Here is a 62363-nt window from a genome sequence, read left to right as displayed (position 1 = left end):
ATGGGATATTATCTCACACCCATCAGGACAGAAAATAACATGTTGGAGAGGGTGTGGAGAAGTTGGAACTTTTGTGTACTGCTGGTGGGAATGTAAAACGGTGCAGCCATTATGGAAAACAGTATGGATGCTCCTAAAAAATTTAAAAATAGAATTACATATGATTCAGCAATCCCACTTCTGGTAGATATGCAAAAGAATTCAAAGCATGATCAGGGTTGAAATAAGCCTGGCAGATATGGGTCGCCTGAGAAATGAAGTTTCATTGTTCCCAAGGTTCAAAATGGATTTGAGCTGATGAAACTCTCATTTTGATTTTCTAAGTTGTCATCAAATTACTACTTTGGGACCATCTACCAAATGTTAGAGATTGGACAAAAGGGATGGTGAGATTATTTCCTAAACCATAAAGCATAAAGACGAAAATGTTAGAGCCAAAGGCCACTTTAGGAAAACTGAATCCAATAGCCTAAAATTTCAAACAAAAATAGGACACAAGTGATTCACAGATATTAAGAAATGGAAAAGAAATACCTGAAAGTAAAGAGATTTAAAACAACAACAATAAGTGTTGGACTTAGAAGTCATGAGATGGAAGATTTGGGAAATATAGTTTTATTTAAGGGCAGCATTACATCAGGTATTAAAAGTGGTCCAGCCCTAGATGGTTTGGCTCAGTGGATAGAGTGTTGGCCTGTGGACTGAAGAGTCCTGGGTTTGATTCCGGTCAAGGGCATGTGCCTGGGTCCTGCAGGAGGCAGCCTATCAATGATTCTCTCTCATCATTGATGTTTCTATCTTTCTCTCCCTCTCCCTTCCTCTCTGAAATCAATAAAAATATATTAAAAAATAAAAGAAAAGTGGTCCAGAAAGCCAGTCAGATGTTAAAGCAATCCTTTGTAGAAAAATAAAAGGAAATACCTATTTACACACTTGATCCAATTATATTTTTATACACTTTGGAATGCCACAGGGAGTTGCTAAAGATGTCACTTTGATTATTTCTCTTTGCGATATAAATTTAATAAACTCGGTACATACTATGGGCATCCTTCTGACTTAATGTGTTTCTTGAATAAATACCATAGGTTTCAGTATTTTGACATTTACTTCTGAATTGTAAGATTAGGTATGCAAGAGGTCCCGGTTTCATAGCTGGGTACCCCCTCCAAAACAAACAAACTAACTAACTAATTAAGTATGAAAGGTATAGCCAACATTCCTGGGCTGGAGAACCTCTATACATAAGCCAGTGCAGAACGGAGGGCTTCCCTAAGTCTTGTGGTCTCCATGCCATTTTGTACAGTTACAGTATATTTACTTTGTTTTTACTTTTTAAGACTTATAAATCACTCTACTTAATTTTTGCCAATAATCTTTTTTTTTTTGTCTGTAAAAAAGTTAGGTGTTCCTTTCTCCCCCAATCACAACACGGTGAACAGAAGTTATCTGGCGACCTCAGGCGACACATTTAAACAAAAAAGGGCAAAGCCAATGTTGACAGAGTGTGGGACAGAGACAATTCGAGGGTGGTGATGTCATCTCCGTGCTCCTTCGAAAGTCCTTATTTAGTAGCGTTCGGAGAGCGGTTCCGAAATTTGTCCCCCCACCGGTTGCGTCAGGACATTTGTTGAAAATATTGATTGCTGGCCTCTGCCCTAAACTTACTGAGTCAGAATTCGCTGAGATGGAACCTGCAAATCCGAATTTGTTAAACCAGGGCCGCAATCGGCTTGGGAATCACAGATCCAACACACAAGCCTCTGATCAACACTGGCCTCACGCGACCGCTCACCCTCCGGCTCGCCCCGCCCGCCCAGCCGAGGCCCCGCCCGCCCAGCCGAGGCCCCGCCCGCCCAGCCGAGGCCCCGCCCGCCCAGCCGAGGCCCCGCCCGCCCAGCCGAGGCCCCGCCCGCCCAGCCGAGGCCCCGCCCGCCCAGCCGAGGCCCCGCCCGCCCAGCCGAGGCCCCGCCCGCCCAGCCGAGGCCCCGCCCGCCCAGCCGAGGCCCCGCCCGCCCAGCCGAGGCCCCGCCCTCGCCTTCCGCAGTCTCGCGTAGCCTCGCGGGATACTTCCCATAATGCCCCGCGCCTTGCCGCCGTGGTTGCCAGGCAACGCGGTCCCTGCCGCCGCCGGCGCGGGGTTCGACCGCACGATGGGGCCGCGGGGCCTCCCCCGACTCCTGCTGGTGCTCCTGGACTGCTGGGCCTCCGTGAACGCCCAAGCCGGGACCACCCTGGTGGTGACAACGGAGGGCCTCAACTCTACGGAACCAGCCCCGACGACTCCCCGACCTGCCTTGTCTGCTAGGCCCCCGGGCACCTCCAGTGCCCCCGAACCCTCCTCCTCCGGTCCCAGGCCCACCCCGGTCACGGACGGTGGGTACCAAGTGCCCGGTCCAGGGGATCCACAGTGATCCATCCTGAAGGGGGGAGCCCGGGTGCGGATGTAATAATGTTGGTTAACGTTTGTTGAACACTTTATTGTGCAAGCATTCCCAAGTGTTTCATAGGGATTCTCTCAATAACTTTTAGAGGCAGGTAGTATCCTTGTCCTACAGATGCAATAGCCGATCTTTGAAAGTACTTGCAGTGGTCCTGGACAACATTAATGCTAAAGGTAATAATGAATGAAGTCCTTGCAGCTTTGCAGCCAAAGAAGAAATTAAATCGGCAGTTTCTGGGCAGTTGTGAAAATTAAATGCAGGGAATGCACAGAACCCTGATGCCTGGTGGCCTTCAATGGGTCCTTCCTCTGAATCAGAGGAGGCTGGGGGTCTGCAGTATTAATCGGATGGTTCTTATGGTCAGCATCACGGGAAAATTTTTGAACAACACAGATGTCTGGGTTTCACAGTCAGCTTACCAAATCGGGGTCTTTGTAGGTAGATAGAGCACAGACAGCTTTCCAGGTGAGCCAGATGACTAGCCACTTTGGGGAAACCCCGGATGGAGGAGTGCTCAAACTGACTAATCTTCACTTCATCTCTCCCAAAGTGCAGTAGCAAAAATCAAGTGGATATTTGTACCAAACAGGGTTTTTTTTTGGTGCATTGCAGTGGCAGGGGGCAGTCACTACCTGCTGATTGTGACGCTCTGCATCCATTCTCTCCTTTCTGTAGTTGCTGCTTTGTGTGTCTGTGACCTGTCTCCAGTACAGTGTGACGTCAACTGCTGTTGTGATCCTGATTGCAGCTCTGTGGATTTTAGTGTCTTTTCTGATTGCTCGGTTCCAGTTGTCATGTAAGTTTGTGACACATGAAGTTTTGATAAAATTAGACCAAGATTATAAGATTTTGAGAAGACCATGAAAACGCCCCCGTGGCGGAAAAACTCAAGCCTGATTTCCTGAATTTTGCATCCTTCAGAAGCCATGCTGTCCAACCAGTATGTAGAAGAGTATCTCTCTCTTATTGCATCCAGCCAGATCATAGTGCAGTCAAAAGAGCAAACAGAGTACTTTTTTAAGAGTATAAGGAAATCTGTGTTCAGAGATTGAATTACATTTCACTTTGATTTGTAAACAGATAATGCATCATTTTTGCATTAGTGAATTCCTGTTATGTATAGCCTCCTAGGTGAAAGGTGCAGTTTAATTTTACAGCTTTTGTTTTGGACATAGTAATAGTAACAACAAATTAAGTAGATGGTCAGGAAAGCTTTGTTTTTTTACCTTTCTGATGTGCAAATCTCGCAGGAGTCCTCACAGTTCACATTGTATAGGAAAATAATGGAAAACGACATTCCTAGCCTATTACAAGGTAAAAAAGAATCTCTTCTGAGTAATCTGTTTCTCCTAATCCAGATTTCAAAGCTTTTTGAAAAACAGCAGCACTTAAAGAAGTTAGTTTATTCAGGATGGGACCAACATATTCAGAGATGGAGTAATTATGTAATTAATTTATAAGAACTTAATTTATAAATTTAATTCTAGTTAGATGGGAAAGGGATATTGTATTAAAATCATTCTAAAACTCATCTGGAAGACTAAACAGATGAGAACAGCCAAGAGGTTATTGGATAAGAATAGCAAAAAAAAAAGAATAGCAAACTCTTCTTACCAATAGATTGAAGAATGAAATACACTAAAAAATTAAAGAATGGCCCTAGCTGGTTCAGTGAATAGAGCATCAGCCCGAGGACTGAACAGTCCCAGGTTCAATTCTGGACAAGGGCACATACCATGGTTGCAGGCTCCATTCCTGGTCCTGGTGGTCAGGTTGCAAGTGGCAACCAATCAATGTGACTCACATCTCCCCCCTCCTTTCCACTCTCTCTGAAAAAAAAAAAAAAAAAAATCAGTGGAAAATATATCCTCAGATGATGATTAACCACAACAAAAAAATCAAATTAAGAAAATGAATGAAAAATATAGGTGAACATTTGTTGTGTGTGTGTTTTATTTGAGAGAGGAAGGGAGTGGGAAAGAGATAGAAACAACGATACAGAATCATTGATTGGCTGCCTCCTGCACGCCCCCTACTGGGGATCAAGCCTGCAACCCGGGCATGTGCCCTGATGAAGAATTGAACTGTGACCTGGTTTATAGGTCAACACTAACCCAACCATTGAGCCATGCTGGCTGGGCTAGGTGAACATTTGTTAATCTTAGGCTATGGAATGTTTTTTAAGCATAAACCCACAAACTATAAAAGATTGACAATTTCATTATTTTAAAAAATTAGTCAATTATACCTCAATTTTTAAAAAGGAATTAGGATTATAAAAACCAATTAAAACTTCTATAATGACAAAAAGACCATAAAATTGAAAGATAATTAACTGGGAAAAAGTATGACACTAAAAGGAGATTCTTTAAAATATGGGCTCTCACAAATCAATGAAAAGACAAACATTCTGATACACAAATGGCCAATAGATATGAGTAAGCAACTTAACAGAGGAAATACCAGTGAGCAGTAACCATATGGAAATATGTTTAACCTTGCCAGTAAATTATAAAATTCAAATTAAAACAACTGGATAACGGATTTTTGCCCATGAAATTGGCAAAGGATATTTATAAGTTGGAAAATATCCAATCTTGGCAAGATTCTGGGGGAACAGCACTCTTTGCTACAGTGTTGGTGAGGATGCCTCTTGCCTTTCTGGAGGGCAATCTGGCAATATGTCTCAGTAGCCTTAAATTATGTACCTACCTTTTGACCCAGCAATTCTTCTTCAGGGGATATAGCCTAAGGAAATAATTGGAGACATTCATAAAGATGTATGTACAAGGATGTCATTATAGCATCATAAAGAACCGGGGAAAATTAGAAACAACCTAAACCAACAGTAGAGGATTGGTTAAAAAGAAATTAGGGATCTTAATAAGTTGGTGTACAATGAAATCATTTAGTATAACATTGCAAAAACATATTTGATGACATAAATATTGGGCAATATAGAATAAGTGAGACAAGGCCTGAGAGCAGTATGTAGAATATGATCCCATTTCTGTTATATCTCTAGCGCCATATCTGTATCAGTGTCATATTGGTTAGGGTTTGTCAAGTCTGGGATGGGTTGAAGACCTGACTGTGTAACTTGTAAGCTCCAAAACTTTCAGATGTCTTCATATTTTCTAATTTTCACAGTACTTTGAAGATGGCTTTATTCTGAAGAAAAGGAATTTTAGGTTCCTTCTGATTACTTATAAGAGTTCTGCAAAATGTTATATAATTGATTCTGTCAGAGTTTGCAGGGTTCATTTACATCAAAATTATACCCTGATCTACATTTCATACTTGACAAGATTTCCTTGAAGGTTATTCTACTTGTCTTAATATTTTTCCTGTTAGAGGAAAATGTTTCAAATGCCAAACATTTTAACACTGAATAAACTAAATAAAAATGGATTCAATTCTAGCATCACACTTTCATAAATATCTTCCATGTAGTTGTTAACATAGTGCACAGTACAAGCATCTGACAGTTTTAAAGAATCTTGCTAAGATTGTGTGCACATGCCTTAAAACTTTGTCTTATTTTTTTTTTTTTTTAATTTTCAGGGGTGATAGTCAGTTTTGTAGCCAAAAAGCAGCCATCTATTCGTTGAATTTAACAGCAAACCCGCCCCAGAGGATATTTAAAGTTGTAGACCAGATCAATCCTTCTATTTTCTGCATTCATATTACAAACTGTGAGTATTTGATATACTTTGTAAAACTCTGACTTTTAAAAGATCTTTTATGGGAAAATGTCCAATCTCGTTAGATTTAAAGCAATCATTCTATGGTTTGGCTAGGGTGTATCTTCTGAGGCCGTTTCCTAGGCAACTGCAAGTAACTTTAGAGACCTGTGGGCATGCACATTTTCTTTACAAGCAAAGGAACTGCTTGTATAGTTGACTTTTAAAGTCTCATACTTCATTTTAAAGGTGTTTATGATATGTAGACATGCATAGGAATCTAAATTTATTTAGGCACATGAGAGTTGTGGGTTTTTTTTGCTTTATTTCCTCCTGGTTTAATGATTGAGAATCAGGTTCAGCTATGGTTTCAATTTCCTTTTTTCTCTTTTATTTTTACTTAGAATATTTGCATGAAAACAGGATCTTTATTTTTATCTGAGCATTTGGCTCAAATAGGTGACTAGATCCAAAGCACAGGTAAAATGTCAAATGTTAGCGCTACCAAAGATCAGAGACACATTTATGGTTGTACCCAGTTAAGCTTCATCATCTTTTCAGAATGTCTTCATATTTTGGCTTTGCTCCCTTATAAGTGAACACTTAGGGGAATGCTCTGTGATTTGTAACCTGGAGTAGTGACTGGTCCATCACCGTCACATTCTTTGACATAAGAGTGGCCCCGTGAACCTACCAGCCTATTCCCTTCTACCTTTCCCTAAACAGCATGTATTCTCCCGGACTTCAGAGGTGGCTGTGTGAGGGTAGAAATAGCGTCTTTCATTCCCATAGCCATCTGGGGTGGAGAAAGTTATTGATTATTACTGGCTTCTGTTGTGCTATTTATCTGTGGCTTTAGAAACCATTGCTTCTACACTGTTAGAGAAACAGGCTAAGTCTGAAGATCCTGTTTATTTAGTCAGATTCAAGAAATCTTGGGGGAAGTAGAGATGGAGAAAGATACTTTATTTTTTTCACGTGTCTTATTGCTATTAAGACTTTCAAAGTTTTATATACGCTGTATATAATATATATGTATTTTATATTGATTTAAAATACTTTTTCTAAAAACAGATAAACCTGCATTATCCTTTATTGATCCAGAAGTGCCTGATGAAAACAATTTTGATAAATTGATGAAAAAATTCCATGGTTTTTCATTGAATACAGAATCAGATGTTTCTTTAACAAACGAACCAGATGTTCCAAGTACTACTAAATATGAGGTGAGCCGAGAACCTAAGTCTATTCATCCTGTTGCAAATATCCTGTCCTTATATAAGTTATTTTTTCAGTATGTTCCCAGTAAAATCAGCTACCTGAGACATATAATTCATATAATGCACACACAAAATTAATGTTTGTACCTATAAATCAAAGATCATGAAAACTAAAATTGAGTAGTTGAATTCTAACATAGGAATTATTTTTTATTTTATTTATTTATTTTTTAATCCCCACCCGAGGACATGTCCATTGATTTGAGAGAGAGACAGAGACAGAGACAGAGACAGAGAAACATCAGGTGAGAGAGAAACATCTTTCAGTTGCACCGGGGATCGGACCTGTAACCTAGGCACGTGCCCTAACTAGGAATCGAACCCAAGACCTTTTGGTACACGGGGTGACACTCTAATCAATTGAACCACACCAGCTGGGGCTCTAACATAGGGTTTAAAGTCATTTTTTCTGTGGTAAGCTTGCATTTATCTCTGCAGAATTTGTTCTTTTCCACCTCAAGAAATGTAGCAAAGTGCTGGAGGCATGCTGCTGGAACAGAGGGGATTGGTGGGATGCCTAATCTTCTCAAAGTTGTATTTAGCTGTATAGACTTGGGGATGATGTGTGCTATTTTATATCTGTTCCTTAGTAAACCTTTCAATGTGATTTAAATAAGTATTGCTATCCTATATAATAAAAGGCTAATACGCAAATTGACCAAATGGCGGAACAACCGGTTGCTATGACATGCACTGATGACCAGGGAGCAGACGCTCAATGCCGGAACTGCCCCCTGGTGGTCAGTGCGCTACCACAGGGGGAGCGCCACTCAGCCAGAAGCCAGGCCCATGGCTGGCGAGTGCAGCGGCGGTGGTGGAAACACCCCCCCCCCCCCCAACCACCAGTGCACAAATTTCGTGCACCCGGCCTCTAGTTGAAAAATAATTATCTCTCTCACCCCTGTCCCTGGCCACCATGTTCTTGTCTGTAGAGGCAGACACCTATGTCAGCTTCTTATATACCCTTCCAGAAGAATTCCTTAATAAAAAGGCAATATATAGTAACATGGATACAAAGAAACATGCACCCTTAAACGAAATGGATGGGGCGGCTATATGTAAGCTCCATTCACGCAAGGACCATATCTGTTTTTTGCTCATCCCTGTGTTCCTAATGTCTGAAGTGCTGCTTGGCACATAGTAGGTGTCCAATAAATGTTGAATGAATGACTTCATAACTGTTGGTGGTTCTCTTTGCAGTATGGGGTTCTTCTGCAGACTTCAGATTCATTTTTGAGATTTCCTTCCCCCCTTACATCATCTCTGTGCACTGATAATAACCCTGCAGGTAAGAGAGTTTTCTTTGTCCTTAAAACAAACTTAGCTTATTTTAAATTTATAGTAATCATAATTAAACAGGCTTCATGACTAGAAGCAGAGTCTTAGAGTTGAAAGAAGCCTCAAAGATTATGTTGTTTGGTGCCAGAATCTTTCCTGCCACATGCATTCACTGCTTGAGTACTTGTAGGATGGGGACTCCCAACCTGAACCAGCCCACTGAGTTGTTTAACACCTCCATCTGTGGGAAAGTTCTCTCTTCCCCAGAGCTAAAGTTTGTCAGTAGCTGATGTTCATTAAGCACTCACTGTGTGCTGGGTATGATGTTCAGTGCCTCTGAGGTAGAGTTATTGTCATTAGATGAGGAACCTGAGAAACATTCAGTTTCTTGCTCAGGCTCACCTAGGTGGAGGGGGGGCGGGCAGGGATGCAACCCACACAACTGCTTCCCATGGGCCCTGCTGCTCCTTTTAGGAGCTTCCCAGAACTGTGGAGCAATCCTCTTGGCAGTGGGAGGCAGCAAGCCTGGCTCTCCCGTCCTTATGCCAGCCTCACTAGGAAGAAGCCGGCCAAGAATGGGTGATAGCTTGTGGCTTATTGAAACATCATTTTATTTTATTTTATTTGTTTAAATATATTTTTTTATTAATTTCAGAGAGGAAGGGAGAGGGAGAGAGAGAGAGAGAATCATTGATCAGCTGCCTCCTGCACACCCCTTACTGGGGATGGAGCCGCAACCCAGGCATGTGCCCTTGACGGGAATCGAACCCAGGACCTTTGAATCCACAGGCCGACGCTCTATCCACTGAGCCAAACCAGCTAGGGCTGAAACATCATTTGATATGCGAAGGAAAATGTATTCTGTTGACCAGCGTGAATTAAAATGGAACTGAGAGCATTTCCATCTAATGGACTTGCAAAGCTTAAGAATGTAGGGCTTGTGGGGAAGTAGGCAGTCATCTACAGAGCTGGTGGGACTATTTATTGGTACAGTCTCTGTGAAGAGCAGTTTAGCAGTATATATTGAAGTTGCAAATGAATATGCCCTTTGACCCTGCTGTTCTTCTAGGATTTGGTCCTACAGAAACTCTGGCTCAAAATAATAGATTGTAGCATTGTTTGCGACAGAAAGCTTAAAACAACTTAAGCATCCATCATGGGGAACTGGCTGAATAAATGATGGCATATCTATAGTAGGATACTAATTATTCCTAAAAGAAAAAGGGAGGAGGATGAGACAGGCTGAACTCCAAGATTGTTCAGTGAAAAAAACAAAGGGCAGGATATATATATTGTGCATTTGTTTCTAAAAGGGGAAAGAAATAGTAAAAATATATTTACTTTTAAACATTTTTATTTGCATAGAATATTTTCAGAAAGATACACAAGAAACTTCATGCTGACTGTCTCTGGGGGCTGGGTAACCAGGGCCCTAAGGGCGACCTCTCAGTACCTTTTTGTGATCTTTAATTTGGAATCATGTGAATGTGTTGCCTATATGAAAAATAAATCTTAAGCCCCATTTTAAACATATCATATATCTGTATCAATGTATTTTGTAATTTTACTTCTGTTACAATTTTATAGCAACCATTGGACAGTTGAAATTTTCTTTTTTAATTTTTTCCCCTTGGGAACGTTATGATTTCCAGCATTTCTGATGAATCAAGCTGTTAAGTGCACCAGAAGGATAAACTTGGAACAGTGCGAAGAAATGGAAGCTCTGAGCATGGCTCATTACAGCAGCCCTAACATTTTGAGGGTAAGAATTATTTTGAAGTGAAGCTGATTCGTTAGGTTTATTTTCTGTTCTTGGTACCCTTTTAAAATATGACAAATATAGAATAATTTAAGTACATGATTGACACTCAAATTTTAAAATGTCTCCAGTTCTTTGGTATACTGATACTGAACATACTGGGGAAAAATCACTTAAAATAATTTCTATTTTTATCTAGCTAGCTCATATTTTGCTTTTATTCATTTTTTATTTTTTCTTTCACTCATTTTGATGGTAACCAATAATGTCTGTCTCCTGAATTAAAAAAAATAATTAATAACCAAAAACTTTACCAATGATAAAAGCATCTTCATGTCTGTGACAGAAATAATCACATTAGCACCAAGTAGAGATCTCTCTGAGAAACAGACCAGAAAAGGATAGAAAATCCACTTTCTGGCTGGCAGATGAAATAAGCAACCAGGGAAGGGCAGGGAATAGGATTGCTGGGAGAGGGAAAGAGGCCACAGTGGTGAAGAGGCCCCTTCCTCCTGGCCGCAGGGACCCGAGCCTGACCTGAATAAATGAGAGACGCCACCGGCCCATTTGGTGGATGATGTGGAGGGCTGCAGGGGAGAAAATGTTTTTTAATGTTTAAAAAACATGGGATTATTGTGAAATCCCGGATCTCCTGATTTTCTTTTTTGGGAGGTAGTGGAAGAGTGGTCCATGGCATCAGCATCCACCTGGGCTTCAGTTTTCAGAGTCAAGTTTAACCTTTTTCTCCCCTCCCGTCTCATGTCAGCCATCTAGGCCTGCGAATTCTTCCAGCGAGTTGGCCTTCTCCGTTTTCTGGAAGTATTCCCGCTGGCACGCAGGCACAGGTCTCTTTCAGCCAGGCCTCCCCAAAATGCTCTACTCATCTCCCTCCCCGAAGCTCCCGTGGCCTAAAAGGGTGGGTGTCCTGTGGTTATAGAAGGGAGGCTGAGGCCTTCAGGAAGAGTGCTCTGGCTGTGTAGAGGAGGCAGGGGTGTGGCCTTGAGGGGGCTTGGGCTGGAGGCAGGAAGACCACTTAGGAGGCTGTGAAGGATGCTGACCTTCAGCGAGCACAGTGCAGGGAGAGCGACTGGCCGGTGGGAGCCATGTCTTCCTCACGGGGCTGTGTCACTGGTGACCGCGTGGAAAATGCTGAGTGATGACCCTGAAGCAGAGAGGCTTCCTAAGACTGGCTCTGTTGGGTTGGCCTATTAAGCTTCCATTTTGGAGGAGGTGAATATCAAAGGAAAACGTAAGGTTACCTCTTTGATTATGACATAGGTACTAAAAGATACAGCTGGCAGGTCTTGATTAAGGATATTCTGTTTTCCTCTTTGTGAAGTCTTAAATAAGATGAATATGCCCTTTGACCCCCAGTCTGAAAAAAAAAAAAGCAATAAAAATGATTTTTGTTGTTGTTGTATTTAACAAAATTTGTTGTTTCTTTCTGTCTAGGTACCTAATTCAAAAACAAAGGTAAGAGTATTTCTTAATGGAAAGTTCATTATACACTGTCTTATTTCTGAGCCTTTGGAAATGATTATATTTATGATTAGAAAAGTACCTTACTGCCAAGAACAAAAACACATCTCAAAAAGCAAGCAGAGCCCTAGCCAGTTTGGCTCAGTGGATAGAGCATTGGCCTGTGGACCAAAGGGTCCCGGGTTCAATTCCAGTCAAGGGCATGAACCTTGGTTGCAGGCTCCTCCGCAGCCTGGCCCCTGGTCGGGATGTGTGCAGGAGGCAACCAATCAATGTGTTTCTCTCTGTCTTTCCCTCTGTCGTCCACTCTCTCTAAAAACGAATGGAAAAATATCCTCAGGTGCGGGTTAACAAAAAGAAAAAAAAGCAAGCAGAAATGAAATAGGGGAACTTCATGGATGCCCCTTTTGCAGTCATAGGTTGGTGTGATCGGCCTTTGTGCTTTCTGGCCTCCCTTGACACCTTCTTGGTCTCTTGTCAGGAGAGCGGGCTAGCCCCAGGCTGCTGTCTGTCCAGTGAGGAGAGGAGGATAGAGACATTTTCCCCAGAGAGGTGAGCATCCCAGTGTAGCTTCACATTTAGTTGTGGGCAGGTTCTGTTCCAAGCCTATCCCCCCACAGCCAGGGGCCCTGTCAGGCTATGGTGAGGAGGCCAGTGTCTCTGTAGGTATGTCAGGAGGAGGAGCGTGGCTCTACCTCTTATTCTTGGGTCTGTGAATGTAGGCGATGGCCTTGCCACAGTATCCCAAAGCCTGTGGGGTTAGTCAGCCTTATTCAGAAGTCAGCTCTGCCATGACTTTCTCATATAACATGCTCCTCACACCCCCAGTTGTCAAGCGGGCGATTAGCCTCAATGCGCATGAGCTGCTTTGTGCAGCGTCTGTCACACAGGAAGCACTTGGGACAACGATCCTACTCCCACTGATGTCATTAAGGCTCTGGACCAGCCGTGGGCAAACTACAGCCCGCGGGCCGGATCCGGCCCGTTTGAAATGAATAAAACTAAAAAAAAAAAAAAGACCGTACCCTTTTATGTAATGATGTTTACTTTGGATTTATATTAGTTCACACAAACACTCCATCCATGCTTTTGTTCCGGCCCTCCGGTCCGGTTTAAGAACCCATTGTGGCCCTCGAGTCAAAAAGTTTGCCCACCCCTGCTCTGGACACACATGTGTTTGAGGTCGACATTTGAAAGGAAGTAGTCATGTGATTTGAATTTCACATGACTGTGTGTGGGCCTGGATTTCCTCTTCTGTGAAGGGGGTTTTCAAACTTGTTTTGGTTATAGAGCTTCTCCAAATGAAATCTCAGACAGAACGCTGCCTAGTGTGCAAGATGGATTGAATCCAAAGCCCCTGGTTGGAATAAGGGTGGTGTCAGAAGCTCTCCGCCTGCCCAGCCTCTCCATCTCTCTGCTGGTTTGGCCCCTCTGAAGAACCTCTACAGCTCCCAGGAACCCAGTTTGAAAGTCACTGGACTAGCTCTCAAATACCTCTAAGTCACTAAAAAGTGCTTTGAACCTACCATTCAAAGCTTGAACTGTCTGTGGGGCAGTGGCCGTCTGCGATATGTCCTTAGTACTAGGGCGGTGCCTAGTATGTGTTGGGTTATATGTTAAGTGAATGAATGACTAGGGGATTGGCTCAATCAAGTAGGGAAGATCCTTTATGAGGAATAATGGGATGTTACTGAAAGGCACGAAGTGGGCGCCAAGCAGTGTTCCAAGTGCTACACATGTCTGAAGTCCTTTGGTCATCTCCGCAATCCTAGGAAGTAGGTCCTATTATTGTGCCCTTCTGTCATGTGATTCGCAGATGAATTACTTGCCCCAGGCTATGCAGCAGGGAAGTGGCAGAGCCAGGACAGGCTGTCTGGCCACAGAGACCATGGCACTGGACTAGCTCTTCTGTGTACCAGGCCTTGAGTTACAGGCTTCACGCACATTCTCTCTGCATCCTGTGGCCACACAGGAAGTGGAAGGCTGGGACTTCCAACTCAGATTTGTGTGGCGTTAAGAGTTTGTGCTCTGAAAGACAAGCATATCAACTAATACCAGAGGTTTCTTCATTTAAAATTTTTACTTACTGATTTGAGAGAGAGATTAATTTGTTGTTCCACTTAGTTATGCATTCATTGGTTGATTCTTGTATGTGCCCTTACCAGGGATTGAACTCACAACCTTGGCATATCCAGATGATGCTGTATCCAACAGCTACCTAGCTAGGGCCTAAGGTTTTTTTCCCAAAAGTGACTTCCAAGGTCTGTTAGAGAATCAGGAATATAAAAATTGGATCCAGTCTCCCCATTGAGTGAAGCCCCTGATGACAGCCTAACAGGGGTGGGCAAACTTTTTGACTCGAGGGCCACAATGGGTTCTTAAACTGGACCGGAGGGCCGGAACAAAAGCATGGATGGAGTGTTTGTGTGAACTAATACATGTTAACACTGCTGCTGGTGATGGAGCGGAGGGGAGAGCAAGAGCACCCTCCGCTCTTTCGGCTCTGCGAGCCGGATAGAACAGCTGAACGGGCCGTAGTTTGCCCACGGCTGGCCTAGAATCATTGTCAGTATCTGTTGAACCATCAGTGGATGGTTAAGTTATGGCTCCATAGTTTTGTTAAGTACTAGAGGCCGATGCACGAAATTTGTGCAAGAGTAAGCCTTCCTTCCCCCGGCTGCTGGCACCCGGCTTCCCTCGCAGCCCTGGCGTCATCTGGAAGGTTGTCCGGTCTAATTAGCATATTACGCTTTTGTTATTATAGATGCTTTGGTTCTTTAGTTTGGGATGGGAGATGATTGAGTGGGACATGCAGGAGACCAGAATGGCCCTGCCGTTGTCATTCTTGTGGCTGTTCCCGTGGATGCTGGTAGATGAGTCTGTTCTTCCCATTGGTTTTTCCAAAGCTTGTTTAAACCGGACCGTTTGTACCTAGCTGATTTGGCTCAGTGGATAGAGTGTCAGCCTCTGGACTGAAGGGTCCCAGGTTTGATTCCGGTCAAAGGCATGTGCCCGGTTTGCAGGCTTGATCCCCAGTAGGGGGCATGCAAGAGGCAACCAATCAATGATTCTCTCTCATTATTGATGTTACTATCTCTCCCTCTCCCTTCCTCAGTGAAATTAATAAAAATATATTTAAAAAATAAAACCTAGACCGTTTGGTTTCTGCCAGCCACACCCACATACTACAGGGCGTGCCTGGGACTGTTGGAGAATGTGCATGTGTGTGTACAGAGTGAGGGCATTTATCCATGGGAGCTGAGTTTTGGAGGTGATAACATACATATACATTTGATGGTGTGATGAGAGTTTTTTGTGGTTGTGTTTGAGACATAATTCACCTCCATAAAACTCATCATTTAAAAGTGTACAAGTTAGTGGTTTGGGGTATATTCACAAGGTAGTGCAGCCATCACCATTATCACCAGGACATTCTTACTGCTCCGAGAATAAACCCTGTGCTTATTAGCAGCCACTCTTCATTCTTCCCCAACCCCGTCTCTCTGCCCAGCAACCACTAATATATTTTCTGTTTCTGTGGATTTGCCTATTCTGGACATTTCACGTAGAAGGAATCCCACAGTATGTGACCTTTTGTGCCTGGCTCCTATTGTTTAGCACCACGTGCTTAAGGTTCATGCATGTTGTGGCAGGTGTCAGTCCCTTATTCCTTTTCATAGATGAATAATATTCTTTTGTATGAATATACCACATTTTGTTTATCCAGTCATCAGTTGATATACCTGTGGGTTGTTTTCAGTTTGTGGCTATTATAAATGCTGCTGTGAACATTTGTACACACGTGTGAGTGTGTGAGCGTATGTTTTTTTTTTTTTTCAGGTTAACTGTTTACAAAGTTTATTAATAAAGATTAGAAAAGAAGAGAACATGTTTCCTGACCTAAGCTTCTAGGTTGACAAAATTTACAAGCATAATAGTCTATTAAGAGAGTAGAAATAGCACGGGACTTAACAGTGAAAAACTTGAATTTGAAATTGGTCTATCTATAACCTCAGAGATATGTGACCCTAAGCAAATTATTAATTGTTGGGGTCCAGCCCCAGCAGGCCCAGGGGTTCCCAAAGGTGTGGAAGAAGGAATGACACAGAGACAGCATTCAGTTGATCAGCATAGCAAGGTTCTCCTGCCAGGTTCTGTCCTTAGGTTCTCCCACCAGGTTCTCTAGCTAGGTTCTCGAGCGTATGTTTTCAGAGGTAACCACAAGTAAAGTTTTGGCTATATCCTTAAGTATTTTCTCTGTGAACGTGTATATGTACTTACATATAAATATCCACATTTTCACAAATGTGTAATTACATAGCAAGCCTGTTGTTCTATAGCATGCTTTTCCCTACTTGGCAGTGGATCAGTGGAGGTTCGTTTCAAGTGTTTTGTTATTTTAACCCGTTCACTTCTGTTGTAGTGTCTTCGGTAAGCCAGGACTTCTTTATTTTGCAGGTCCCTATCACTGTCCAGTCCATCGTCATTCAGTCTCTAAATAAAACGCTCACCCGGTTGGCAGACACGCACGTATTGGAGCCGGTTCTTGTCGAAGAGGCTGGGGCTGTTAAAGTCTGCACCAAGGTCGTTCTAGAGGTAGGGGCCCGGTGGCTTTGAAAGCTCCATCAGTTTGTGGCAGCTCAAACTGCATGGTCCCGAGGGGTTCAACTGGACGTCCTTCAGAAGGGGCTCTGGCCCACACTGTGGCATTGCTTTTCTTGATGTGGCCTCCTGCTTGCCTTTCTGCTGTCCCCTTAGAGCAGTGGTTGGCAAACTGCGGCTCACGAGCCACATGCGGCTCTTTGGCCCCTTGAGTGTGGCTCTTCCTAAGCCTAATTAAGTTAATAACAATGTACCTACCTATATAGTTTAAGTTTAAAAAATTTGGCTCTCAAAAGAAATTTCAATGGTTGTACTGTTGATATTTGGCTCTGTTGACCAATGAGTTTGCCGACCACTGCCTTAGAGGATACCTCTTTGTCTCTGAAGTAATCACCTGTGCTTTTTCTCCATAAACCCAGTGACTTACAAGGATACATAAGAGTTTGTTGTTGTTGCCACTGTTTTGTTTTAATGTTTCCACTGCAGAGAGAGACTTGATTATATTCTGCCCAGGCCAGCTGATGTGGAACTTACTAATCGGATATGGAGAGGCTCAAATGACCCTGTTTGTCAGCAGGGGTGATGCCAAAATAACACCTCCCCTACCTGATTGGACAGGAGAGAAAAGCTTCAAGTGGAGAAATGGGAAAGCATTAGCCTCCTCTCTATAGTTTGAGTTATTAATACAGCTACAGAAATGTCATGGGAACAGGTGTATTTGGAGTGTCGTTTTCGTTTATAGGTAAAGTACAGTCTCACATACACAGAAGCAGGTGAAGTAACAAAAGCCGATCTCTCTCTCCTTCTGGGGACAGTGAGCGATGCAGAGCTTCCACTCCAGCAAAAGTTTGAAATTCATTTTATTCAGGTAAGATTGATCCATTTTGTACAAGTAGCTCATTGCCAAGTGAAAAGAAACCCTAACTTTCAGTGAAAAACAGTCTCAGTTTACAACTATTGCCACACCTAACCCCTTGCACTGCACGAAGGCCTGCACATAGCATTGGGTTTGTAAGGCAGCGGGCGGAGGCCTGCATCCTTCCCCCGGGGACTGAGCCCTTGCATGCAAGCTTGCCCTTTACGGCATGATGCACGCCTACCCTCAGCAGACACATTTATAGTTCGGAGTAGGGGAGAAATTATTTTATTGGTCGGTAATTCCAGATTTTATTCTGAAAAGCATTTCATTTCCCCCCTGCCACTTCCTTGTTAAAGTGAGAATTACGTGGGGGCTTTTCTGCATTGTCTTTCAGCAAAATACAAAGCCAGTTCCTCTCAGTGGAAACCCTGGTTATGTTGCGGGCCTCCCGCTGGCTGCTGGATTTCAGCCTCACAAAGGATATCCTTTTGGTTCCGTGGAGAAGGTTGATTTCCCTGTCTACGTGGCGGGGCCACACTTCCCTTTATCGCTGAGGGGCCTCTGGGCTGGAGGGGCTGGTCTGGCCACAGGCTTCCCTGGTGGCTCCGGAGGGGCTGGTCTGGCCACAGGCTTCCCTGGTGGCTCCGGAGGGGCTGGTCTCGGCCACAGGCTTCCCTGGTTGCTCCGGAGGGGCTGGTCTGGCCACACAGCACGTGGGGCTCCTTAGAGACTGGAGGTTAGGGGTGGAACAGCACGACCCAGGACAATGTCAATGTTTATAATGAAAGTCTTAACCCCGAAAAGCTGACAGAGATGTAGATGTATTTAATTTCATAGAGATTCAAACAAATTTAGTGATTTTGAAAACTTCGAATTAATTTTGAAGGGCCAGTTTCTGAAGATTTTTTTTCTTCTGAGGACCCAATCAAGGAAAATAGTTATAACTGCTTTTACCATCTCCTGGGAAATAGCTGTCATATCCCCAGAGGCCGGAGAAGAGATATTTGGGTCTCCCTCATGTCTCAGTCACACGTGTGCCTGTTTCCTGAGAACCAGATGCTGTCGTACTGGGTGGTTATCCCTTAACTCTCCATGAAAGTCTGGGATTATTCAGACCATGAATAGATATGGACAACTTACTATTCTTCGTAGCACAGCTGAGCAAGACTGCTTGGCAGTAGAGGGGATTCGGACCCCAGTATTATTTGGTTACAATATGCAATCTGGCTGTAAACTAAGGTAAGGGAGTGACTTGTTTCTGTTGGAACTTGCATGTGTTGATCAGAAAATAAAACATCCCGCTCCCTCCCACCCCTTTTTATTTTATTTTTTCAGTTGATCAGCAGCCTAGCCAGGATCTCTAGCTAAGTTCTGGTCAGGATCTCCAGCGAAGTTCTGGTTAGGCTCTCCAGCCAGGTTCTGTGTCCATGTTCTCTTGCTAGGTTCTCCAGCCAGGTTCTCCAGGTTCTCCAGCCAGGTTCTGTAGCCATGTTCCCTCGCTAGGTTCTCCAGCCAGGTTCTGTCCAGGTTCTCCAGCCAGGTTCAGTCACCAGGTTCTAGTCAGGTTCTCTTGCCATGTTCTATCCAGGTTCTGTAGCCAGGTTCTGTCTCTAGGTTCTTCAGCAGGTTCTCTCGCTAGGTTCTGTCTCTAGGTTCTGTGGCCAGTTTCTGTCCAGGATCTTTTGCCATGTTCTCTCCAGCGAAGTTCTTCTGTCTCTAGGTTCTGTGTCTAGGTTCTGTGTCTAGGTTCTGTGTCCCTCCCACCCCTTTTCAATCAGACATTTGCCTCAGCTGATGGGAGTGCCTGTGAAAGCTACAATGTACCTTATGATTATTAATAGGTAATAGCAATAGTGACAATACATTATAATATAGTTTTTTTATTTTAATTCTCAGAACCATAAGCCATGTGTCATGGTTCAAAGGAAAACTATTACAACCATTTTTAAAATCAAATAGAGTGGAGTAAAAACCTCAAGGCTTTGTATGTTTTGTTTTTAAGGTTGCATAGCACTTGAGTTCACAGCAAAAATACTTCCCCTAGAAGTCCTTGCTGTAGGTCTGCATTTTAATATCCTGCACACAACATAGCAAGCCCAGTGAGAGGAAGCCTGAGTGTGCTCTGCTTTTAATTTACCTTTTTGTTATCAAACACGCGTCTACGGTAAAATGTCAAATGGCTCTGCATGGCTTAGTCTAAAATAGCAGTTCTTACCCTCACCTGCCCCACCCCAGAGGTAGTAACTCTTATAGCTGATTTTTTGGAAATTTACCTTCAAATCTTTAAATGGCCTGTGTATAACGCTATTTCTTGATATTTTAGTTTTATAGATTATTTCTTGAGTTCCCACTATGGAAGATGAAAATCTGGCTCTATTCCCTTTCACCCCCTACCCCACCATCCACTCCCTTCTGACCCTGTCACTCCCCAGGGTAATTATGTCATTATTTTGGTTAGACCAGTATGCGCCATTTACATTTTTACATTATTAGTTCTGTTTTGTTGTTGTTAATCCTCACCAAGGATATTTTTCCATTCATTTTTAGAGAGAGTCGGGGGGAAGGGGGGAGGCTTAGGGAGAGAGAAATAGAGGGAAACATCAATTGGTTGCCTCCTGCACATGCCCTGGGGCCATGGAACAAACCTGCAACCCAGGTAGGTGCCTTTGACCGGGAATTGAACCTCTGATGGCGTTCTAACCACTAAGCTCCCTGACCAGAGCTTACATTATTAGTTCTGATCATTTTAGACCAGCATTTGTGAAAGGGGGGTTCAGAATACATTTCCACAAGATGTCAGTAGGGGTAGGTCTATGATTCAATATGTTTGGGAAATACCAATTAAAGTTAAAAACATGTTCCTACTGTAGGACTTCTCAGGGCCTTTAATATGCCAGTGTACTTCAGGAGGGACATGGGTATGCAATAGTTCTCAAACTTTTGGCCATGGAACCTTTCTTGTACAGAGCCTCTTGATGGAACACAGTTTGAGAAACATTGTTTTGTATGCATCTCCTTGGCCAACGACTATTTTTCAAAGTTAGAAACAGTTTGGCTTCTTTCACACAATCCCCTTTTGGAGAGTGAGAAAGTAAACCACAGAGAGCATGTGTGTTGTTGAGCCTGTGAACAATGCTGGTGTGAACAATGCTGGTGTGAACAACAGCCTCGATTGATTGACTTCTTTTTCCTTCTCCAAAGACTGACCAGCACGATCACGTGTCCACTTGTCGTGGAGAAGGTGAAGAGCCTGCTGAAGGGTCAGGGCTTCCCAGATTATGTGGCCTCTTTTGGAAATTCTCAGGCCCAGGATGTGCTGGACTGGGTGCCTGTCCACTTCATCACCCAGGCACCCCACACGAAGGTACAGGGGGAGAAGTTGAAGGCCACGTAATGGCGATCTCTCTTTCTTCCATGCCCCTCCACCCCGTGGGAGGTAGATGGCTCTGGGCTGGAGCCTGGGATTTATCATCAGATGGGCCCGACCTTGAATACTGATTTTGTCCTTGTTAACACTGCTGTCACTGGCCATTGATTTTGTGGGGTTGGGCCCTTTCCTGTCAGTGAGGTGGGAATGATGGCTATAGTACCGACCTCATAGGGATTGTTGAGTTAATGAGGTGATTAATATTCATGGTGCCTAGTGGTTACTCCATAACCGGGAACCTGACCATTCCTACTGTCACTGTTGGGGTTACATGAGGCCTCTAGGCATTGGATATGAAACAAGTGTGAGGACTGTCTCAAAGAGATTGAGACATCCTCTCATCCACAGAGCTGTTCCCTGGTCTATAAAGGCAGCCCACATGAGAGCTTTCAATTCAAAAGTTTCCAAGAGTTTAATGGAATTTGACATCCTATAAATGGGTTCCTGATCACATGTGATTCTTCTGCCCACCTTTTCCTTTTGTCTCAGCAGTCAGTGTGGGCTGGCCCCCATGCCTGGAGGTGTGCTCTCCATCTTATCCTTTAATTGCCCAGCTTTTTCTTGTCACAGTTTCTTCAGGCCTTTCATTATCTGCTAGCATATTTATAGCATGGGGACAGGGGGTGAGGACGCCTCCCCAGCTTGGATCCCGCCCTTCCTACCAGAGACGGGTGATTGCTCAGTCCCTGCTGTTCAGCTGCTAAGTCTTGGCTCAGCGCTGCTGCCTCAGTGAACCAGGCAGATTGCTTCTGGTTTCTTGGAGATGGGTTAAGACATCCAGTTATTACTTCCCCCTCAGAAGGGAAAACAGGTTGGGAGGAGACGCAGCAGCGAGGACATTAGCACTGCCAGGGTCTGTGCTGGTCCAGGGAGCTCAGGGCCTGGGGTGGGTTTTGGGCCAACCTTTCAGGAAACCCAGGTAGAAGCAGACATGAGAGCATCTGCTAAGCTCAGTTATACCAGCTGCTTGTTGCATCTTCTCCTAATAACAGGATAGTCAAGGATCTCTCAGCCTACAAATTGCTTCAAAGGCAGTTCCAAGCTAAGGATCCCACCAGTGCCTTTTTGGCAGGCACAAATTTAGCAGGCCTGCTAGCTTCTCATGCCTTGAAGAGATGTGTTTTTAAAAACTTGTTATTGTGGAAAATTTCAAACATACACAAAAATAGAATAATACAACGGAATCCCTTCTAACCATCATGCAGCTTCAACAGTTATCACAGTTGCCAACTATAGAGGTCTAGAGTCTAGAGCAGGGGTGGGCAAACTTTATGACTCGAGGGCCACAATGGGTTCTTAAACTGGACCGGAGGGCCGGAACAAAAGCATGGATGGAGTGTTTGTGTGAACTAATATAAATTCAAAGTAAACATCATTACATAAAAGGGTACGGTCTTTTTTGTTTGTTTGTTTTATTCATTTCAAACCGGCCCGCGGGCCGTAGTTCGCCCACGGCTGGTCTAGAGGCAGGAAAAAGATCGGGAAGTCCCACCAACCGTTTTCCCCCTGGGGCTGCCCAAACAGAGGCCCTGGGGCAGAGGCCTCAGGCCCAGCTCCCACAACATCCAGTCTGAACTGGCAGCTCCATGGAGGCGCTCGGTTCTGGTGGAGAGTTGGCAGTATTTTTGATAACTCAGACTCTGCCTATAAACCCAGTGTAACACTTTAATTGCCAATTGATGAAATTAGGTAAATGAAAAGAAGGCACTTACATTTCTTGTAAGTGTATTTTAACATGATATGAAATTGGGTTTAATTTGTTAATAATACCATCCTCTCTTTCTCCTCCCCACCCAATGCCCGTTTCTCTCCTCAAGTATCTTGGAGGTAGCTGTAAACAGATAGAGGAAGTTAGAGCAGGCAAGGCCCTGATGGTTCTACAGACATGCACTGGGCTTACAACTCCCAGGTGATGCTGGCCTCTTTAGAAATCAGAGGAATTGGAAGGAATGGAAAAATTGTGCTTTAGGTGTTAAAATGTTTTTGGAGCATTGAGTACTTTAAAATATGTGCTTTCTCTAAGCGGTTTTTATCTGAACTTTGAGAGTCTATTCATTCTCTTGTTCAGAACATTTTGTAATATGTGAAACATTTTATAATTAAAACTCTGAACTGCAGATTAAGTTTGACTTGCAGTTGGCGTAATAGTCAAACTGATTAACAGCATTTTGTTTTGTAGGATGTCTGCCAGCTCCCGCTGGCTTTGGTTATAGAAGTGAAGTGGACTAAGTACGGATCCTTACTGAACCCACAGGCTAAAATAGTCAACGTAACTGCAAATCTCATTTCATCCTCATATCCTAAGGTAGGCCTAACTTCAGTTTCAAGGTATAGGTTAAGACCCAAGTCCAGACAAAACTCAAGTGTGATAGTAAAATTTATTATTTTGTGAAAAATATTATAATTAAAATGGAAACAATCTAGATTATTTTTTTAAAATATATTTTTATTGATTTCAGAGAGGAAGGGAGAGAGATAGAAACATCAATGATGAGAGAGAATCATTGATTGGCTGCCTCCTGCATGACCCCTACTAGGGATTGAACCCGCAACCCAGGCATGTGCCCTTGACTGGAATCAAACCCGAGAGCCTTCAGTCCACAGGCCGACACTCTATCCACTGAGCCAAACCAGCCAGGGCAACAATCTGGATTCTTAAAACATTGTAGCAGTCATTTTCTTTCACTTAGCCAGTGGTTCTCAACCTTCCTAATGCCGCGACCCTTTAATACAGTTCCTCATGTTGTGGTGACCTCCAACCATAAAATTATTTTCGTTGCTACTTCGTAACTGTAATTTTGCTGTTATGAATCGTAATGTAAATATCTGATATGCAGGATGTGTTTTCTGACAGTCGCGACCCACAGGTTGAGAACCGCTGATTAGACTCTAAGTCTTAGAGGAAAAACCTCCACTGACAAGGGTTTTATTCACAGTAGCGCGCTTGTTTAGATTTGATCTTTAAAATTCTTAGGAAAATTGAGTTGTGATTGACATTGATGTGTTGGGACAAGCTGGGTAAAAGTTATTTCTCTCATCTAAGTTCATGGCTGATTAGCCCTCCACATACCTATCGGTGAGGAAGAGAATGAAAGATGTCCTGTCTTTGTTATCCTAGTAACACACGGCGGCAAGGCTTACTTACACCACCCTGGCTTTTTATTACAGACCAACTCCGGAAAAGAAAGGACGGCTCTTATTTCCACTGCGGTTACTTTCGTGGATGTGTCTGCTCCTGCAGTGGCAGGCTTCAGAGCTCGGCCAACCATCAATGCCAAGCTGCCCTTCAATTTCTTCTTCCCATTTGTTTGACGTAAGTCATTAAAGAAAGGAGGCTACACCTCTAGAACAGAGTGGCTGTGGGGCCCCTCAGCAACATCTCATTTTATTAGACTTCCAGACCAGTACACCTCCCCTCCCCACTCATTTCCCTCCTTTTGGAAATTTTATTCTACTTGGTTTGACTTTAAAATGGGGCACTATCTGATCTTGGTAATTTTCAAAACTCTCAACACACAGATCCTATGTGGAAACCAAATTGCACCTTTGGGAAGACGGTAGAGAGAACAGACTTTGAAGTAGCAAAGGCATTGAGGGCTTATCCAGTTCACTCACCTCCTGCTTTGATGTGTGTTGTTGTTAAAATAATCATTGTTTTTAGTTCAAGTTTTCTTTCAAGTCCCATTGAAATGAGTACAAAAATAGCAAACTATTGTATAAGCTCATGCAGATAGAATACAAGGCCTCAGGAGGGGGTCTTCCCCCAAATGTCATGTTAATTAGAGTGGAGTCTTGGGTCCAATCGACATTTCTGTACCAGGCACTGTCGCTAGCGAGCTCTCCAACTGGTGGGCTGGTGTGGAATGCCACAGAGCAGTTCCGAGCAGTTGAAGCTGGGAAGAATATAGTAGGAGGGTCCGGGGGAAGGAGAGAGTTTATGTTATACATTAATTGTACAGTAATTGAGAAAAATGTCAGGTGGCAGAACGAGGTGGAGCCAGCTAGCAGCTGGGTGATGCAGCTGGGTGATGCGGAGGAGGGGGTGGGAACCCGAGGACAGCCTCCTTGGGGAACTGCCCTACAACAAGCTGTTCAGAACAGCTTGGAAATAGAAAAGGCCTTTCCTGAATGGGCTGGTTGCTAAGGTAGCTTCCTTCTTTTCCTTTTGTCTTTCAGAGCGCTCATATGAAAGAACGCCTCAGTATTCGCGGAGAACGTGAAAACTGCATTTGCTGAGATTAAATGTATACAACTAGTGACTGTCCGGCTGTGTTGTACATTTTCAAGCAAGAGTCAAGTGTCCAACATGAGAAACAGCGTATGATACATTGTGATACAGTGCAGGTGGGGATGGGGTGGGAAGCCCTCGGTCACACCGAGGAAGAGAGAGAGCCTTCCGGAAGACTGTCCCTCCAGGATCCAAGCTGGGTAGGAGGCAGAGACATCAGCCCAGCCCTGTCCCGCAGATGCCCGCAGATGCGTCTCATTCTCAGCCACAGCCCGTGAGGCGGTGTCTCTGGAGCGGAGCAGGGAAGCCTCTAGTTCACCTCCCCCAGAAGTCCGTGCTGTCTCAGCAGCTTGTTAAGTCTTTCAATTTCTTGTTCCTGTTATTACAAAAGCAGAGAAATAACTGAATTTACCTCTGAGCCTCATCAGGGATGTGACCATCATTCCGTGAGCCCTGGTACGAGGACAGGCCACGAAGCTTGTGGAGTCGGCCCGCTGAAGGCGACTGCCACAGTCAGATGGGGTCCAGTGACAAGAGGAGGGACGCCCAGCCTAGCTCTGGGAAGGAGGCAAGGACAGGGAAGGCTTGGCCAGAGGGAGGGGTGCTCCTGGCTCAAGGCCCACAGGAACGAAGGCCTGGCGTGAGAAGCACTGTGCTGAGGTGGGCACCTGCCAACAGGTGGTATTTCCCCAGAAGTGCTTTCTTACCTTCTCAGAGCAGCTGAACTCAAGGTGCTGGATCTTGGCAGCCAATTGCATATTTATCTGTTTTAACCTCAACAGTTGCCGTTCTGAACGTGTCTTAACTGAGATAATTATTCCTGAAAAATAATTGAGGGTCTCAATGATCCTGGTTTCTAATTTAACCACTTGAAAAAAAAATCTGTATTCCTTATAAATGTATACAGTTGAGAAGAGTGGTGACAGACAAGTAAAACAGTCATTGCTTAAAGGCATCTGAACTAGGAGGGTCCGATTTTTCATTTCTGAGGATCTCATTGTGAAATACTTCTCCTTGGTTCCCAGGGGCTGAAAAATCCTTAAAAATGATCACTGAACAGATGAGCATTGAGCTCCTTAGCACAGAGCTTCTTCACCACAGCACTGCCTGGCAGCAGCGTGTGCAAAAGCCACAAAGGTGCTGGCCTGGCTGGTGTGGCTCAGTGAATAGAGTGTCGGCCCGAGCACCGAGGGGTTGCGGGTTCGATTCCCAGTTAAGGGGATGTATCTGGGTTGCAGGTTCTATCCCTGCCTCAGTTGGTGCATGTGCTCGAGGCAACCAATCTCTCTCACTTAGATGTTTTTCTCTCTCTCCCTTCCTCTCTCTCAAATCAATAAAAATAAAATAAAGTCACAGCAGAAACATGAATTCTCTGAGATAGAGGCTCCCTGTACAAACAGGGTGTGCAAGGCATAGGCTTTTTACCTAAAATACGCAGTATTTCCTCAAGTGTGTGCTCCACAGCCAGTGTCTACAGCATGTGAATAGGTATTACGTACCCAGAAAGTATCAGATTGGTCAGTTTGGAAAATATTACAGTTCTCAGAGCCTTCATCACACTAACACATGTTGTGCTTTTCTCAAAGGGGGCAGGATCTAGCGTAAACCATTTTTCAGCTTCCTTGCATCCCTTTTGGATGAGGCCCCTCCCCAGGTGGGTAGGGTGTGATTAGTCTAATACAGTGGTCGGCAAACTCATTAGTCAACAGAGCCAAATATCAACAGTACAACGATTGAAATTTCTTTTGAGAGCCAAATCTTTTAAACTTAAACTATATAGGTAGGTACATTGTTATTAACTTAATCAGGGTACTCCTAAGCTGGCCTTTGCTAAAAACGTCCTCAATCTGATTGAGGTACGTTCGCTGAGGTCGACCCCTTCAAACTCTCCCATCCACACTCATCTTGTATACTTGTTTCGTCTATCTTTTGTCACGTGCGCCATTTGCGGATGCGACTAGCACTAACCACTGCGCATGAGACTGCTGACTGACTGGCTCACTCAACTCCTGCATGAATCGCGCACGCCTCCCCCGTGCTGCGTATCCCGCGGCTCACCTGCTCCGTGTCTCCTGTCGCCCGACCGACCGACCGACCGACACCCCCCACTTCTAACGCCACTTCTTCAAAATAGACTCGCCCAGGCCGAAAACCGACTTCTGCGCATGGGCCACGAAGTTTCAATCGCACTATACGTGGTATTTTGTGGAAGAGCCACACGCAAGGGGCCAAAGAGCTGCATGTGGCTTGTGAGCCGTGGTTTGCCGACCACTGGTCTAATAGAAATAGGGCCTAAAGGAGAAAGGTAGTTCCTCTGAGAGCACATGTCTCGGTGTCTGTCTTAGCCACAGAGGTGGTGGTGGGACCCCAGATCAGACCACTTCACTCTCCTCTAGACGGCGGGGAGGAGAGGGAACCGACCTGGAAACCAGGACCTGCAGCCTCTGTGTCCACTCCCAGGCGCCACCCGTTCCTATCTGCTCTGCCACCCAGGGGTGCAGAGGACATACCGTTGATGATCCGGGCCACCCGCCACAGCCGGAGCAGAATCAACAGGCCAAGAGCCTCAAACTCATGCTCCTGGAACAGGAGGACGATGTCGAGGACAAATGAGACGACAACGACAACAGAGTCCAGGATTTCAAACTTGTGGTGGAAGAACTCGAAGCGGAAAACAGATATTTTAAAGAAAACTTCTATCATGAAGAAGGTCAAGATGGCAATGCTCATGTAGTGGAACACCTGAAGGAGACAGGAAGCACGGTGAGAGCAGGTCCGGGCGGGGGCAGGTCACACAGACCAGCAGGCCTTGAGTGCACCTGTCAGGTTGCCAGAGAGAGAGTTCATTCACTGACCAGTCCCAAGCCGCTGCCAGCACCAGGCCCTGTTCTCGGGCTGGTAAAACAGCGGGAAGAGCAGACAGGGCTCTGCTCTTTGAAGGACAGCTAGGCGATGGCAGATTGGAAAACATCCGCCGTGCCTATTAGCATAGCAATACTATAACCATGCAGAAACCTTATTTCCTTTCATTGGGCCTTTTCATTTTTTTCCCTTTGACTCAAACTCGCCTCTCACCCAGCACCCTGACTCACGCACCTTGCTTAATCATTAAGCCCTCAGAACAGTGAGGTTCTGGTCAGCATCTAGTAGTCTTAGAACAAGTTTATTGATTATAGAGACAGAATTTTCAATCAAACTACAGAGAGCATGTTGGCCTCAGTTTCCAGGAAAGCAGAGCAATCCCTCCAAACATGTCCTTGCCCAATCAGGACAGAATGACTCCATGGCTGACATCAGGACCAGAAACAGTGATCAACTACCCTCTACCCTAGCGCCAACCAATCAGTAGAGACCATGACCCTAACTCCTTGAGTCATGATTAATGATTCCCCCCGCCTCCCCCCTCCCCCAAAGTCCTTGCCCTGGAAGCCATGGGGAAGGAGTTTTTTGAGCAGTCGCTCACCTGTGACTCCAGGCATGGTGCCATCTCCTTAATAAATCCTTACTTCCTTGGCTGCAAACTTGCGTTTGGTAAGTGCAGGCAAACAGACCCTTCAGTTGGGTAACAATGCCACTGCTTGGAATTTATCCTACAGCTTATTGATAATTTTAAAGGTATGAAAATGCTATTGTGGTTCTGTAGGAGGAAGACCTTATTCTTATGTACATCAAAGTATTTAGGATGAAGTGTCATGATGTCTAACTTACTTTCAAATGGTCAGACAATAATATATGGGTGTGTTTGTGGATAGAGATATAAAGCAAATGTAGCAAAATGTAGATTTGCCTCTTTTTTTCATAATCAAAAAGTTGAGGAAAAAGAAGGGCACAAGACAGTGAGTTTGCAGGTATGTTATTGATTCTGTTAAAAAAAATAGAAGGAAAGAGAAATTCATCCATGTATGGAAGGACTGGGGCTGGCCGCAGAGGGACACCTAAGGGTGCCTTGGGAAAGGGGCCACGCGTAGTAAGGTGGTGTTTTACACCTGAAAGGGCATTTTCGAATTATAAATCAACTTTTGTTTTTAAAAAAGTATTGGGAGAAGCTTTCCAGCCCCCAACTGTCTCCTATGTTACTGACGATGGGCCACAGGTGGTGTATTTTTGGGGTATCCAGTGCCCCTTGGGCGAATGTTGGGGAGGGACTCCGGCAGGAAGTGTGAATCAGGGACTAAATAGTGGCACATCCCCGATGGCTCCAGCCTAGGGACCCCATCAGAGCGGCTAAGGAGGAACAGCTCTTCTAGGGGACGGGAAAGTATGGTTCTCCTGGTCAGAGCGCCCCTCTGGAATCAGGGACACACTCCAGCTCAGCGGTCGGTCTGGGAAGCCATCAAGTGAAAGGAGAAAGTGTCCTGCCTGTAGTAAATGCTTATCTATAACTTCCCTCTGCCCTTTGACTACAAGCACCCAATCTGCTCTCATGCAGCCTCGGGGCGGCTGCTGTCCACCCTACTCTGTCCCCTCCAGTGCAGGGACCAGAGTGAAGAAAGCATAAGGGCGTGGACACGCTACCCTGCCGGCGTAGTTGTTCTTGTCCGGCTGGATGATCTTCAGGTCCAGGATGAGCTCGGCCAGCACCAGGAGGGCATCCAGCACAACCAGGCAAATGATGATGACCTGCGGACCCAGGGAAGGAGGAGAAGCCATGAGCCCTAAAGGGAGACCGCCTTCTATCTTTCAAAGGTTGGTTTGGAAACATCTGGATGAAACCACTAGGGAAAATGCCAAGGATGGGAGGCTGCTGGCTATGGCCCAAGCACCCTGTGGGGAGCCCGCTGGGGGCCAGCTCTTCCACAGAAGCCCCTCCTCCCCCTGCTGCCTTCCCGGGCTGTTCGCCACCTCAGTGCCTGTACCAGGGCATCTCAGGACAGCTCACTCACTGACCCTCTGTCACTACTTGTCTTTTTTTTAAAAAAATATATATATTTTTATTGATTTCAAAGATGAAGGGAGACAGAGAGATAGAAACATCAATGATGAGAATCACTGATCAGCTGCCTCCTGCACACCCCACACTGGGCATTGAGCCCACAACCCAGGCACGTGTCCTGATCGGGAATCGAACCATGACCTCCTGGTTCATAGGTCGACGCTCAACCACTGAGCCATGTCAGCCGGGCACTACTCGTCTTTTTCTTACTCGTTCACTGTTTCCCAGCATCTCTCAAACCAAACTGCTAATTCCTAGGTGGCAAACAAAATAAGCAATAAAAACATTTTGCCACATTTTTATTTTCCTAGTACTGTGCATTGCTCTCGCTCGGGTAAGCCCAGAGTAGATGCTCAGCAAATAATGAGCAACATGCAGCCTCAGAGGTCTGAGTGGTGGCAGGAACCTCCAGGCTCTGCCCGCTTTGGGCAGTTGGGTTATAGTGATGTCCACTGTGCACATGAAACAGCTGCGGTGCAGAGCCGGGAAATACCTGCCCGCCTCAGGTGGAAAGCCGAGAAGAGTTGTGGGAAAGACAGTCATGACCTGGGGGCAGAGGAGGGCAGTGGGAACCAGAGCGGAGGGAGTGCGTGACCGCAGTGATGGTGGTGGTCACGGAGATGGAGGTGGTGACGACTCTGATAAGGGCACTAATGGGTGGTGGTGACAGTGTTCAGAGAGACCACAGGGATGACAGGATGGTGATGGGAATGGCGGCAATGGAGGGACCCAGGGGACGTTGTGTGACTTTCTTCCTTTGGAAACGGTGGACCATTACTTGCTTCCCCCGGGGCCTTGCCTCTTACACTCTCAGGTACATCGATTTTGGCCTCTGAAGGTTAATGTTGCCATTAATTTTCTTGGCAGTTGCAGGATGAAATTCTACAAGTTCAGGCCTACTAAGAACGATGTACTGTATACATTTTTTATCATTTCTACCTGTAGCTAATTATTTCAGTAATTAAATGATTTGATATGGATTATTGTGAAATTGCATGACAAACTGTTTTTCAATGAAGTTTTCATACAGATCAAATTCAGCAGCTTAATAAAGATTCAAGCCCTGACCAGTTTGGCTCAGTGGATAGAGCGTCGGCCTGTGGACTGAAAGGTCCCAGGTTCGATTCCGGTCAAGGGCATGTACCTTGGTTGCGGGCACATCCCCAGTGGGAGGTGTGCAGGAGGCAGCTGATTGATGTTTCTCTCCCATCGATGTTTTTTAACTCTCTATCCTTCTCCCTTCCTCTCTGTAAAAAATCAATGAAATATATTTTTAAAAAAAAGATTCAAGCTTTTGGTGGTGTTTTTCCCCTTTTCTTTCTTTCTTCATCCTTGGTTTTATTTTAGAGCTAAACGGATCTGACTTAAAACCAAAGCACAGAAATATTAAAAACAGACTGCATATTCAGCCATAAAAAGGGACAAAGTACTGGTACATGCTATGATGTGATTGAACCTAGAAAACATTATGCTAAAGTGAAAGAAGCCAGATGCAAAGACAGTCTATATTGTATGATTGTATTTATATGAAATGTCCAGAACAGGCAAATCTATAGACGCAGTAAGATTAGCGGTTGTCAGGGGCCAGGAGGTTATTGTTTAATGGGTACCAAATCTCCTTTGGGGTGATGAAAATGTTCTGGAACTAGATAGTGGTTATGGTTGTGCAACATTGTGAATGTATTAAATAAACGCCACTGAATGATTCACTTTGAAATGATTAATTTTATATGAATCTCAGGCCCAAGGTCACAAAGCTACAATGCCTGGGTCCCCACCCTGTATTTTCTTTTGGTTGTGCCATCCCATGTGTGACAGCAGTCAGCTGTACATCATGTCACCTTGGCCACCTCAAACCATGTGGAACAAGTGGTTTGAAGGAAAGGGATTCCAGAATCTTCTGTATGCTGATCCTACTGGCACAGAACTAACCCCTGAGCCTGAACCTGTGTCCCCCGCTGTGAGGTGGCCACCTTTCTTCTACTCTGAGTCCCCTCTCCACATCTGGTCATGTCACCCCCTCCCACCCCCTGTAAACTTTCCATGGCTGCCCACTGCCCAGGGATGACGACCTTCCAGTGCCTCCTCTCTTGCCAAGCGGTCCCTCTTCTCACCACACACATGCCTCGTGGACCCTCCTCAGTCCTGCAACGCTGCCGACCCTCTCCTACCTCGGGCCCTTAGCAACAGGGCCATCTGCCTGGAAAGCTGCTCCCTCTCCCACCCACTGAGCTCACTCCTGCCCAGCCTTCATGTGTTGGGGGGAGAGGGGCATGTCACCTCCTAGACATGTCTCCCCGTCCCCAGGATCTCTCAGAGCCCCCTCTGTTTTCCTACAGAGGGCTTCTCTCCACTTATAACCAGTTATCTGTCCGGGTGGTTTCTGGAATGACTGTATCCGTGAGTGGGGCAGGAACATGTCCACTGCGCTCACCACTGTACCCCTCCCCCCCACTCCCCCACACACACAGGTGCTAAGAAACGGCTGTTGAGTGAATGACTAGACATCTCTACTTGTTTTTCCCCAGTACCAGCATCTCCGGGGATCCCAGCTCAGGGGCCAGCTGGTGGGCTGAGTCAGGAGAAGGGGGGCACCTCCCCGAGGGGGATAATCCAGGGCTCCCCTTGCAGCTGGAAGGAAGCTGGCTCCTTCCTCCTGCTCCTGAAAATTGAGGGTTTGGGATTTCAACCCCAACAAGTTAATACCACGTTTTCTTTCCTGTCGCAGCCACAGAGGAGAGCACTGTGCCAGGCTGCTGGGCCTGCATTCTTTCTCGAAGCCACATAAAAGCGACAAAAGACCAAAATAAGTTTTCCCTGTTTTACCCTGGAACAAAGTCAGCGATGGGAGAGGGGACACTGGCTCTTGGTAGGAACCGGATTATCTTGACCCAGGGTCCCCCAAATGGCTCCACGTGGTAACGGGGCTGCGTGCTTCCCCAGTGTCCCTGGGCCTCCTGCATTCTCCTGGGCCTTACACGTGCTCCTGGACTCCTGCCTGCCACCTGAGGGCTGGCCAGACTCCACCTGCCTTTATCCTTCACAATCAGATGGCAGGACAGATCCTGAACTCCGGAGAAAGCTCCATTCCTTTGCTGTCCTTTGAAGCCCCCCATCTGCCTCTCATGGTCTCCCCATGACCACACCTGGAAGTCGGCGGTGAGTTAAGCCTGGCAGGTATTTTTGGCTGAGACTGAGGCCCCCAGGGTGAAGAGTGGGTGTGGCCTGGCACCCTCTCGCCTTGTGGGGCTGGCACGTTTTTTCTGCCTCCAATGTTTATCCTTTAATTGACTTTGTGAGTGTGTGGCAAAATTTGTATAACATAAAATTGACCATTTTAAAATTCAGTAGCATTAAGTCTCTTCCGAAGGTTGTGGAACCACCCACCACTATATAGTTCCAGAACATTTTCATCACCCCAAATGGGAGCCCTGTACCCATGAGGCAGTCTGCCCATTCTTCCCTCCCTCCAACCTGTGACAACCACCAGTCTGCTTTCTGTGCCTACGGATTTGCTCCTTCTGGGCATTTCACACAAATGGAATCATACAATACGTAGTCTTCTGTGCCTGGCTTCCCTCACTCAGCAGCATGTGCTCCAGGTTCATCCATGCTGTAGCCGGTGTCAGCGTTTCCTTCCTTTTCGTGGCTGAGGAGTATTCCAGTGGGTGGATGGACCACATTCCGTTTATCCATTCACCAGAGGATGGGCCGTTGGAGTGTGATTTAATCCCTGAAACGTGGGACCTGCCCCGTGGACCCAGCACCGTGTAGGCGCCTGGCACATGGTCGGTGCCCAGGAGACATCTGCACCGTGAATGAGGCAGTGGCCGAGATGGGCCCCCACCCCAGCCTCGTGACTCTCAGCTGAGGGCTCTGCCCACCTACCTGAAACCTGTGGGAGCTGAAGAGCTTCTTCAACCTGGACCTGAAGTCTAGAGGGCGCCTGGGTGTGGAGACAGGGGCCGCAGTTGGCTCAGCAGCTCTGCCCTCCTCCTCTGAGGCTGGTGTTGGCGGCGGCGGCGGTTGCTGCTCCTCCTCCTCCTCCTCTTCCTCCTCCTCCTCCTCTTCATTCTCCCATTTCTTGTAGTTGATGTTCCAGGCATGGCAGTCATCGCCGACGACAGTGAAGTGCCGCAGGAACTTGCTCATCCTCTCGGCGGGAGCCACCTTGGCCCTTCGGGTGACCGTCTGAAGGGAGGGGACCGAGAGTGAGCGCTGGGCAGGGCGGCCTCGGAGCCCGGAGCCCGACCAGACCACTGGGACCCCACGTCTCTCTGGCGGGGAGCAGGGCCCCAGCTGGGCCACAGGGGTGAGGGCAGTCCCGGAGCTCAGAGCACCGTGTGAGCACAGAGACCGTGAGGTCACAGTGGTTTCTTGTGCTTTTATTTTTGGAATCCAGGCTGTCAGTGTCAGTGAGGCGACAGGAAATGCCAGACCCCATCAGGCCTATCACTGTGGTCTGGTTGGCAGTAACCAACGGAATTGGTACTACAACCCAGTTACCAAATACCCATCACGGGCCCAAGTGTGAAGGTCGGAAGAAGGCCCCATGGTTCAGAGATATCACAACCTGAAAAACCAGAGGCGAGAGTTGCAAGGGGGAGGGGAAAGCCAAAAGTAAAAGTACCCAGAGTTTCATGCCATGGCCGATCAGTCCTTGAAAGGTGAGAAGCAAATGGATTTTTTTCTAGGTTCAGCTGTTTTAAACACACGATGGACAATTACTTAAAGACCAATGGTCTCAAAGCAAAAAGCAAATAATCCTCCTCTCTTGGCCCAGATAATACATTTTTTAAAAATATATATTTTATTGATTTTTTACAGAGAGTAAGGGAGAGGGATAGAGAATTAGAAACATCAATGAGAGAGAAACATCGATCAGCTGCCTCCTGCACACTCCCCACCAGGGATATGCCCACAACCAAGGCACATGCCCCTGACCGGAATCGAACCTGGAACCCTTGAGTCCGCAGGCCTACGCTCTATCCACTGAGCCAAACCAGTTAGGGCGATAATACATTTTTTAATAAAGTTTGATAATGAAAAGTTTCAGGTATGGATGCAAGAATAGGCAATATGGTCAGTGGAACAGAAGAGAGCCCTAAGCAGAACCTGGATGTGATGGTGGTGGCAGGTCAGATCAGCGGGAAGGGCTGGCGAGGTCAGGACAACTGGCTTTCCCAATAGAAAAGTAAGTAAACAAAAGACCCCCATACAACACAAAAAATAAATTTAGGAGGCATTAGCATTAATGTGTGTGTGTGTGTGTGTGTGTGTGTATTTTTTAAAACTTTAAAAGTCTTAGAACAAAATACAAGTATCTTCATGACCTCAAAACAGGGAAAGATTGTTTAAAGAAGACAAAACTGCTTGATCGGCATGGCTCAGTGGTTTAGCATCAAGCTATGGCCCAGGAGGTCATGGTTTGATTCCAGGAGGTCACAGTTCGACTCCGGACTGTGGGCTCAATCCCCAGTGTGGGGCGAGCAGGAGGCAGCCGATCAATGATTCTCTCTCATCACTGATGTTTCTATCTCTTTCTCCCTGTTCCTTCCTCTCTGAAATCAATAAAAAAAACCATATATATATATACACACACATATATATATGTATATATATATATATATATGTATATATATATATATACATATATATATATTACAGTTTTTAAAGTATTACATATAGTATTACTTATGTCTCCTTTTTCCCCCATTGACCTCTCCCTGGCTACCCCCACCCCCTAGCAGATTCCCTCACCCCCCTACTGTCTGTGTCCATTGGTTATGCTTATATGCATGCATACAAGTCCTTTGGTTGATCTCTTACTACCCCCCCCCCCCCCCCACACACCCCTGCCTTCCCTCTGAAGTTTCATAGTCTATTTGATGCTTCTCTGTTCTGTATCTATTTTTGTTCATCAGTTTATGTTCTTCATAAAAATGTATTTGTTAAAAAAGAAAACAAAAACACAAAGAAATGGATAGAGTTGACTCATCAAAACTAAAAGCTTTTCTATCTCACAGACACCCCTACAAAGTTAAGACACACACAGACTGGGAGTAAGTATTGCAATGTACTTAATAGACACAGATTTAGCATCCTGAATATATAAAGAAACGTTACTTCAAAAAGACAACTCCATGGAAAACTAGGTAATGGATATGAAGCAGGTCACTTAAGAGAAAACCCAAATGGCCAAGATACTCAGCTTCACCAGCACCCAGGAAAATGCGAGGTGACGTAACATCGCACGCCTTCTCACTCCTCAGATTGGCCAGATTGTAAAGCCTACGACAGCAAATGTCGGTGAAGGCGTGAAACAACGGGGTCTGTTGAACACTGAAGAACAGGCAGTGGCACCACCATTTTTGGAAGCAATATGGCATTGCTTTGTCAAGATGAAGTTGTGTATATCTTTCTTAACGATCTAGTGATTCCATTCCCAGATGGGCTCCCCCCAAAAACTGCCCACATGTGCTCAAATCAATGACATGCTCAAGAACGTTCACCAGAAATGTTCACCTGTGTGGTGGGAGGTAAATGGATCCTATTTGTGAGAGTTAAAAGAAATGCCTCTGTATATCACTGAGGACATCTGCATGCACCCGGCCACAGAGATGACCTGGTCGGATCTCCCCATGCTTTCAGTGATGGGGTGGACCATGAGCTGCCAGGGTTTGCTCAAGGTCTCAGGTAACCAGCAGCCGTGCGCTGGAAAATAGGACTGAAGCTCTTGGATCCCAGGCCACTGTTCCTTCCTGTTCTGTGGAGCCTTGTACATTTCTAAGCTCCAAATTGATTATAAGGATACCACCTCTTTCATAAGCCTTTCCCGAACCCCAATATTTTCTTAAGTGCCCTGAGATTGTAGGGCAAGGTTGCAGGTGGTGTGCGTGGAGGGGATGGTGCTCCAAAAGGCTGTATCTAGGAACCCCTTCGACCCCAGACTGCCCCCCCTGCCCAGTCTCCCATATGGTTCAAGCACTGTGGGAGCCCCTGATTTGAGACTTCCTCCGATGCTAAGAGGCCCAACTAGAGCTTATAACCTCCCAAGAGTGAACCTTCTGAATCTGGCCCCTTCCAGGACCCTGGTGCCTGCCTGTCTCTCTTCTCTCCTGACCCCCACTACTCATTTCCTCTTCCCTCATCTCCCTAGACCAGGCCTTCATCCTCTCACCCAGAAGACTGCAACAGCCTCCTTATCCATCTCTCTCCTTCGACCCAGTTCTTCCAGCACATTCTCCACCCAGCAGCCTGAATGGATTTTATAAACCTTCGCCTCTGACCATAGCACCTGATCATATCACTGCCCCCTGCTTTTTGCTCTTTGAATAAACATCCAAGATCCTTCCAACGATATACATGGCCCTGCAAGGTTTGACCTCATCTCCTACCCCACAACCTACCCCTCCAATGGGGTAGGTGCCGCTGTTTGTTAGTTCTCTCTCCACACTAGCATTTAAACTCCATCAGGGCAGAGTGTGTGTCCCCAGAGTCTCACCTGACACCTGACTTAGAAGCCCACCAAGCGCCTGTTGGCTGAGGGCCCTCGTACCCCGTCTCCCATGTCGGGCTGCGACTCGTCTCAGGCTGGATCCTCCATCACTTGGTTCCCAGGGCTGGCCAAGGGTGGCTACTGGCCATACCTCCCCCCCAAAACCTCCTGTGCTAGTCTGCAGCATAGGGGAGCCTCCGAGTGCTTTGCAAAAACCACATATTTTACAGAAGAGGAAATTTTTCATCCTGAAACCTTGCGACCAGTAAAAAGAAGCAACTTTTAATAATTTGGGATGAAAATATTTACAGCACCCAGCAGAGCAGAAAAGAACTCTGGTTTTAAGTTTAAAAAATCTGTCATTTCAGAAGCAGAAAAGTTCCAGAAAAGGGCAACCATAGAGCTCATCACGAAAATGTTGTGGGCCTCTGAAATCTACCACCCACCCTGGACTCCCCGCTCTAGTGCCCCCCACCACTAGCCCTGCCCGGGAGGAAGGACTGACTCAGTGAGTAAGGCAGAGCATCAACCCAGTGCCTGGCCTGGAGCAGCCGCTCCAGAGTGATGGCTATTCTTCAACATCGAAAACTCTCCTCTCCACTGCTCCGACTTCATCACCATCCATGACTATTTCACGCCTTGGCTTCCTGGCCGGCTGCCAGCCTCTGCAACCCCCAGGCTGTTCAGTCTCACAAACTGTTGGATTTCCTTTGTGGCTTAAGCTACATTGAGTTGTTTCTGTCACTTACAAACCCAAAAATCTAGACCAGTAGAGTCCGTGGCACTGGAAACTGCCCATCTCCATGCCCCCTGCATTAACCCTTACTGTCCCACTATATCCTGACCCTACTCTCTCTGGGGTTACCTTTAGATGGAAGCCCACAACTGTGGTTCCCATCTGCTTGACTGTACTGCATCCTGTCACACTGCTGACTCAGGTGTTTTTAAAAAATATGTTTTTATTGATTTTGAGAGAGAGAGGAAGGGAGAAGGAGGGGAGAGAGATAGAAAGATCAATGATGAGAGAGAATCATTGATTGGCTGCCTCCTGCACGCCCCCTACTGGGGATCAAGTCTGCAACCTGGGCATGTGCCCTGACCAGGAATCAAATCAGTGACCTCTTGGTGCATGGGTCAATGCTCAACCACTGAGCCACACCAGCCAGGCTGACTCGGTTCTTTTTGACAATCTTGCCTCGTGATTTTTCTCCTACGACTGGCCATCCTCAGTGTCCTGTACCATGCCCCTGTCCTGCCACCTGGAGTCCTTGAGAGTCTGACCCTGTCCTAGGGCAGGGTGACCTTCCCCTTTGGTGGTCTCAGCACACCTGTGTTCTTAACGCTGCTCATGTTCAAAGTCTCAGCCAGATGACTGGTATGCTGTTTGCTGCGACCCAAACTTCCCTCCCATATCCACTTCTTCCATGTTCCCCCAGGGCTTGGCATCACATCCACTTCGCTGGCCAAGCCCAGAACCAACAGTCATCCCTGGCTCCTCTCTCTCCCTCAAGCTCATCAATATCAATGTAACCTCTTCAACATGGATGGCTCACCCTCCACCTTCTCTTTTCCATCTAACCCTCTCCCATCGACAGGACACCTGCACCAGCCTCCTCATGCGGCCTCCTGGCCCCACATTCTTTCTCCACACAGCAGTAGCCAGGATCACCTTTCCCCACTGCCCACCTGGCCATGTCCCTGCTCTCATCTACGCCACCCCCCCCCCCCCGCCCCATGCCTGCCCACCACTGGGCTCAGGAAAAGGCAGAGCTGCCTGGGTCTCTGGGTCTCCCCAGGCCCTGGTGTTCTTCCAGCCTCTGCCGCACTCCGGCTACACCGAACACCCCGCAGTTTTGAATAAACCGCGCTGCCTCTTGCTTCTGGGACTTTGCACAGCCTGTCCCCACTGTCTGTCTCACCCCAGTTCTCTTTCAGGCCTTACAAACGTCTAGATTTTACCCCCCTGGGAGGCCTTCTTTAACCACTGCCTGCGGGCTTAGCGGCCTTCCTCTATTTCCCCACCATGCCACTTACCTGTGAGCACTGTGCCTCTTGGTTCTGCCTGTCTCCTGCCAACTCTGGGCAGCCCAGGCTCTTCCTCCCTCAGTCACAGGGAGGGACTTCATAAACACCTAATAGGCGAGTTAACCAAGAGCTACCCCTCAAAGATAATCGAATCGCCGGCCTTCTTTACACGTGACAGGTATTATACCAGAGCAATTACTACCTGGGAGAGATGAGATGGAGAAACACGTTCTCATGAACGTCTATTTTTACAGGCTCTGAAGCTGCCATCTGTAGGAGGGGAAGTCCCTATGTCACGGTCATCCAACAATCACAGAAAATGGCACTTTTTAAGAAATTCAGCCGATTCCCGATTCCCAGGGCCCAATGTCCTCTAAGTCCCCATTTTCCCGTTCCCCTCCCAGAGCTCACTTTTGGGGACTCGATGTGCTTATTCATCCAAACCTCCCCCACCCTAAAACTCCGAGACACAACAGCAGCGACATCTATTATTACTAATTATTAGTGATGTTATCTGTTATATTAGCGCATCACTAAGTTCCTTAAAGGCTCTATTTCATTTAAAGTCCTAACAACCCTCTGAGGTCAAGGCCATAATTTTGGGTCTAGGTGAGGGAGGAGGCACGTCCGAAGTCACACACTTGGAAAATGGCAGAGCCAGGACCTGTCGCCTGTGCAGGGTGACTCAGAGCCCGTGTGCTAGAACACACGACCAAGAAAAAGCCAGGCAGCCAATGACTATATATACCCCTATATGTCCAACATATGCATAATTGGAATCTCTGAATAAGGAAACCAAAACGATGGAACAGAACAAAGAGTTCAAAATATAATTCAAGAAAACATCCCTGGCCCTAACTGGTTTGGCTCAGTGGATAGAGCGTCGGCCTGCAGACCGAAGGGTCCCAGGTTTGATTCCAGGCAATGGCATGTACCTGGGTTGCAGGCACATCCCCAATAGGGGGTGTGCAGGAGGCAGCTGATCATTGTTTCTCTCTCATCGATGTTTCTAACTCTCTATCCCTCTCCCTTCCTCGCTGTAAAAAAATCAATATTTTTTTTTAAAAAAAGAAAGAAAACATCCCTGAAATAAAAGACTTTTTTAAAAAAAATACTTTTTTTCTGATACAATCCTCCTAAAAAAAAAGGGTTGGAAAGAGCAGCCCTTATTGGAGAATATCACAGGGCTGACTGCACTACCCAACATTCTACTCCAGAAAAAAAATAAATAAATAAATACTTTTTTTGTAGGCCAAAACTGGTAAAGATAGACAATTTCATGTGATTCAACCTGTAATCTATACTAGTTTGTTTTTTCAATTTCTTACATTGAGTACTTGTTCATGCAGAATTTAAAAAAATGAACAAAAAAGCATCAGTGATAAAACCAGCATATGAACTCAAGTCTACCAGCTCTGTTCTTCCCAAGATGCTCTGCCAATGCGGGGAAGATATGCCAGAAAAGCTGGATTTTTAAGCAGAAAGAATGATGAGAGTGTAAGAGGCAGAATCAAGGTTCTGAGATGCAATCTTCCCTCCCTTAGCAGATGGGGAAACTGAGGCTCTATAACATGGCAACTGTCAGTTAACCTACAGGCACCTGGGTCTCCTGTCTTCTGGTCCAGGGGTCTTAAAACACACCCAGGCAAGGTCAAAGAAGTTGTCGCCAATCCCAGCCTTCTCCCCTTCCCCCACAGCCCATCCATCACTAAACCCCGTGCATTTTAGCATCCAAATGACCCTGGAATCTTTTATATACATATATTTTTTTTATTGATTTCAGAGAAGAGAGACAGAAACATCAATGATGAGAGAGGATCACTGATTGGCTGCCTCCTGCATGCCACCTACTGGGGATCGAGCCCGCAACCCGGGCAGGCGCCCTTGACCCGAATCGAACCTGGGACCCTTCAGTCCTCAGGCTGACGCTCTATCCACTGAGCCAAACTGGCTAGGGCCCTGGAATCTGATAACTATGTCTCCCATCCCCTGCCAGGGCCCTGGCCCTGAATCCTCCTCTCAGGGGGAGGATGTACCAGCTCCCACGGCTGCCCCCTTCACTCCCCCGTTCTCATCAGCAAACATAACCATGTCATGCCCTGTGCAGAAAGGCCTGAGGCTATTGTCCTAGAAAGGCCTGCTTGGCCCCTGGCTGGCATCTGGGAAGTTGAGATTTGGGGAGGGTTCATAGCATTCCCTGATAGGAACTGCTCAGTGTGCCCACAGTTTGTGTAAACAATGCAGTTTATGTTGCACACCTGCTTGCCTTCTCAGAGTCCGCCATTTTTGTAAGGGCTGGACAGAATGCCTATGTGAGCAGCCCCCAAGGAAAACCTTGAGTCTCTATCGAGCTTTCCTGGTGGGCAACATCGCGCATGCGGAGTCACAACTCGTGGCTGGAGGTGTCCGGCACGTCCTGTGTGACTCCAGCCGGAGTCTGGTTTCCTCTGGGCTTCACCCCGGGTGCCTTTGCCCTTTGCTGATTTTTTTTTTATTTTTTTATTTTATTGATTTTTCACAGAGAGGAAGGGAGAGAGATAGAGAGTCAGAAACATCGATGAGAGAGAAACATCAACTAGCTGCCTCCCGCACATCTCCCACTGGGGACGTGCCCGCAACCCAGGTACATGCCCTTGATCGGAATCGAACCTGGGACCCCTCAGTCCGCAGGCCGACGCTCCATCCACTGAGCCAAACCGGTTTCGGCCCTTTGCTGATTTTAATGTGTGTCCTTCTGCTGTAACAAGTCATAGCCATCAGTCAAGCTGTAGGCTGCGTTCTCTGAGCTCTCCTAGCAAAACGCTGAGCCTGGGTGATGTTGGGGACCTCTGACACACTCCCTTATTTAAAACACTTCTCAGGCTTCCCACTGCTCTTAAAAATAAAGACCCAGTGCCTTCCAGAGGCCCACGCCTATTCTGCATGCTGTGGCCTCCGCCTGCCTCTCTGACCTCACTTTCACCACCCTCTCTGCTGGGCCACAGTGTACTCAGCAACACGTTCCTTCAACCACAGGGCCTTCGCAATCCCTTGCCTAAAACTCCAGCCCCTCTTCCACTGTGTCATGTGTCTTCTTCAACCCCCTTCAGGCCCTAGCCAGTTGGGCTCAGTGGATAGAACATCGTCCCATGGACTGCAGGGTCCAGGTTCGATTCCAGTCAAGGGCATCAACCTCAGTTGCAGGTTCCATCCCTGACCATGCGGGAAGCAGCCAATGGATGTCTCTCACATCGATGTTTCTCTCTCTCTCTCTGTCTCTCTCTCTCTCTGTCTCTCCTCCTCCTTTTCACTCTCTAAAAACCAATGGAAAAATATCCTCAGGTGAGGATTAACAACAACAACAAAAGAATAACCCCCTTCGGGAGGTCTCTCTCAAGCATCCCAGCTCCAGACCGGCTACCACCCCCACTGCGCTCACAAAGGGTCCCTCTCTCCTCCCCTGTGGAGGCAGGTCCAGCAGTTTCTGTGACTGTTGGAGTCTGCCATCCCCATCAGGGCAGAGACCAGGTGGGTTCCTGCTCAGGTATGATCCTCTGTGGCTAGAGGACTGTCGGTTCCCACCACAACTACCTGGAGGGTCCGAGCAGCATGCTCACCACCGCTGGGCCCTCACCCGCCCCTCCCGGACTCTGGGCATCTGTGTTCTGAGGGATGCCTATTTTTAAAATCAGGGAAGTCTTTAAATAAGCGTAACAGTTTTTCCTTCTCTAGGGTGGGGAGGAAGTTTGAGGTTCACGGAAACCACCACCTGTGACGGCTGACCAGCTTTGGGGGCGGGGCCACCGGCAGCCCAGGTGCCTCCCGGCCACACCCCCTCCGAGCCTAGCGCTGCAACATTTCTCTCCTTTTCCATTGGGGTCAGGATCCCTCCTTTCTTTCTTTCTTTTTTTTTTTTAAAATATATTTTATTGATTTTTTTACAGAGAGGAAGGGAGAGAGACAGAGAGCCAGAAACATCGATGAGAGAGAAACATCGATCAGCCGCCTCCTGCACATCTCCTACTGAGGATGTGCCCGCAACCCAGGTACATGCCCTTGACCGGAATCGAACCCGGGACCTTTCAGTCCGCAGGCCGATGCTCTATCCACTGAGCCAAACCGGTTAGGGCAGGATCCCTCCTTTCTTGATAAGCATCTGTCAACCCAGCAAGATGATCACATCACGAGGCTGGTGATAACACCTACAGCAGTGGAAATCGTAGTGATTACAACTAGAGTACCTGCCATTTCTGAGTTCCGTGCAAAGCCCTTGATAACACACGGCAAGCACTCCATGAAGTGGGGGCGTGAACCTCCATTTACAGACGTGGAAACGGGGAACAGAGAGGCCAAGCAACATGCCCTAGGGCAGGGGTCCTCAAACTACGGCCCGTGGGCCACATGCAAATACAAATATTGTATTTGTTCCCGTTTTGTTTTTTTACTTCAAAATAAGATATGTGCAGTGTGCATAGGAATTTGTTCATAGTTTTTTTTTAAACTATAGTCCGGCCCTCCAACGGTCTGAGGGACAGTGAACTGGCCCCCTGTTTAAAAAGTTTGAGGACCCCTGCCCTAGGGTCACACAGCTGGTGAGGAACAGACCCTGTTTTCTGACCCAGGCTGTCTGGCCCAGAGCTCCTCCTTTAGTTTACAAAAGTATAGAAAGAAAACAAAAGCACAGAAAGAAAAAAATATGCAGTGATCCAGATAGAAATGAAGACTTATCAGGAGTGCGAATGAGTCATCGGGGTGACTCTATCCCCCAACGTGTTAGCAGTGCTTTGGCCAGGACAGAGTTCAGGGCACCCATCTTCCCTGCCTCACAGTCTAACCTGTGGCTCTCAGTCCTGGCTGCACATTGGACACATAGAAGCTTTAAAGAACTCCGATGCCTGGGCCCCACGCCCCAAGATTGTGATTCAGTCGGTCTGGGGATGGCCTAGGGGTTGAGATCTCCTGTGCGCAGCCCAGGCAGACAACTAGCACCACAAATGAACCCAGAGCCTCCAGAAGCCTCGTGAGAAATGAGCCAAAGGGCTACAAGGCTTTCTAAGCACCCCTGGCTCCCAGGTTCCCAAGAGGTGGCGGGTGACACACAGTCATCTGAGATGAGGATAGGTCTGCTGATGGGCTGCAAACCCAGCTTATACTCGTGATCAAATCCCCAGCTCCCCCCGCCCCCCCCCCCCCGCTGCTCCCCGCCTCTTCCCCCGCCCCTCCTGAGTTTAAGTGTTCGTTATAGTTGGGCACCCTGCCAAGTGCTTTCCATGCACAATCTTATTTCATTCTCACCACAGGTCCAGCAGGGAGTTATTGTTCCCACTGTACAGAACAGGAAAACTGAGGCTTGGAGAGATGGGAAGGGGCAGAGGGGACTCTGAGCCGCTCTCAGCAGAGCTGGCTACAGCGAACCAGGTCTGAGTCACGGCTAAAAACCCCACCAGTCTCTCCTACAGCACAGCTTTCCTCTCAAAAACAAGGAGAACTGAGAAAATTACAGAGCTCCTAAAAGCAATCCTATTAAAAGGTTTTAAAAAACACAATTAACTCCATAAGATACTGAAAGGAACTGTTCTTTGAATCAGTTAAGAGGCTTATTTGCTATAAGTGGCCCTGGCCCAATCTTTCCAGCCCCTCACCATGCCCCAAGGCCAGGCTCTCAAATGGCCCGTGTGATGACACACAAGCTTCTGACCCTCCAGGCCCCCAGGTGTGTCCTTGGTTCTGCATTCCAACCCTCTGCCTCCCCTGCTGTGTCTGTGGCCGAACACCCACCTCACCCCTGTGACATGTCCTGGAAGCTTCCTAGCTTCATTCAGGCCCCAACTCACCTAGACTCCCACCCCCAGCTTCACCTGCTGTCATTCACCCCAATGAGCAGACCTTGCCCTTAGATCAGTGGTTCTCAACCTGTGGGTCATGACCCCTTCACAGGGGTCGCCTAAGACCATCAGAAAACACATATATAATTACACATTGCTTTTGTGATTAATCACTATGCTTTAAGTATGTTCCATTTGTAACAATGAAATTGGGGGTCACCACAACATGAGGAACTGTATTAAAGGGTCACGGCATTAGGAAGGTTGAGAACCACTGCCCTAGATCAATTTCTTTCAGTGTTAATACCATGGAAACATGAGCAAAAGGAAATAAATTCACAATAATCCCAACACACCAAATTTATCATCTACCAATCCTATCTACCTATCTCTGCCCCTAATCTATGTCTTTTACAATTATAATAAAAGACTACAGATAATGTTGTATCGTTCCCCCCCCACTAATTATATGCATCAGACTTATTTATACTTTGGTTAAATTTTATATATATATGTATATGTATATGTATATATATATGTATATATACATATATCTTTTAAATATATATATGTATATATATTTTATTGATTTCAGAGAAGAAGGGAGAGGGAGAGAGAGATAGAAACATCAATGATGGGAGAGAATCACTGATTGGCTACCTCCTGTACACTTCCTACTGAGAATCGAGCCCACAACCCAGACATGTGCCCTTGACCAGAATTGAACCTGGGACCCTTCAGTCCACAGGCCAACACTCTATCCACTGAGCCAAACTGGCTAGGGCTATTTATACCTTTTTAATGGCACAGAAACCTACCAAGGAAAAACAGCTCTCACGATTGCGTTTTCTGATTGTTCTTCATTTTTAGCATTTTTATCACCAATACTAAAACCACATTTTCTCACTTTTTAGCATTTCTGAAATCTGAATGTGTTTTACAATTGACCAATTTATGCCTTGTGTCGCATTACATCACAGTAACTGTCGGCACTGTTTCTTCTTCATAGTACCTAATATAATGGTGGGTCTACAATCAACAGTGTCTGATGTGCTAAGAAATATGGTGCCATAAATTGTACTTTTTCCTTTTTATGGGTCATTTCCTTTCCCATAAGTGAGATGAGTAGATTTGATCCTAGACATTTTCATGATTCCTGATACACACCATCATTTTCCCCCCAGAATAGCTGTGTGGCCCTAGCTGGTTTGGCTCAGTGGATAGAGCATCAGCCTATGGGCTGAAGGGTCCCAGGTTTGACTCCGGTCAAGGGCACATGTCAGGGTTGCAGGCTTGATCCCCAGTGTGGGATGTACAGAAGGCAGCAGATTAATGATTCTCTCTCATCATTGATGTTTCTATCTCTCTCTCCCTCTCTCCTCCTGTCTGAAATCAATAAAAATATATTTTTTAAAAAAGAAAAAAATAGCTATGAGAGTTGACCCAGCCCCTCTGTAGATGTAGGAATGAGGCGATTGCATAACCAGCATCGAGCATTTCCACTTGCTTTTTTGTTTGCCTAATTTAATAAGGAACTACAAATGAAGGAAATACAAGCTGTTTCCATTTGCCTTTCTCTGATTAATAACAATAACTGGAACTCAGTTATTGTTATAGGCGTTTTTCCTCATTCCTGTTAGAAATACCAAACAATGATCTCAAGGCTGGGAGATCCCAGACGCAACTTACCTTTTCGTCCCGGGCAGACATTTTCCTGTCCTCTCTGGATCTGGAAAATAAGAAAGCATTTGTCCAGATCTGTTCTCCTGCCATCATTTGCCTTAGGATGCAGCACTTTCTTATAAATTTTTTAAAAACTTGATTAAGTATCTGAAAGTTGTAAATAATAAAGTTCGAAGTGTGTATAGAAGGATGTATATCCTGGGTACGTACCTAAAAGAATTGATACAGGCACTCAGTCAAATACATATACACAAATATTCATAGCCAAAAGGTGGAAACAACCCAAGTGTCCATTAACATATAAATGGATAATAAAAGATGTTATATCCATACAATGGAATGTCATCCAGCCATAAAAAGAAACAAAATACTTTTGTAATATATATATACATCTGAAACTAATAGAATTTTGTATGTCAATTAGACCACAATAAAAAATTAGTTTAAAAAAGGAAGTACAGTCTGGCCAGTGTGGCTTAGTTGTTGAGCATGACCTATGAACCAGGTCATGGTTTGATTCCTGGTCAGGCCACATGCCTGGGTTACAGGCTCGATCCCCAGTAGGGGGCGTGCAGGAGGCAGCTGATCAATGATTCTCATCATTGATGTTTCTCTCTCTTCTTCTCCCTTCCTCTCTGAAATCAATAAAAAAAATATACTTTTAAAAAGTACTGACACATGCTATGATATCTACAAACCTCTAAAACATTATGCCAGACACAAAACATCACATGACATGATTCCCTTGATATGCAATATCCAGAATACGCAGATCTGTAGACATAGAAAGCAGATTAGTGGTTGCCAGGGATTGGGGGGTGGGGGGGTGGAGAGGGAAATGGGAAGTGAGAGCTTAATGGGGATGGGGTTTCCTTTGGGGATGATGAAAATGTTCTGGAACTAGATAGAAGTGGTGGTTATACAACACTGTCGATGCACTAAATGCCACTGAATTTTTCACTTTATAGTGCTTAATTTCATGTTATGTGAATTTCACTTCAATTAAAAAAAACCCCAGACACGTAGACTACAGTGTTGAGGTTACTGTGGACAGCAGCAAAGAATCTAAATGTCCACCAACAAGGGGTCTGGTTAAGTCAGGTAAGGTACATCTGAGCAGTGGGAGACCCCAGTGCTGTTAAACTTGCATACATGGATGAGGAAAGATGTGAAAAATATAGTGCCCCCATCACATTATCTCACAGTGTGTAGAGAGTCTGATCCCACCTATGTGAAAAAATTCATGTGCATCTTTTTACAAGTTTGCAAGGATATAGCCAAATTCCTCACCGTGGTTACTGCTGGAGAGAAAGGGAATGATGAGGGGGTATTTTCCTTCTCTCAGCTTTTGGACAGCCTCAACTTTTACAATGACTATGTGCTACTTCTTAAAAATTATTTGTAACACAGTGACATATGCATGTAGCAAAAAGTTTTAAATAACACAAGAAGATATACTATGACAAGTTTCCTTTCTACCCAATCTTCTCAGAAGCAGCCACTCTTACCACTTTCCTATGTTGCCTTTGCAAGCACATGTATACTTATTCCTTTTCTCTTTCTTTTTCTCCTTAAACAAACGTGAGCCCCACACGCGGCTCTCAACCTTGCTCATTTCCCTTTAGGGTGTGGCGGACTGAATATTGGCCCCCTGAGGATGCACACATCCTAACCCCATTCCTCAGGACCTGTAAACATGTCACGTTACCTGGCAAAAGGGACTTTGCAGATGGGATTACGTAAAGGATCCTGGGACCCCCAGTGGGCCCAATGTAATGAGAATCAGACATAGAAGGAGATGTGACCACGGAGGGTTAGGTTGGAGTCAGAGAGAGATTTGAGGATTTTATGCTGCTGCCTTTGAAGATGGAGGGAAGGGGTCATGATCCAAGGAATGCTGGCGGCCGGTAGAGGCAAGGATACAGATTCCCCCCTAGAGCCCCCAGAAGGAACACAGCCCTGCCAACACCTTGATCTTGGCCAACTGAGACTGATTTTCGACACTGACCCCCAGAACTCTAAGATAATATATTTATGTTTTTTTCAGCCACCAAATTGTGATCATTTGTTCAGCACGTAGGTTGTTTCCCAATCTTTTGCTGCCCCGTGTTCCAATGAATAACCCTGCACACCGTGTGCTACTTTTATCATTTAAAAAATACCAACTTGAAAAAAAATTCACAAAGACTTAAAAAAATAAGGGGTTTCTTTCTCTCCCCACAGTGCCATGCTAAGGGGCACTTAGAGGCGTTTTTGCTGCTTGATTGGCAGAGCAGTTCCTGCAACCAGCACAGTTTGACTCCATGGGTTCCTGTTCCAGCCCCTGGGGGCCCTCCCTCTACTCTCATGAGATGGGTTCAAGTGGAACCATTACCACAAGTGAAGGTGAAGGGAAGAATGAGGGTGCCCTGCAGATTTCCTCCTTTCACAAGGCAGGAAATAGAACTAGCACATCCGTTGAAAAGAATCCAGCTTTAATAATTCAAGCAACAGAAAATTTAATTAAGCCTATTTTTCATCATTCACATAGCTTTTATTTATTTTTTAAAAAATATATTTTACTGATTTTTTACAGAGAGGAAGGGAGAGGGACAGAGAGTTAGAAACAGCGATGAGAGAGAAACATCGATCAGCTGCCTCCTGCACACTCCCTATCGGGGATGTGCCTGAAACCAAGGTACATGCCCTTGACCGGAATCAAGCCTGGGACCCTTAAGTCCACAGGCTGACGCTCTATCCACTGAGCCAAACCGGTTAGGGCTATTTATTTATTTTTTAAAATATATTTTATTGATTTTTTTTTTTTTTTTTTTTTACAGAGAAGGGAGAGGGATAGAGAGTTAGAAACATAGATGAGAGAGAAACATCAATCTAGCTGCCTCCTGCACACTCCCTACTGGGGATGTGCCTGCAACCAAGGAACATGCCCTTGACCAGAATCAAACCTGGGATGCTTCAGTCCACAGGCCGACGCTCTATCCATTGAGCAAAACTGGCTAGGGCCAAGCAACAGAAAATTTAAACCAACTATGACCTCCCCACTAAAATAGACAAAACAAAAAAAAAGGGGGACACCCAATGCTCATAGGACTGTAGAAAAACTTGCACATATTGCTGGGGATAACTTTTTTAAACAGCCATCAGGTGGTAAGTGGCATGTGCCTTCAGAATGATCATATCCTTGACTTGACCAGTTTGGGAACTATCTCTCAAAGAAATCCCCTGGTTGCAAAAAAAACAAAACAAAAACAAAACACGTGCAATTCGGACAAAAAGTTGAAAGTGAAGTTGGTATTACGGCTAGAACCTGGAAACAGCGCATAGACCCCACGTTAGGGGAAAGCTCAGGAAGGCAGTGGGCAGTCAGGAGGAATGGCAATGATGAGGTCTGTGTAGAAATGTAGAAAGATTGCTGTTAAGCAATGAGGAGTAGAACTCTGCATGGTTGCACACACTGCTTGCAATTGCACATAATGATGAGAACTATGTGCCAGGTACAGTGCTGGGTTCTGAAGAATCCAAAGTGAAGAGGCAAGAAAAAGGTCAGGGCCCAGGAAGGCTGGCATTTGAGCTGGGGAGACAACTGAGGAACCAAGGAAACGCATAAGCAAGGTAACATCATCCAGGGCTGAGCAATGGAAGGAAAAACAGTAATGCATCCGAGAGCAGGCGGGCGTGGCCCCAGCAGTGGGGTGGGTGGTCAGGGCAGACTTCTGAGTCTTTTCTGGTGGTCCCTGAATTGCAAGACGACCAGTCACAAGAAGATGGCAGGGAAGAACATTTCCAGGAGGAGGAGGAGCACGTGCAAAGGCCCTGAGAGAGCAGAGAACTCAGCATCTCCGAGGACAGAAGTGTGGCTACAATGGGCAGCAGAGTCAGAGGAGAATCAAGACTCAAGCAGGCGGGATCAATGCTGAGGACCTGGGGGTGGGAATGGTCAAATACAGAACGTGCCGAGGGATAGGATCTGCTGTGGGCCTAGATGTCAGGACGAGGAGAAGAGCAGGTATGGGAGCAAGAGAGGAGAAGAGCAGGTATGGGAGCAAGAAAACTCTGGGCTTCCTCCTTCTTGCTCAACCAGTGGTGGGGGAGGGCTTGGGGAATGCAGAGCAGTTCTGGAATTGTGTAAGCGGCAGCCTAAAGATTTTCAAACGCCTGCTCCCTCCAAAGGGTCAGAGCAGGGAGAAGTTGCCACCCCAGCCTTGGTCTTACTCAAGAAGCTTCAGCTGCTGGCGGGGTTGTCCGGAAACCCTGCAGATCTCAGATAGCTCTGACTGACCTCAGGTTAAAGATGTGCTCTCAGAGGGACGGCGATGGGGATGGAGGGGGTTACAGCTTGGTCCAGGCACTAGGCTAAGCCTTCACACCAATCATCTCATTTAATCTTCTCAGCCATCCTGTGAGGCAGGCACCATGCTAACCCCATGGGACCCAGAAGGAAACTGAGGCATGGAGAGGTGAGGTCCCATGGCTAAGTCCACAAGAGCCCCCTGTGCCCCAAGGAGGTGCTGAGTAAAGGCCTGGGAGTTCCTGGAGGGCGCTGCCCTGCTTCCCACCACTCCTGGAGTTAACCTGGCGCCAACCACCATGCTCACTTCTCAAACCCCTCACCCAGGCAAAGCATGTGCTGCTCTGGGGGTTCTTCCTGCAGGGACAGGCTGGCTGGCTCATTTCCGCCGCCTCCTGGGATACTCCCCCCTCACGCCCCCACCCCCACCCCCGCACTGCCTCTCCCCTCCATTTCTCTCCCTGCAGCCCAGGTGGGGGTCAGGGCAGGGACCAGGAATACATGGACTTAGGGGTTCACACCAACCTGGGTGTAAGTCCTGGCTCTGCCTCCTTTGAGATCCCAGGCAAGTGGCTTGGCCTCTTTGAATCTCCGCTTCTTCACCTGTGAGAGGGAGATAAGGATGGTACCCCCTCACCTGTTGCTGCTGCCTGGCGTGTGACCAAGTGAAGGCACCTGTTCCAAACTCCAGACAAAAGGGTAGCTCTTCTGCCAACACCCTCACTTCCAAGCGGGGATAACTGGGGACAAGAGGGACTTCTCCCAGGTCCGGTGAGTGTCCTCTCCTGTCCTCCCCTCCTATGGACTCTAGGACCCCCGGGCAAGGCAGCGGTTCCAGGGCGGAAATCACTGCCCGCCCCGCGCGCTGGGAAACGCTAGAACTGCGGGCACCTGAGGGCGGCCTGGGATTCCCGCGGTCCCAGCAGGATGGCGGGGTCCTGCTCTCCTCGAGGACTCGAGCTGGGGCTCAGAGAGAAGGGGCTGCGCATCGAGAGGGGGCGCGTCCCGGCCCGGAGCACTGACCTTGCAGTCCGCTCGCCGCGGCCACCGCTGCAAATGCGAGCGCGGCTCCAGCCCGGCCACCCCGCCCTCCCTTCCTCCCCGCCCCTCCCGCCCCTCCGGCCCCTCCGGCCCCTCCGGCCCGCCAGCCAACTCAGTCCCGTCTCCGCCTCTGGCTCCGGCCTGGGCCAGTGGTCCTAGGACCTAGCCTGTCTGTCGGTCTCCCCCCAACCCTGCCCCTCCTGCTCTGCAGGCCCGAGCTGGCCGGGGGCTCCCACAGCCCCGCTAAGCACCAGGCCCCGCCCGCGGAGCCAACCCCGAATCACGAGAGTCCTGGCCCCAAAAGCCTGCGGGAAGGGGTGGGAGGAGGGAACCATTAACTTCCTTCGGCGGGAGAGGTGATGGGGGGCGGATCCATCCCCTTCCCCACCACACACACTCGGTAAACCGGCCTGGCTTCTGGCACCCTTCCACCCCACACCCCTCATTACTTAGGGGTGACCCTGAGTGGCCTTACTTGTCCCTGCACAGTGTCTGCTATATTGAGGGAGTGGAGGGTGGCCAGCCTAGAAGCTGTCAGGATGCCCCTGGATGGGGGCTGACGCTGGAGGTAAAAAGGGGGTGCCTGGCTCCAGGGCTGATATTGGCAAGAGTAGGGGGCCTTCCTGCCTGCAGGCCTTGCTCAGGCCAACTGCTCCTCACCTTCCCGGCCCAGCTGTAGCCCCTCCCCTGTGGGCCCTCCTTCGCCCAGGCTCCCCCAGTACTCGGTTTATACCTGATTTCACTGCTCATACTGTAATCAGTTGTTCCATTAGCCCCAGTCTTCCCCAAAAGGCCATTTGTCCCAAACGTCCAAGGGCAGGAGCCGGCTATCTTCTACACACCTCCCTGCTTGGGTAGGAGTTGTCTCAACTCCCTGGAGTTGAATTAGTTTCCCACCACTGCTGTAACAGCTTCTGTAACAAGTTACCACAAACCTAATGGCCTAAAATAACACATTTATTTTTACCCTGGCCAATGTGGTTCATAGGGTTGGAGCTTCATCTCATATACTGAAAGGCTTTGGGTTCGATTCCCATCAGGGCACATACCTAGGTTGTGGGTTTGATCCCCGGAGGGAGGCAACCAATCAGATGGGTTTTTTTCCCCTCTCCCTACCTCTCTCAAAAGATCTCAGTTGTGTTACATCTTTATCCCCAGCACAAAATGTGGCATAGAGCAGGTACTTTACATTCCATGATGTAATTATGCAATTGCATAAATTAACAAATGAGCATTCTGTGTAATAAGCTAAGGGTGCCCACCATCACTGCTTTTATTCAACATTGAACTGAAGATCCCAGCCAGTGCAATAAGACAAGAAACAAGAGGCACAAAGATTGAAAAGAGAAAATCTGTCATTTGCAATCAACGTGATTGTCTACCCAGAAAATCCAAGAGACCAACATTCTAGTATTGGATCCCTACTGAGTGGTAGGCCCATTCTAGACACTTAATATAAGATGAAGGAGCAGCCCTGGTCCTCAGCGAGCTCCCATTTTAGTTGTGGAGGTGAGGCTGACAATCCGTAGGGCTGAGTCACTTGCAAAAGAAAGAATCCATGAAGTTGATAAACTTGGATGAGAAAAAAATTACATCTTTATTTTCATTAAGCTGGTACTGATGTGTATCATTTCCTTCAGTTACGAATGTCGGCAACAGCTGTATTAGCAGTACCCATGACTGTCACCAATCAAAATCACAGATGTTTTCAAATCACAATATAGTATTTGTAAATATCTAAAATTTAACATATACCCACCATGACAGTAGTTATTAAACCAGGTCTTAGTTCTTATAGTTTAACTAGAGGCCTGGTGAACGGATTCATGCACTGGTGGGGTCCCTTGGCCTGGCCTGTGCCCTCTCGCAATCCAGGACCCCTCAGGGAATGTCAGAGAGCTGGTTTTGGCCTGATCCCCGCAGGCCAGGCCAAGGGACCCCACTGGTGCACAAATCTGTGCACCAGACCTCTAGGATGTATATAAGATCTTTGGTTAATCTCTTCCCACCCTCTCCCCTCTCCCCTTCTCTCTGAGATTCATCAGTCTGTTCCATGTTTCCATGCCTGTGCATTGAGCATCTGCCCCCTGGTGGTCAGTGCACATCATAGCTACTGGTAGAACAGTCAAACGGTCGCTTAGGCTTTTATATATATAGATATGTTAACAAAGAATTTCATATATTTATCACAATATTTAAAATAATTCAATAACTTCAAGATAACTGGTGGTGTCTTTTGTACTATGATACATTCTATTTTATGCATTTAAAACATTATCCCCAGAAGAGGATCCATGATTCAAGAAATATCAGGAAGGTTTTGTTTTCTAGGTTTGGGGCAATGTCAACCCAGTTCTCTTGCACAAGGGTGTCTCCCCCAGTGCCCATCCTTCACATTTCTTACCATGGAGTAAGCTCTGTTTGCTTAAGTATGTGTCAGTCATTGTCCCAGGAGCTTTCTGAATGTCCCACCTTTGGGGGATATTCTGAGGAAGAGCTAAGCATGGCCCTTGGGTCTGGGCCTGCTTATGCCCCAGATCAGCTGGCATCAGGCCGGGGCAGTGACCAGTTCGGACTTTGCCCAGTGGGAAGAGAGAAGGCTACCTCTGCTGATTTTGGTTCCTCTAGGGCAGTGTTTCAGCTGTTGCAGTTGACCACTTCCCTTCCTAGGGGGAAAGCCAGGTCCAGGCTCTAGGAGAGAGAAGTAGAAGAGAGTTTAGCTAGGCCCAGGGCAGGGGCTCTGTTTGGATTTCCCAAAGTTACATCTGCAGTCTGGGTCCAGAGACTCCTTTCCCAGCACATATGAGTCATCTACAGCAGTCGCAGCCTCACGAGGGTATGTGCACAGGCCTGCGGACCTATGTATGATCGTATAGTTGCATTAAAAGGTCATGTCTCGCCCCAGCTAGTTTGGCTCAGCGGAAATAACGTCGGCCTGGGGACTGAAGGATCCTGGGTTCAGTTTCGGTCAAGGGCATGTACATAGGTTGCAGGCTTGATTCCCAGCTCTGACTGGGGCATGTGCAAAGGCAACCAATCTATGTGTCTCCCTCACATCAATGTTTTTCTCTCTCCCTTCCACTCTCTAAAAACCCATGTAAAAATGAGGATAAAAAAAAAAAAAAAGGTCATGGCTTACTCTGACCCCCTTTTCTGATACTCAACTCAAACTTCTGCTCCATAGTTCAGAATCACATGGAAGAAAAGAAAATATATAGGAGCTGTTTTAAATGCATAAAATAGAATGTATCATAGTATAAAAGACACCACCAGAGACTTGGGTTTAAATCCTGCCTCCACCCCTTCCCTTGCTAGCTGGCTGATCTTTCAATAATTTAGCAAATAGTTTCTGAGTGCCAACTATGTGCTAGGGACCGAGAAAATAGAGGTGAACAAGACAGGCAGGTCCCACCTATTCTCATCAAAATTATTCTCTACAGGGAGACACCCAAAGACCAAGTTATCCTATATAATAAAAGCCTAATATGCAAATTGTCCCCTCCAGCAGTCGTTCAACCAGGAGGTTGACTGGGAGGGAGTTCGACTGTTTGCTATGACGTGTGCTGACTACCAGGAGGTAGTGTGGAACATGGCAGGTGTTGGCGACGTGCTACAACCTCTCGCCGGCTATCTGGGGGCGGGGGTGACGGCACAGAGGTGAGGTGAGAATGTGGGGTGTCCGCCAAGCTCACTCTCACTCCCCCTGCTACCCTTCCCAGGGACGCCAGGGCTCATGCAGAAGCATACTCCCCCGCCCCCATGCTCAGGTGCTGGGCGCCCATGAGGAGCCTGGCCCGCACTCACACCCGGCCTCTTCCAGGTGAGCCAGGCCGCAGCGGCCAGTAGGGCTCCCCATGGGTTTGCGCAGGAGCTGGTCTGCAAGGCTGGTTGGGTAAAGTGTGCTGCCTGCCCGGCTTCCATGTGGTGCCGCTTGGTGGCCCAGAGGCCCATGCTGCACCCCGCCCGTGGCGTCCGGCCACGCTCACTGCATTTCTGCATGGGGACTCGGGCGCCATGACTCAGGCGGAGGGGGGCACGCGGGGCCCAGGGACCCAGGTGCTGCCCAGGGCCCAAAGGTCAGCTGGGACCTGCCTTTCCATGCCAGACACTCACGCTTCGATTGCCGGCCAGGCCTAGGGACTGCACCTGTGCATGAATTTCATGCACTGGGCCTCTAGTGGTATTATAAAAGAAATGACCATGGAGTTATGGCAGAGAATAGTGGTGGAGATAAAGATGAGGCCCCACTAAAGTAGGATGGTCAGGGAAGGCTTTTCTGTGACATTTAAATTAATACCGAAAGCTGATGTAGAGCCGACCATGAAAAGAGGGGAAAACCTTCTAAGACGAGGAATGACAGTATGTGCAAAGGGCCTGAGGTGGGAAAATGTTTGGCCTGGTGAGAAATCAAAAGGAGGCCAGAACTACTGGACCATGGGAGGAGGAGGAGAAGAGAAGGGTGAGAAGGTCAGAGAGGAGGGTAGAGGTCATTAACAGGGGGTGGAATTCATGTAAAAATGAAACCATGGGAGTTCTAAGCAAGGAGAGAGTCACAATTTGATTTTTTGAATTGTGGTAAAATATACAATATAACTTCACAGTTTTAATCCATTATAAAGTATACTGCTGGTAGCATTTAGTATACTCATAGTGTTATGCAACCTTTACCACTATTCGGTTTAAGAACTTTTTCATCAACCTGGCCAGATAGCACAGTTGGTTAGTGCATCCTCCTGATACGCCAAGACTGCAGGTTCCATCCCAATCAGGGAACATACAAGAATCAATAAATGAACGCATAAATAAATGGAATCATAAGTCAATGTTTCTCTCCCTCCCTCTTCTCTCTAAAAATCAATTTAAAAAACACCAAAAACTTTTTCATCACTTGAAAAGGAAACCCTGAACGCATCAGGCAATTACTCCCTGCTCCTACCTTCGGCCCTGAGCACCCATCCTATTTCCATCTCTATGGATTTGTCTATTCGGGACATTTCATACAATATTTGGCCTTTTGTAGCTGGCTTCTCTCACGCAGCATGTTTTTGAGGTTCATTCATGTTGTGGCGTTTGTCAGTACTTCCTCTTAAGGCTTACTATTCCCCTGAATGGATAGGCCACATTCTGTTTATCCACCCATCCACTGACAATGTTTGATTTTACAAAGATAACTCTGGTTGCTGGGTGGGGATTGGATTATAAAAATGGCAAAAAATGGAAGTGCAGGGGAGAGCTAATGATGGTGTGGACGAGGATGTTGGGCGTAGGGAAGGAAAAAAGGGCATGGGTTTGGGATCTGTTTGGGAGGTAGAACAAGCAGATGAGAACTGAGGACGGACTGGGCGTGGAAGGTGAGGAAGAGGCGGGAGCACCTGGGCGCACAGAGGAGCCTGGGAGGGGGACAGGTGGAGGGACATACTAGTTGTTCTTGATAACGTTTGGTTTGAATAGTCTGAAGTGGTGGTGTCATGTGGGCAGTAGGATTTGAATCTATAACTTGGCAGAGAAGTTTGGGGTGTGATTTTGTGATAGAAGAAATACACATATTTTGGTCTTCGTCCCTGGTTCCTGGCCAGAGCTCCTAAAACCCTTATATTTTCTGAAGTGATAAGAGTAATAGGAACTTCTTTTCTTCAAATACAGGGTGGGGCCCTAGCTGGTTTGGCTCAGTGGATAGAGTGTCAGCCTGCGGACTGAAGGGTCCCAGGTTCGATTCCAGCCAAGGGCGCATGCCCGAGTTGCGGACTCGATCCCCAGTAAGGGCCAGGGAGGTGTGCAGGAGGCAGCCGAACAGTGATTCTCATCATTGATGTTTCTGTCTCTCTCTTCTTCTCCCATCCTCTCTGAAATCAATAAAGAAATATATTTAAAAGAAAATACAGGGTGGGGCAAAAGTAGGTTTACAACTGTTCATATGGAAAATAACACAATCATTAATAAATAAAATAATAATACACGAATACACTGTGTTTTTCGTTCTCATAACTGTAAACCTCTTTTCGCCCCACTCGGTAGTTGGTTTTGTCCCCAGCCCTGGAGCATCTCTTGCTATTTATAGCAAGGCCCTTTAACCACACTTGTGTTTACATTAATGAGGTGACTTTTGGAAAGCCCCTAAAAGGATGGGGGGCTGGTTGCCATTGGGACCAACCAAATGAGTAGAGGGATTGGGACTTTAAGTCCCCACCGACCTCCTCTGGGGAGGGCAGAGGGGCTGGAGGCTGGGCTCATCACCAATGACCAGTAATTTAATCAACTATGCCTCTGTAGTGAGGCCTCCATTAAAAACCCGAACTGAAGGGATTCAGAGAGTGCTGGGTCGGTGGAGCTGAGGAGGTGCTGGGTGGGTCATGCGCCTGGAGGGTGTAGAAGCTGTGTGTACATCTCCCAATTCCTTAATTGTAAGTAAACCCTTTTCTTGAGTTCTGTGAGCCATTCTAGCAAATCATTGAATCCAAGGAGAGGGCTGTGGGAACCTCTGACTGACAACCTGTCTATCAGAAGCACAGGTGAGAACCCGGACTTGCACTTGGCATCTGAAGTGGGCGGCAGCCTGTGGGACTGAGCCCCTGACCTGTGGCATCTGGGCTAACTCTGGGCCGTTAGTGTCAGAATTACTTGGAGTGGAAAACCCACACATTTGTTACCATAAAAGTAATGAATGAAGAGAAAAACAAGGCGATTTTCTTTAAGGGGCTGTTCAGGGCACAGCTGGTGTTGAGGACCATGGGCCAGGCTGAGAGGCCCCTCCTGGGGGCAAAGGGCCCCAGGGCAGAGCTAGAGGTGGAGCAGGTGAGGAAGGGGCTGCAAAGGAGACACAAAGGGTAACTGTGGGGTGGAAGAAAAAACAAGGGCATGTGGGCTCCTGGAAGAGGGGTGTGTCAAGGAAGGCGGAGGAGTGAATGGGGCAAATGCTGATGGAGTGGGCTGAGGCAGAGGCGGAGGGAAGTGGAGAAAAGACACAGAAATCACTCACGGGAGAAAGACCGCTCATGAAGGGAGCAGAGAAAGGGGACAATGGTGGGAGGGATGGCGGGGCCCACAGGAAAACGCCCCCTGGCCTAGCAGGGTACCTGGAATGTAGGAACTCCCATTTCTTCAGCTCTTACTGTATCCCAAGCGCTGTGCTAAGCATCTTGTCTGGTTTCACAGAGAAGCCTGAGGCTTGGCAAGGTCATTACAAGGCCACACAACTGGTGAGAGGCGGAGCCGGAACATGAACCGTGCTCTACATAGAGGATTCTCCATGGACCCCTCCCCTGCCTGTGGCTGGAGCAGTGGATGCTATGTGTGTGGGTCAAGTTCTCCAGTCCTCCAGAATCTTTCCTGCCTATTGAAGTGCGCGAGACTTAACATTGGGAAGAGGAGGGCAGAGGACCCTGGAAATACCCCTCTCATGTTGGTGAGCAGAACCTCACACTGAAGGATTCAGCAGCAGCATCTTGTTCCACCTGCTGGTTACTCATGGAAACTACTCCGGACAATGTGGTCAGCCCTCCCGGCCAGCAGGAGGTTCCACTAGATGGGCTCCACATGGCCGGCCAGGTCTGAGTCCCCAGCTTCTCTCCACCCAGGTGATCAGTGGAAACTGATGTTGGTGATTTCAGCCCTCGCTGTCGTGGTTGTGTTTCAGGAAAGGGCCTGTGAGACCTAAGGGAAGTCTGCAGGGGCCTTTGGGAAGTTTGCTCTTCCCAGGAGCATGGCAGAAGACAGCCTCTCTCCTTCCTCCTGTCAAGGGCTGGACATGGGGCCCGGACTGTGCACCTGCTCCTGGCCAAAGGGCACAGCGAGGGTGGAAAGCACCTGGGCCCCTGATGTCACTGATTCACTCACCCCAGCAGCCACATGGATGCCTGTTTCTGAGATGACGCGTTTCACTATCGTTTGGGTCAGGGTTACTCACTGCCAGGAACATGCCGCCTTCTCCACCCATATTTGGACATTTGTTGGGCGTTGCTGCTGTTCAGAGCCCATTTCACTTTCTCTTGGTAACAGCAGCAACTTCCTGTTTGAGGAATGAACCCTGTTGGGTCTGGTAGAACTGTGCATCAGTGTGCCCCTCATTCAGCTGAGAGGTGGGCACATGACACAAATGGAGCCACTGGGAGACAGAGCCCATGGCTGGCATCTGCTCAAATCAGGGTGGGATCTGGCTGTTGGTGCTCGTCCTGTTTGCTTCAGTCCATTGAACTGGTTTCTATCATTTGCATCCAAGGAACCCAGGCCAGGAGCTGAGGGAGAGAGAGAGAGAAGAGGAAGTCCCTGCTGTTTAGGAGCAGGCTCTTCGTGCAGGAGGCAGAGTGGTAAACCACGTGCTCAAATATGAGGCAGAATGAAAACAGACATGACAATAATCAGGACTGAGGAGAGGATGAACAAGAAAGGGTTAAGAGAGGCAGGACAGCTGTCTCATCAGTGGCCTCACGATGCTGCTACTCTCACCCTAGGCTTTCCTGGTCTACTGTGTCCCTTAATGCAATACCAAGAAAGGAAAGCCAGCTAAGTAACTCTGAAAGGGGTTACTTGATTAACTTTCTACCCGAAGAGTACTTAGATTGAATTTCTTAGCTACTTAGATCTTAGACAAGGCATCACAAAGTTTGAGAAAGGTGTAATTGTAGAAGGTTGTACCGACATCTTACCGATGCTGGTCTACAAACACAGGCCTCAAAGTAGCAGCCAGGATTTCTCTTAGAGAAGTGGTTTCAATCCTTTGGGGGGTGGGGAGGGGGGGGGTGCTGGAGCTGGGGGGGGACAGCCCCCAGTCTCTGCTTCTAATAGAGCGGTTCTGATTTTATTCATTTTACGTAGGATGCCTTTCACATGATTTTCTTTGAAGGGTTCTACCTGTCAAAGTTTGGACAGCATTCTTAGAGGCACCCTGTCTTTTTAGAGATGGGGAGAGAAGACAGATCACCTTTCTCAGCTCTTGGATTATATAAATGCAAAAGCAGAGGTTGAAGTTTTGAGTGAAATGATACTGACCTGGATAAGATCATGAATTTAAAATATAATCTCATAAAAATGCACCATTCGTGCCCTAACTGGTTTGGCTCAGTGGATAGAGCTTTGGCCTGCGGACTCAAGGGTCCCACCCAGGTTTGATTCCGGTCAAGGGCATGTACCTTGGTTGCCGGTACATCCCCAGTAGCGGGTGTGCAGGAGGCAGCTAATGGATGTTTCTAACTCTATCCCTCTCCCTTCCTCTCTGTAAAAAAACCAATAAAATATATATTTTTTAAAATGCACCATTCATGGTGACCAAAATGTGCACCCAATAATTTGCACTTGCAGCAAATCTTGAATCTTACTGGGTATAATACTCAGTGACCCTAAAAACAGTGAAACACGAGTGCAGCCCTGAAACCAATGTAAGCCAAGCTAGTGAGCTTTCCCAGCCAACCCTGATCCACACAGGACCCGTGCAGTTTATCATTTACACTGCACAGCCTTCCAACGGCGGGTGGGGGAGGTTTGAGGGTATGGTCTGCCAGTCAACTCCAGCTATCCCTTAATCAAAGGGTTAGCACTAAACATGAGAAGATATTGGTGTTTATAGGTGGGTTTTCAAATTTGGAAGAAGTGCATTTATTTTGGTATAAGGTATGTAATTTGATTCCTCTAAAGCAGTGGTTCTCAACCTTCCTAATGCCGCGACCCTTTAATACAGTTCCTCATGTTATGGTGACCCCCAACCATAAAATTATTTTCGTTGCTACTTCATAACTGTAATTTTGCTACTGTTATGAATCGTAATGTAAATATCTGATATGCAGGATGTATTTTCATTATTACAAATTGAACGTAATTAAAGCATAGTGATTAATCACAAAAACAATATGTAATGATATATGTGTTTTCTGATGGTCTTAGGCGACCCCTGTGGAAGGGTCATTTGATCCCCAACAGGGTTGCGACCCACAGGTTGGGAACCACTGCTCTAAAGGCTCATGCAGCTGGTGAATGAGCACATCTCCAGCAGATGGCATATGAACTTCCTTTATCCCACCAGCTGGCTCTCCTGCCTGCCACACCTACCTAGCTTGCCGGGG

At 46.8% G+C, this 62363-nt stretch overlaps 2 protein-coding genes across 2 annotated transcripts; one reads left to right on the top strand and one right to left on the bottom strand.

Moving 5' to 3' along the window:
• Positions 1–2153: 2153 nt before the first annotated feature.
• TCTN1 (tectonic family member 1) lies at positions 2154–25070 on the top strand (the record flags this gene model as incomplete). The annotated part of the gene is made up of 15 exons (XM_081114199.1): positions 2154–2376; positions 3120–3240; positions 6009–6139; positions 7202–7353; positions 8608–8695; positions 10338–10447; positions 11897–11917; positions 16382–16519; positions 17268–17393; positions 17779–17889; positions 18499–18623; positions 20586–20748; positions 22991–23116; positions 23980–24124; positions 24988–25070. 14 exons carry the CDS (start codon positions 2154–2156, stop codon positions 24121–24123), a joined length of 1779 nt encoding a protein of 592 aa, XP_080970325.1. The 3' UTR covers position 24124; positions 24988–25070.
• On the bottom strand, positions 25024–52324 carry HVCN1 (hydrogen voltage gated channel 1). The gene is made up of 8 exons (XM_081114200.1): positions 52294–52324; positions 51796–51873; positions 46989–47028; positions 33861–34163; positions 29555–29659; positions 27550–27781; positions 25747–25859; positions 25024–25415 (listed from the first exon to the last, which is right to left on the bottom strand). The coding sequence occupies exons 3-8, from the start codon at positions 47007–47009 to the stop codon at positions 25350–25352; spliced, it is 840 nt and encodes a 279-aa protein (XP_080970326.1). The 5' UTR covers positions 47010–47028; positions 51796–51873; positions 52294–52324; the 3' UTR covers positions 25024–25349.
• Positions 52325–62363: the final 10039 nt, after the last annotated feature.

This window comes from Myotis nattereri, assembly GCF_964212035.1.
Source record: "Myotis nattereri genome assembly, chromosome: 19".
NCBI lineage: Eukaryota > Metazoa > Chordata > Mammalia > Chiroptera > Vespertilionidae > Myotis > Myotis nattereri.
This window is presented reverse-complemented; position numbering and strand designations above follow the sequence as displayed.

Bases quoted from the DNA above. Each gene is read 5' to 3' on its own strand.
- HVCN1 (XM_081114200.1), bottom strand. From the start codon at position 47,009: ATGTCTGCCCGGGACGAAAAG. The intron at 25,860-27,549 runs GTATGTCCTCTG...ATTATTTTTCAG, and splicing joins GGTGGCCCGGATCATCAACG to GAATAATTATCTCAGTTAAG. The intron at 25,416-25,746 runs GTAAGAAAGCAC...TTGTAATAACAG, and splicing joins AGTTCAGCTGCTCTGAGAAG to GAACAAGAAATTGAAAGACT.